Genomic DNA, 63824 nt, shown 5'->3' with positions numbered 1-63824 from the left:
ATTTTTAAGCCCCACAAATTTATAGACTAAATACAAATTACATAAACTTCAAAAATTAAATATAATGAGTGAATGTTTGTTATAGATTTGAAATCTAGGAACTCATTCGATGTAATTTCGAGTTTCGAACGGAGGTGCTAGAAATTAGAAGTCTCCCAAAGTTTTATCTATTTGTCGATCAAATCATAAACTTTAATTCAAATTTTTTATGATCTATAGAACAAAACTATTCACCTATTAAATAAATGACTACGGGAATTGAAATAATACCCTATTGACATTTTTTTTCTCACAAAGAAGAATAAGACAAAGGAGAGAGACAAAATTTTCTTGAAATCATAAAAATGTCACACTTAAATACGACCTTGAGATTGGTAGGACCTTTATATACGTCAGTTATTAGAAGATAAAAGCTTGCAAAAATCTAGAGAACTCAGCTTCGTACCATACAAATTAAAAAAAAAAAACCTATCAATCCTAGTATATTGAAAAGTCAGATACTTTTTTCATCAAACTTGAATTAGTTAAAGAATATTACGTCATTTAATATTAAGAAAAACTAATAATTGACTTTCTAAGAGTTCATATATATATATATATTATATTATATACACTAATTGAACAAATTTAGAATGTGTACATGGTAGATGAAATAGACCAAGATGCTAAAATTAAGTTTGGAATCACTCAAAACATTACATATTAAGGATTTTCCAAGTTGGGGGGCAATGATGTGGACAGCCAAACCAAACATTTTTTATTTTTATGTTTTGAAAATTTTAAGGATCTCTCTCTCTCTCTCTCTCTCTCTCTCTCTCTCTCTCTCTCTCTCTCTCTCTCTCTCTCTCTCTCTCTCTGGGCTCCCACCATGTATTTTGACTTTCATTTCTAACCCTCCATCAAAACAATAACTTGGAGAGAGAAAACAAAGAGTCTAAATGTACTAATTTAGATTTGGGATTATTGGTGTTATTACATGTGTGGCCTTTGCCAATCCCAAGAAGGGGAATTTGCTCCAAAAAAGTGTTGTAAAAAACTTTGGGAGTTGCTTTGATGCATCATGTGCCTAAAATAGGGATTTTTTTTGGCCACTTCCAATGTTTATATTTTCACAATAATGTAACACATGGTCCAGTTACAAACACACACATATATTGGGTGCTAAAACGAGCTACGTGATAATTGACATATATCTTCAATCATGTATCTCTACCTGTACTAAAAGAATCATACATTAGGTAGCAAATATTTTTATCGTATTTGTAAATGTAGCACAAGAAACAAAATTTTACAAATGGAAAATTTTAGACACCGATGAATATGTCTTACGTTTCTATTGGTGATAGATGTCTATCGATGCATGAAAATTGTGTCATATTTGTAAATCTTTTTAATTGGTTAAACCATTAAAAATTTGATTTCAATTATGTAATTGTTTAAAATAACATAAAATATATGGTGTCAAAAAATAAATTTATTATTACGGTCTAGAAGTACAAGAAAAATCACTTGCCCATTTGGTCAAAAATAGAGGCACCAAAAAGCCAGCTATGAAATTACCCAAATAAGGGTAAGGTAAGATGGCCCCATCAATCTTCTCAATCAACTATTTGAAGGAAAAAGAAAAAAAAAAAAAAGAAAACATATAAATGATAATAAATGAATTTCATCTACATTTGTCTAATTATTATTGGACCAAATTCCACATCAACTCAAGCACACCATGATATTCCTCTACTCATGTGAACCTGACTAATATTCTTTCATACTTAATTCTTTTTTTCAAAATAATTTTTTGATATCCAAAATCAATTTAAAAAAAAAAATTGAGTACAAAATATGTGCGTTAACCAGTGAGTTATTTCAAGGTAAGAAGTGAGAGAGAAAACTAGGAGAGGAGAGGTTTCGTAATTGAGATTTCGAATCAGATTACTCTTTATTTGGATTTTTTTTATGACAGTAACAAAAATATAATAAATGAAGTTTTCTCAAAAAATTTGTGCGTGGAGGAATACCTCCTAAAGATAAGAGACATAGGGCTAAGACAGCCACCCGGATTGACAATTTTAGTAAAAATATGAATATTAATTATTTCGTGAATCTATTGAAATAACTTGTTTAATATTTAAGGCAGGTATGAAAGGAACTACATGGATGAAATCAAATAAACAATATTTAGCAATAAAAGTTTATTTTCGGTACTAAAAAAAGTTCGTTTTGAAAATGTATAACGTACAAATTTATTTAAAAAATATTTATTAAAAAGTTAAAGTATTTTTGTCGAAGCGAATATAGTTCAATAGTAATTGACATATACCTCCAACCACGAGATTACGAGTTTGAATCCCTCCCCAACGCGTTGTATTGAAAAAAAAGTAAAAATATTTTTAAAATTCTTTATATATATTAAAAAACATTTAATGATATGAGAATCACGTGAAAATGAAATGAATCGCCTCCAATAACGAGACAGCATCTGGTTGGATTGATAATTTCTCCATAATATAAAATAATAATAAAGAAAAGAATTAATTTTAAAACAAATTTAATTACTTATTATTGACTTTATGTTTCCATTCATTTCACTACCAATAATTAAGAATTAAAATACTTTTATTCTTTTGTTTGTCTTTTCCTTATCCAAGCATTTCTTCAATATAAATTAAAAACAAATAAATAAAAGCAAGGTGGGCCACTGTGTGTTACCCACCCTACCAATACACTCTACTTAAAATGCTATATTACAAATTTTGTTCTCCAATTTTAAACCAATATCTATTTAGTTCTTGAATTTTTAATTATGTATTTAATAAATTTTGTTCATTAACATTGTCATGACTATATTAATTAAATATTTAGTGTGGGTACAAATAATAGTTGTCCTCTTAAAAATTGATCATTTTAGTCCATTAATATTTATTTTTATCTTATTCATAAATTTGAGTCTAAAATTTTGTAAATGAGTATCAAAATAGTACCAGAGGTGAATAAAATTTTAAAATATAGAATCTGAAATAAAAATATAAAAATGAAAATAAACCAAAATTAAAATTACAAATATCAAAATAATATATAAAGGTTTAATCTTGTTCTAGAAAAAAGAATGAAACCCACTTATAGGAGCTAACGTGACGAGGTAGGGAGAGAAAGGTAATATCAGAAATTTGCGAACCCAAAAATGGAATTTTAGCTTTTAAGTTTCTTTTCTAGTCACTTTCAAAAAAGGGAAAGAAAAAGAAAAGGAAAATAAATGGCGGAGGAGGAAGGCGAAGGACAAGTCCAAGAAAGTATACGATATATCGCGAGATGCAGCGAGTTCTCGTCAAACGTAAAAAAACGCGAGGCATTTAAATTTTTAATTTTGATTTTTTGGAGGGGGATTGATTTAGATCTCAAAACAATAAAAATTGAGAGTGGGACTTTGAAGTTGGAGGGAGGGACGGGGATCCCCTTGTGGTGGGACCCACTTATTTACTAGATGTCGCGTGTGACCCCACATTTCTCCAAATATATATATTAATAAAATATGTTTTTTTTTCTATAAATAAAATATTTTTCTTTTCACTTTTTATCCCTCATCATTTCTTTTAGTCCAGATCGGGTATTTTGGTTCTATGAATTTTACTTGGTTATTAGGCTTTGCTTTTGTCACCTTTCGAAAAAGGGGCTGTTTTAAGTCTTGGATAACTGTTTCGTTTTTATTTTTATATAATTTTATTAGTGAATTTTTTTTAAGTTTCTTGAAAATATTTTTAAATTCTTAGCTAAGTTTAAAAAAACAAAAACCACTTTTTTTTTTTTTAACTATTGTTTTTAGTTTTAAAAAATTTACTTTTTCAAAATGTTTATAAAAACAGTATAACAAGAGACATATAGATAAAAGTGAAGTTTCTAAGTTTATAAATAGAAAACAAAAAATGAAGATTAGTTTCATAACTTTCCATTTTTAATTTTTGTTTCCTAATTTTTAATGTAGCAAAATAGAATTAAATAACTCTCACCATCCATGGGATTCAAGAACGATAAAGCAATATATTTTACTTGTGTTTTAAAACAAATTAGAAAAGAGAACAATAAACAATATTTTTTTTTTCCAAAATTTCGATATAATTTTGAGAATATTTCTAAAAGATAAGAAATGAAAAACATAAATAGTAATCAAATGTTTAGGTTTCTTAATAAAATTGTAAAGGAGAAACAAGAAACAAAAAGATTACCAAACAAGTTTGAAATGATTATCAAATGGAGTGTAGTTTTTATTTTTATTTTTGTTATTTTTTATACTCAATTTTTTGACAAACGATCACATGACTCTTTTCTTTAAAATTCATATTAATACGAGGACATAGATGTGAATTTTAGTTTAAGATTCGTCGATGTATCAAAATGATTACTTTTTAGAGTTCATGGACTAAAACATATATTTTTGTATAGCTTGGCGACTAAAATAGAAAATTTTAATATTCTATTTTGATTGTTTGCATAAAAGATTACTTCAGTCTCATTTAACAATGATTCAAATCTATTTAAAAATCACCTCACACCTAACCTGTTACGTGTGCATCAAACCCTTGTCCATGAACTACACATTTCTTGATTAGGTAGTAAACAATTTATGTGTATGAGGTTTAATAACAAAGAGAGAATTTCTACAAAGGTACAAAAAATAACCTAAAGTAAATAACAATATGATTGTTTTAGTAGATAATTGGGTAAAAACATTACCAAAAAAAAAAACAGACTATTGAAATACAATAAGATACATTATAATCAGTTGATTTTACGGTTAAAAGAGGGAAAACAATAATTTATACTTTGAGAAGAGTCTAATTTTGGAACATGTGACTGTTTATGCATCATCTAAAAAATGCATCTGTCTATGTCAATTTAAGTATAGTTCAATTGGTTGTGATCGATATATATTTTCGATCAAATAGTCAGATGTTTAAATTTCAGCCCCACATGTTATCGAGAAAAATATGAAATTCTTTACTTTTATTTGCAATCTATGTAAAAAGTTATACAAATGAGGGTTGTAAATGGAATATTTGAAAATACACTTAAAAAAATAGTTTAAGAAGCTTTTATCTTTTATTTTTTTTTATTTTTTAAAATGATTTAATTTGGTTTTCGTACTGATTCGTAGAAGAGGTACAAATTCCATTTCTACGCGGCTTTTGTCCACGCTCCCTCCCGCCTTCATGTGGGGCCCACCTAGTTTTAAGACGAATCCTAGACTCACACGTGTCAAATGCGCGGTGTTTGGCAACATGCCTGTTGCTTTCCTTGGTTGGTGAAATTTAACTCCCCACCTAGTTTAACATATTGAAAATGTACTTTCTCAAAAATATTTTTTAAAAACAATAATAATAAAGAATTTAAATATATTTTTTAACCATTATGGGTGTTTCATTAGTCTAAAGAAGTAGGGTTAACTAAGAGAGAATGAGTTCAAACTCTATGATAGCTAACTTACCTTAGAAATTAGTAATTCTTATATGCTTCCCAACATTAAATATTATAGGGATTAGGTAGTTGTTCCGCTACTGACCAACTGAATGAGAAGATATTTGTTCCAAAATTAAATAAATTAACCGTAGCCAAACTCAAACCAATTATTTGTTAACGTTTGATTAGATTAATTTGGATCTATCATCAAACTAAAATCATTTTGATTGATAAATTTAAAGAGGTAATTACATTGAAAAACAGAAAAGAAATATTAACTTTTAAATATAGTACAAATTTGAAAATTTTACATAATTAAAATATGTAAAATACATTAAGAAAAGTCAAATTTTTGTAAAAAAATATAAAAAATTGCGACATTTATTAAAATTTATATTAATTTATACTATGTGATGTAATTTCCCTAAATTAAATTAGGTTAGATCTACAGAATTACGTGTTTATTTCAAATTCTCTTTATTCTTTAATATATTATAAAGCTTTCAACTTTTTTATTTTTTTCTTTTAATTGAAAAAGAAAACGAGAAGAAAACTTTAAATTCCATGGGCGTGGATGATAAGATATAAAATCAGAGAAAATCAAAATTTCTCGTATTTCAAAATTTATTATTGCGTGGATGGTGACAACATAATTTAATCGAATTATTTGATTTTTTTAATAATATTTTCACACGAATAAGATAGATGTCACTTTCTAACATAGAGTTTTCAAAATTCAAACAACTTGGATCCACTGGGGACACTTATGTAATTTCACAATGTTCCAAATAATTGACTTTTGATTAATGATAAGGACCTAATTAAAATATAACAAATTCAATATTCTCAACAAAGTTGGCGTATTGTTATAGTAAATTAAGTAGACGAATAAAATAAAACCAATTCCTTAAAATGGTAAAGAAGGAATTAATTAAAGTTCTCCAATGATATTGCAACACCCTAAACTGATTCTAAGAAAAGCACTTGTGCATCTAATTTGTTCTATTTTCTATGTATTTTTGAAAATTTTCAAAATATTTATGAATAACTAAAATGTCTTTTTAAAATTAGTATTGTTGGGCTAAAATTTGAAATAGTGGGAAAAATTTTCTTTAACCCATTAAAAGTAATTTTTAGAAATTCTCTATGATTAAAAGCATAATTAAGAGAAATTATACTCAATTTGAAATTTCCTAAAAAAAAGACAAAGCACTTGATGCTTTTTTAAGGAAACATTTAATTAACTATTTTTTTTCAAAAGTGCTTGGTTAGAAACATTATTTTCGAAAGTTATATTAAATTCACCTTAAGGACGGTTATACATTATAAACAAGGCATAGTTAACGCTGGTCAAAAAACAACGACTACAAAGAATAATCAATACACCCAAAAAGTATATGTCGCAAGGAATCACATGTCAACCGTATGGGTTTTGCTTTAAAGAGAAAACACTAAAACAAGAGAATTACAAAAAAAAATCGAAAGAGACGACCATCGAGTAAGAGAAACAATACTAGAACTCTTGAAAGGCACTGCCTCGAGAGGACAGGTGCAATTTTTAAGTGAGAAAATAAGAGAGGAAAATGGAAATTAAAAGGTGAGAAAAAGAAAAGTGAAAAAGGTGGGGAAAGAAAGAAGAGAATGGGGAATCAAGAAGGTGAAAAATGAAAGGGAAAGAGGTGAAAGAAAGAAAGATATATTCTTGCTGTCTGTCTTTCACTTGCCTCTTCTCTCTTTTATGGGACCTTGGCATTTGCAGGAAGCTTCTTTCCAAAAGAGAATCCTCCTTTATGTTCAAAGTTCCCACAAACTCTATTTTCCTTTTTCTCTCTCGTGGAGGGGAAAAAAAAAAGAAAACTCAATATATTACAAGTTTAAATATTATTTTGATTCATATACTTTCGGTTCATTTTGATTTATGTAATTTTAAAACGTTAATTTTGGTTCCTATATTTTAAATTTTTGTTCATTTTAGTCTATATATTTTTAAAACGTCTATTTTGTAAGTGTATTTTTAAAAAGTGACCATTTTTGTCAATTCATTTTTATTTCTATCTCATTTATTTCCATCATAATTTTAGCAGACACTTCATTCACTAAATTTTTTAGAAATGTTGCAATAAATAATGATTATTCACTTCTTGAAAGTACATGGACCAAAATAGTGTTTATATCTATATTATATCATTCCTAAACCCACACCCATCTTCTAGGTTCTTTCAAGTCGTTCGCTTCTATTAAATGTCTAAATTTTAAAACATTTTAATCACGTCTTTAAATTTTGAATTACTTTTTTTGACGGGTTGATAAACTTTGAATGGTGTGATGTGACAAACAACGAGGTAGGTAATGGAGAGAAAATATCTAGTACTCCTATAGTAGCTACTTCTTTCATTAATATCTTATATCTTGTTGTGCGCTATCAAATATTTTATTTATTTTGGTTAAAAATAGTACTAGTATTTACTATAATATAGTACTTGAAATATTCTCGATAGTTTATTTGTCATATCATTATTTTGTTTATGGCATTAATAGTAAGAATTAAAATAAAAGCATAATTGAAATATTTTAAAATTCAAGGGATAACTAAAGAAATGTTGAATGTTTGTGGACTAACTAAAACACAGTTAAATAGTCCTTAATCTTATTTTTACAAATGTTTTACTTTTTGGAGAAATTTTAAAGGAAAAAAAACATTTTTTTTAATAAATTGGTAAAATTTAAGAACCCAACAAAAATTCAACATATTTTGGGTTGGGTGGAAAGTAGTTCAACCTTTTTGAACATGTGAGCCAAGTTATTGGATTCTTATTTTATTGGGCCAAGGTCCAAAAATGCAGGTCCAGTTCAAATTGGGCCCACTGCTCCAGCCCAACTTTTGCAAACTGTGGGTTCTTGGGAACACCAACCTCTTTTGAAGCCCACTACATGAAGAACATTATCTATGAAGGAGATTCTTAGGTAAGCAGTATTTCAATAAGATTATTTTTCCATAAAAGCAGAAAATAATAAATTAATAAGCGCGTATCAAATAATATATATTTAAATTAATTAAGTCAGATTACTAACAATTTTAAATATTTTATTTTACAACTTCTTGATTCGAAGTCCTTTTAGCCACATTTCATATGAATCAATCACTTTCTTCAACAAAAAATAATTTTAGTTTTTTAGTTTTTAGAAATTTGATTATTTGCTCACAATTTATTTGATAGGTTTTTTTCCTTTTTAAAAGCGCATTTACATTTTTCACCAAATTTAAAAACTAGAAATAATTTTTTTTTCTTTTAGTTTTTAAATTTTAGCTTTCAAGACAATTTTGCAAAATAGACAGTAAAAACGAAAAACGAGTCAAAGTTATGTTTACCAGTTTAATTTTAAAAAACATGAAACAAAAAATAAAATGATTATTAAAGAAGTGTAAAATTTTACACTAAGTGCACCATAATATATTTTAAAAAAATACCCTCGAATTTCAAGGTCTTATTTCCTCTCTATAACAATCAAGGTAAAAAATATTATCAAGGAAACTCTTTCTCTATCTCTATAATTTCACAAATTTTAATTTTCAAATAGAAACTTTGGTTCTTTCAAGAATTTTTTTTAGTGTAGCTAGTTAGATGATTATCATTATATCACTGATTACGTCCGCATCAATGATCTAAACTAAACTAAATTAGTGAAATTCTCACATGTATCCAAATATCAATTTAAAGTAGTTACTCTTTTTTGTCCAAATCAAAAGATCCAAAAAGAAAAAACCAACAAAATAATTATTATAATTAAAAAAAAAGAAAAAAAGAAAATGCCCCATGTTCTGAAAAAACAGTACAAAAATCCAATAATAAAAGTTAATTGAATCCGTGAACCTCCTCACAATAAAAAGCCAAAATACAATTGATAGAAAAACATGTGAATGTTGGCAAATTTTGAATCACAAACAAAATACTTTTTTGCCTTATGTCTTTTTGGTTTTATTTGTATATTGTTTGGAAAATATTAATCACTAGATGACAAAATTACACCCATTACTTTTTTGTCTATTGAGTATTGATGGATCTTTTTAAAGATTAAATTATTAAATTATATTTTTAGTCCTTAGGTTTTAGTTATAGTCCTTCTTTTTCTTTTTCTTTTTCTTTTTCTCTTTTTTGAAGATAGTAACTGTCTTTCTATTTTTTACAGATTTGTTTATTATTTTTATACTTTGGTTTGATATATCTCTATTATGGGTGAAAACGACATAATTGTTTAAAAAAAAAAACATAAATCTAACTTGACAAATGCATAAATTTAATAGACGTTATTGTTATTATTATTTTTCAAATATAACATGGATGAGGATTTGACCTCGTTACTTTTTTATTAGAGATAGACCTTAACCAGCCGTGTTATGTTTAGGTTGACAAATTAATGGATATTATTGATTACATGGTAAAAATATGATTATTTTTAGCCCTCTATCTATTTTTCAATCAAAATAATGCTTTGAATTGGTCAAACTTCCTACGTCACTGAAATAAAATACCATGTCTCGCAGCATATTTCTTACTAGGTCAAGTTATATTTCTATTATTTCTCGCTAATAATAGCGTTTAGGTAAACTTTTTATTGGTGCATTGAAGCTTAAAAAATATAGAAACTTAAAAGAGGACTAAAATTGTTGTATTACTTTTTTAAATATATATATATATATATATATATATATATATATATATATATATCTCCTAAAAATACATTATTTTCCCTAAGAAAATTAAAATAATAAAAGCATGTCTTATCTCTTCATCAATAGTCAAATGCTAAAATATTTTTGTATTATTAGAAATAATAATTGAATTAGATGGTGATTGATTGAAGTCCATCCCACACCCTTAATTAAATGAGAGAAAAAAAAAAGAGAGAGAAGAATTTAAGAGTCAAACCCAAAAGGTTGACTTAGAAGTATTTTCCATTTTTTTCATTAGTGTAAAGAAAAGTGAGATGCTTTTTGCATAGAAACAAAGCCCTCTTTCACATTAATCATATTATATTATTATTCCTCCAAAAAATAATAATAATTATTATTATTATATTGTGAGCTTGATTAATGATTTTTCAATGAAAATTAGAGTTTGCTCTCTTTATAGTAGAAAACACATGATTTGAAGAAAAATATATATATTAAAAAACATATCCTAAACAAAACCTCCATCAAACACATACTTAAAATTCAATTAAAAATTTTTCTCAATTTTAGAAGTTATGCATTTAAACTTTAAAAGAAGATCAATTACGTTTCTATTCGATCATTTCTTTCTTTTAAATTCACAACAAATGTGGGGTGGAGATCGATATCTCAACTTTAGAAAAATAATAGATGCTTTATTTAGTCATTATTATCAATAAATTAACAAAACATTTACCCGACACATTCATTAATTTATTTTATTTACTAATTACTAGTATGATATGACATCTCTAAGTTTTAGATTATAATTTTATTTAATCATTGTTGCTAATATCATTAACAAAATATCACAATGACATACTGTTCCTCTGTTTTTAATTAACTAATCTGGTGACAAATAGCTAAACAAAGTAACTCAGTCATCAAATAATCAGAACTCTTCCATCCTAGTTTTTTTAAAAAAAATGCAATCTTCAAGTTTTGAATAATTTTAAGGAGTGAGAGAGAACAAAATTATCCATTCTTATAGCCAAACAAGTTAAAAAGTACTCAAAATCATATGCAATTTATTTCATTAGTTTCATTAGTCACCACACAAATAATTCAATACACTAACTTAGTTGCTTTTGGTTCAACCAATCCAATCCTCTCTCTCTCTCTCTCTCCTTGATTGGTGGGGAAAAATGCATATTTCAACAACAAAAAAAAAAAAAAAGCCTTGGGTCTCACTCTTTCATAAATTTGATACATCACTATACACTATATTGAAGGGAATATAATATGACCATTTGGCTTTAATTTGTTTGTATACCCCACATATACTCTCACATCTTTAATCCTTTCGTCACTATCAAGCTTCAACCAACATCCACCGCGTTCTACTAGTTTAAACTAATGTATATTTGTCAAAAGAAAAAAAAAAGTTTCACCTACATCATCTACTTTTTGACAACTTAGTTGAAAAAGTGCAACTGGTTCAAGTTATTATAATAAATATTGTTGTTATAGGAAGAAAATGGAGATCGGATTAAACAACCGGAAAGGAGAAATGAAGTCGAAGAAGAAGCGGACCTACGAAGCAAGGTAAGTGGGTCGGGATCCGGCAATCCGGGACGTCGAGTGATGCTCGGTGCCGATCAGACTTTGGCGCACAGCCCGATCCGAGTTGGCTTGGTTTAGGTCTTGAATGCAGCATGAGGTCCACTCTGTCTAGATCTCCTAAATACCCTACTCTTTACTACGTTACTCTTTGCTAAGCTTAAATACTCTACTCTCCATACTAGACTAGTCTGATTCTGACTTAAGCATCGGAGCCTGTGTGGCAAGAGTCACATCGGTCTTTAGTGTTATTCTGTTTTGCAAGTCTCATCGATCCCTTATATTCTGTTTTTCAAAATTGACAAAGTTTAATTCACGTAAAGAAATAAATATTGAATTTGTAAGGAAAAAAAATAGTTTTGGTCCTACAGTCTGCTATTGTTTCTAATTCTTTTTTTCAAAGAAGAAGTATAATTTTGGATTAGTTTGTATGTGTTAATTGTGTTTTGTTTAATGAAAGCTGGGAGGATAACATAAATTAAGTTAACTTAGTGAATAACCGACCTTAGATATAATAAAAATGTTGAATAAAAGTACATTTTTTAATTGTGATTTAATTAAGAAAAATAAAATTCATTTAATCGAGAGCCGGCTTTTTCGTATTATAAAAATGAAGTTAAATAATACTTTTTTCTCTTTCTAAAGACATGCTATATACAAGTGCTTTTTTTTAATACTTAAAAAATAAAAAAAGAGGAGTCGAATACAAAATAGTCAAAAAACCAGAAATTAAAAGTATAATACAACGATTTTTCAAATAAACGCTTTTTCTTTTTCTTTTTTCTTTTTCATTTGACCCAAAAAAAAATGTTTTAAGTAAAACATTTGAATAATTAATGGTTAACCTAACATATTTTTGCGATAATAAAGAACTAAAATAGAGGGTGAATAACTAAAAATATTAAAATGTATTTTGTTGGCTTGCCCTTGGAATTTTATTTATTTTTTATTTTTTTTAATTAGCCCACTCCAATTTATTATATTTAATTGTCTTACTCCTCGTCTAACTCATTGGCACATCTTGTGAAATTTGATATTCATTATTAACCATGTCTGATAACATTTAAAAATAATGTGTGGTCCCTAAAATATGATAATATATTAATTATATTCTTCTCTCTGAAAATCAAATTTATGAAACGACGGGAATCATTTTTACCATCAAAAGCAGATCTCAAATGCTCAATCAAAATGTGATTGGATCTGTGCGTACCTCGAAAAGCTGGCAAGAGGTGAAGCTCTGCAAAATAAGGATACAGCTATCGGCTCAAATGAGGAGGAGTACTGAAGATGGAAGCACATGGATGATGCCATCGTAGAGATGGGTTAAGATAAATCTTGATGTTGCCTGTCGCCCTTTCCTTCACAGAACAGAAGTGGGGATCATGCGTCGGAATGAAAATGGGGAGGTAGTAGTTACGATCAAGATAGTGATCCCGATTGCTTTTTAGCCTCTCAGTGTAGAAATTTAAGCAATTTTGGAAGGGATTCGTCTAACTATTCACATGAATTTTCACTCTCTCTCTTTGTGCAATTGATCTGATTGTTGGAGAGACCAAAATCCTCATTGAAGATGATACGAGCATTCATGATATTCATGTGCTCTCCTCATTTGGCAAGGTTTCCTCTGAACATATTCTCATATAAGCAAATTTTGTAGCTTGTATAATGGTCTTCGTATGTATCGACGCTTTTGGTTTTCTCACATCCCCATTTAGCTTATCTAAGAAGTCTATAGAGATTTTAGTTCCCATATAGCCTACGTGACAACTCCTTGTTCTTAATGAAGTTTCCTTTTATCTCAAAAAGAAATATATATATTAATTAATTTTTTTGAAAAGATATATTAATTAAATTAGATATTAGAAAAATAGTAGATTCTCTCTCCATTGAATAACACCAAGTTTATTTACTCCAAATCTAAAGCTTAATTTGTAACTTAACCAAAATTAAACTGCTTAATTTATGAATTTAGTCCATATCATTTAGACCCAATTTCAATTCGGTTTTATGATTTTTATAATTTTAACTTATTTTCAATTTTGAATAAACTTTACCGAATCATCTATAAACTATTTTTCTCTATATCTAAAACCTACTCATTTTTTCTTGTTTTTTTTTTCCCTCTCAACACTACATCATAGTCAATCCCCACAAAAATGAGATTTGACTAAATCAAACGGCAACTTTTGAAATTCTACCTAACATAGGAACCAAATTAAAATTAAGAGAAAGTATAAGGACTAAACTTGCAATTCCAAAAGAAAAAAAAAAGTCATTTATTTACATTGCTTTCGTGTTTATATATATGTATATATGGTTGAATCTGTGTCTCCCAAATGTATAATTCAGAGCGAGAGAGAAGAAGTACAGTGGAAATCATTTGAGCAGAGTAGAGCCATGGCAGCCATGGATTGGTTCTCTTGGCTTTCGAAAACAACCCTAGATCCTTCACTGGTGTACGAGTACGGCCTCGCCTTCGCCCACAACGAGCTCGAGGAAGACGACATCGTCTACTTCAACCACGAATTTCTCCAGAGCATGGGAATCTCCATAGCCAAGCACCGTCTCGAGATCCTCAAGCTCGCTCGCAAGGAGAACGCCCTCCATCCGCGCCCGGTCACTCGTCTTCTGCTCGCAATCAAGAGGACCAAGCGCTGTTTCTCCAATCTGATTCGGAATTTCTCTCACGCTCACCGCCGCGCCGACGACAGCAAAGCCCTAGTCGTCGTCCCCAAATCCACCTACGCCGGGAAATTGCTGAAGAGGAACAAGAAATTGATCATTGCCAAACAGCAGGGGAGCTTGCTGCTCACCAACGGATCGAGTCCGGCGCCGGCGCCGCCGCGAGCAGATAGCTTTTCCGGCCCGATCGTGTACAATCTGCGGAGGGAGGAGGAGGAGGATGGATATTGGGGAAATGGCGTGGAGGAGATCAGGTGGGATACAATGTTCCAGAATTTGAAACCTACTTGAAAATTTTGTTTGTTCTTTGTGAAAATTCTTGTGTGTTAACAATTTCTGAGTTAGATTGGTTTTGATTTTGATGGTGAGAGATAGGTTTTTGTGTTCTTCCACCAATAGATAGATCATAGAGATAGATATCAAGGCTGTGATTGGGAATTGGGAGTGCCTTTTTTCTTTTTCCTCTTTTTTGACTCTTTTTTGTTTAGTGGTGGGTGTAGCAGAAGACAAAGTTTAGGAAGTGAGAATGATGTTGTCTTGTGTTTTTAGGGCATGCCAGATTTGAGATTTGTTTAGAATGATCATAATCATAATCTCTGCCAAACCCAGCTTTTGTTCTTGTGGTTTGAGGTCTGTAATGTAATATCAGTATGTTCTTTGCAGTTCCTTCTTCTTTTTCTTTCTTCTCTCTCACACAACTAAGAAAGAAAGTTTGATGGATTTTCGAATCAGTATGAGTCGAGTTTTATTTTATTTTTTTAAGTATGACAAGTGAATGTAAGGGATTCTAGATTAAGTCAAGTTTCATCCTCCTATTGTTAGTTAAAATATTATTTCTTGATTTAATTTTCTTCATCATTTTCAAATATCTTGGTCCATTCTTCTTCATTTATTTGTATCACATTAATTCTAAGAGTTTCCATGGCATATAATATTTTTATTAAAATTTTCTAAACAGAAATTCATAGGATCATTTTTTAAAATAAACAAAAATTGAAAATAAGATATTAAAATGAACTAAAATAAATAACTACAAACTAAAATAATATTCAAACTTTAATTATTAAAAAACAAAAAAGATCACTTTTACAATAATAAACTCGACACATTAAAATGGGAAAGGGAAGTATATGTTTTCTTTTTTTCTTTAGTCATTTATCTGTCACACCACATACACGTCATATAATAGGGATGTAGACTTCAATTTGTCTACCATTCAAATTTTAAAACTGAAGTTTATTCCATTTTTTTTTTCTTATTTTTTATTTTTAGATAATTATTTATGTTTTTCATTTTAAAAAAATTTCCTAAAATTATATATAAATTTTGAAAACACCAAAATATAATTTCTCATTTCTTACCCTTATTTCCAAATTTTCAAACGTTTTTATCATTTTTATTTATAACATACATACATAATATGTATTAAAAGTTGATTTTGGTGTGTATAATGTCATACATTTTTCAAACATCTTTATCATTTTTATTTATAACATACATAATATGTATTAAAAGTTTATTTTGGTGAGTATAATGTCATATGTGGAGTGGAGATCTGAACTCAAAATTTTTTTCTCAAAAATATTTTATGTTTTAAAAGTTGATTTTTGTGAGTATAATATCACATGTTGAGCGGAGATCCGAACTCAAAATCTTTTTCTCAAAAATATTTAATTGTATCAGTAAGAAATATATAACTTACAATTAAACAGGTTCAGCATATGCATTAAAAAGTTTTGATAAACATAATTTTTAAAATACTTTGTTTCCAACCTTCATTTTCATGCAAAACTTTTTTCTTTTAAATACTCTGTACTTAAAAAAAATGTAAATATATTTATTTTTCTTCTTTAAAGAAACAATAAATTAGCAACTAGAACATAACCAAACACAAGTTATAGACACCATTCTACTAAACTTAGATCTTATATGAGCCAAAGTTCATTCAATATTGCATTTTCATATATTGATAATCTTTTTCTTTTTAGTTGCATAAAACAACATTATGATGTATATTGTACACCAAGGTGATTAATGCACAAAGACTTGACATTTAAAAGAAGGCTAATACACACATCTCCCACATTTAACTCAGCAAAATACAAGTTAAACCCTCAAGTCACACCCATTACCAAAATTTATCACTTCTGAGTAAAGATATGCAGCAAAAACAACCTGCAGATCCTGAAACTTTTACTAAAACCCTTGCCTCTACAAATCTTCGGATCAATGACCTGAACTCTGAGGCAAGCGGAAGGAGCCACTGGCGTATAGCATTTGATACACGGGTCGTAATCGAATGGTCAAAATCAAGCTGAAGATTGAACCTAACCCTGCAACGCCTGAAAGAATGAAGAAAGTGATCCTGAAGCACTGGTGGCCTATGCAGGTTATCGAACCTTGCTTAGCAGCTTCGTTGTCGTATAGAGTACTGGCGAGCAGAACCGAGAAAAGGACTGCTCCGATTGGATTGCCCAGCTGCATGAAGTTGAAGATCACTCCGAAATTCTTTAGGCCGAAAATCTCTGATGCGAGAGGGACCATCATGGAATATAGAACTCCATAGCTGATTCCGGTGAGAGCAGTGGCGACATAGAGAGTTATTGTGAGGGCGGATGCATACAGGAGGAATGCTATAGCCATGAGTATTAGAGCAAACATCATCCACAGCGAGCGAGGTATCATTCTCGACCTGCAACGAACAGCGAAATCCAGAACCAATGCATCAGCTACAGAAACTTCATGAGTAAACACTTGATATATAGAACAGAAAATGAAAGTAATTTGCAAAATTCCCAAGTTAAAGTCAAGCAGAATGTGCACTGAAAACCAGAAAGGAAAGGGCGTTATGCTTCCTAAAAGTCGAAACAATTTATTATTTCAGTACTCTGGTTTAGTGTTAGCATTTACCTGACAAAGTGCTCGGAAATGATACCGGAGCCTAGACGACCAGCGAAATTGCAGAAGCTGAAAAGAGCCAACAGTAGTGTTGTGTCGTTAACACCTAATGAAATCCCGATTTGAGACAGATTGTTGAGAACGGTTATTCCAGGACCAACCCCAAGGAAGTACAAGAACCAAAGCAGCCAAAAATCAGCTTTGATTACGGCTTCACGGAGCTTGAAATCTTCCCCTCTTTTAGGTCTTCTCTTCTTCTTACGAATCGCCCCCTCTCCCACAGCAAGAAGTGTTTCTACATCTGATGCATCTGCATCATCATTCTCATTAAAACTTCCAAGATTTGTAGCCGAGGAAGATGGTGTCAACAAAGGTTCTATTTGGGAAGAATCGCTTTCTCCGGAAGCCAAAGGTTCTGCAGAGTCAACTCGAGGACCGAGTTTTTTTGTCTTTGCAGAAAAAATGGTCATTTTTATGGGAATTGCAAGAGGAGACATTAGAAGAACAACCATTATGGCAACTAAGGTGTATGCAACAGCCTCACTAGGGGACGTCGTTGCATCTATAATCGTGGTCGTGACTAGAAAAACAGCTAGCAGTACACAAGCAACTTGCGTGAAAAGAAAATGAGCACTCTCGGACGGATCCTCTGTAGAAGCCGGAGTACAAGGTCGAACAAAGTACATCATGGCTAAGCACAAAATAGGTATCCCGATTGCAAGAAACAACAGTAAATCCAAAGCAGACTTTTTAAGCACCATGCTGTATATCACCGTGTATACGGCAGCACTAAGCCCGACATAACCTTTAAGGATGCCAGCGACAGTACCCCTACTGAGAGGGAAGTTCCTCATGTTTGTTACGAGCACAGCCGTTCCGAACCATGCATTGCTATTTGTGGCAATACAATGTGTGATCCATAGCTGCCATGACACTCAAAAGTAAACGATTAAAGTAAATGAGCCAGAATCAATAACTTCCAAAACGAGAAAAGAACAAAGTGGACAACGAGTAATTCAAGTTGCTAAAAAATCTGACCCTCAACTGATTCAACAATCAATCATCCAACTTCTCTTATGTGTGAACTGATAAGATGACAAACTTCAACCATGAACAAATAATACATGATAATGTGAATGTTGTTAACAATTCGACTTCATTTACATTTCTGAAAGGTCATTTTTTACCCCAAAAAGAATCAAAAGGGACAGTTTTTGTTTCTTGAAAATGTGTGAGCCAGAGAGTTCATCCTCCACCCAGATCCATCCAAAAAACAGTAGGCACATTATCAAGATTTTGGAACTCATGCGCCATGTAAGTTCAATACTGCACTAATGATCTCGGGTTACTAGCGAAAGACACTGCAATGCTACAATGTGGACTAGCCAACAACCCTGTATACCAAAAGAACAACTCTTTGACTAGAAATCTACTCGAGTCTCGAAGTAGGATGGGTATATTTTGTATTCATTTTTTTGAAAAAATTATCAAGGAAATGGGAATGGGGATTTAACACTATTGAAGATCACAAATAAAAGAAACATCATACTTCTTGTCAAGAGACGAATAAAACAAACAAACAGGCAAGTGTTAAGAGGTTTGCTGTTTGTTCCACTCACCAGGCACACCATAAAAACAAAAGCTAAAATTCTTTGGTTAAAATGCTTGTTGGCTATCGTATGGGAACAATGAATTTAAGGAAAATAGGAGGATGTTCCAAGATTAGAGTAAATTGGGAGGAATCTACAAACACAAACACTCTACTTTTTAGTTCTTCTTATTGCTGAGTTCTATTATTTTATTATTTAGGTGGCTTCTGGGTATTCCTTATCTACCCATTTTGTGATTAATAGAAGATGAACAAAGGATTTGACCATACAAGGCAATAAAAATTCTCGATTGAGAATCTACGTAACCAAATTTTCCCGTTCGAAAGAGGATCTCTCTTTTTCTTCATTCTCAACCAGTTCTTAAGTAAAGATATGTCCCCGGCCCCTATTATGTTAACATTTTTAATCTCATCCAATGGTTGGTAGAATCGTCTGAAGCTTCAACTAGCTCATTCCCTTGACAACATGGGCTCGGAGTATTACCCGCAACGACTACAACTGATTCATCTTGAACTTGGAATTGGCCAGATTCTTAAAAAAAAAAAAAAGATATGTCTCCATAAAGTGCAGGTCATTGAGTTGGTCTGCCCTTGAAAGTCTCTCTGCATTCTGGGAGCTGAGCATGCAACATGAGCAACTCCAAACAATTTCAATAGAGGAAATTTTGGAAATACAGAGGGGGATTCATCTTATCAATCTACTAATCACTAATCACTAAGCAGCTTCGATCCAAGATCTCATAAAAACCAATAGAAAACTAACTCCATTAACAGAGAAACATCAAGACTAAGATCTTAGGCTATCTAATAAAAAAAAAAGCAACTCTATAAATAAAACAGTACCATTCATCAAGATCAGCAAAGAAACCCATCAGACAACAAAAACACCATCAAGTTCTTCAAAATCAGAAGCCAGTACAACAACCTGAGAAGGAAAGAAAGATCTACAAAGAGGGAAAAAGGAAGAAACATGAGATTCACCAGCCAATAAGGCAGATTGGGGACAGTCCTGCTAACAGCAAGCCAAATAGCCCCATAACCCACAAAGCAGCACACAGCACCAACCAAAAGCACTGCCCATGGAGGAAATATGTTGCAGGCCAGACCAGGGAGCAACCCCACGCTCTCCCCAATGTCATTCGCCACTCCCAGAATCGTCAGCTGCTGCTGATTCAAACCCAGAACATATTTAAGCGCGTGTGAGTAGAGGGCGAAGTTGTAGGAAGACCCAGCAGCAATTTGAACCCAAACAGCAGCTCCCAAGCCCACCCATGGCGGCCTACTCCCCCCTTTCAAAACCAGCTTCGGCATCCCCGATTCAGATTACACGATTGCTCTCCCCTCGACACAGAGGAGAAATCGCCAAGGGTTTATAAAGGGGACACAGAAATGAAACACAGACAAGAAACCGAGGGATTAATGGGAAATAATGGGGAATTGGGCGATTGCGTGAGGCAGTGAGAGGGTTAATTTTGTGTCGAATTTAAAGAAAAAGGGTCTAAAAGGGTCCAAGCCCGTGGCCCCCTGCACAAAACACGTAATACGAGGAACCCAAAATTTGTTTTTCTAAGAACACTTGAAAGTTCAAAACTTTTGTCTGAACTCTGAATCTGGTGCGAGATGTCCTCATACTTGTCGATTGATCCTTCTTTTGCACAAGTTACGAACTTGAATCAACGGTGGTGGTGGGGTGCGATTTAAAAATACCCATATGATTTGTCCAGGTGAACGGAGCTAGAGTGTTGAATTATTAATGATTTTTAATGGTGATGTAAACTAGTTCCTACTTAATTATTTCCTCTTACTTGTTACGTTTTAGTTCAAGGAATTCAAACTTTGACCTTTCTTGAAGATGTTTATTATTATTTTTTTACTTCAACAAACACAAGGTCATGAGCTCCATCGAACTCGAGATAACATAATAAGTGTTTATTTAAATGGATTCTACAGATTATTTGTATCTTAATTAAAATTAATCACTATATTTAAAAATTTTAAAAGATTTCTTAAATGCATATTTAAATGGCAATTATGTGTGGTAGTTGTCATTAGTACTACATACTAAATCTCGTACCCATCGAGCAAGCTCGAGCTAATTTGACAAAATGTAATAGAAAAAGAAACAAATGGTAGAAGAGAGTTGATGAAAGTCATAACTCGGGAATATGTACAATATAATATTTATAAAAAAAAATAACAAATCTCTTTTACGAGGCTACACCACTCAATTTTCCTTAGTTATTCATTTTATTTTATCTTATATCTATCGTGTCAAATGAGCTAAACACATCGTTTATATGTTATATCACTAAGTTAACTTCTTAGGAAATTAACTTCTAGATAGGTGGTCATCATGGGATCTCAACTTATTCTTCTAATTCAACAATATTTGACGGTAGAAATTCGAACTTTCTACTTTTTGATCGATAATATATGTCATAAAGCTGTGTTTTTTAATACTACTTTAGTTGGTATTGTTAACGGCAATTTAATTGGAGTGGTAGATTTAAATCTCACTCCAAACCCTACCACATAGTTGTAAAGTCATTGTCCATTCTCATTCTCAATAATCACTCAATAATCATTAAAGATGGTGATCGATAATTACTAAGAAATGAACAAAACATCTTAGTCCAAGTTTTTCAAATATCTAGATACCCTAAAATTTAGATCCCTCTTAAAATTGTTCTTGTAAAAAAAAAAAAAGTTACCATGTACTATTGACATGCAATTAGTCCTAGGTGATGTTAGATTAATCGAACTTGATGAAAAAATAAATAAATCCCAATTTATTTGAGGTGGGGGTGGAGACAGAAAATCAAATTTTGTTTTATTTTATTTTATTTTATTTTATCATGGGTCATGACTCCAATTTCTCAGGTGTTCATATATGATTTTGGGGACATTTTAAAGCCTCCTTCAACTTGCACTTTTGCCTACGGTCTAATCTTCACTCATGTATTTAAATTAATGGTTAAAAATGCTTTTTATCCTTATATTTTAATCGAAATAATAATTTAGTTTGGAACTTTAGTTTGTAACGATTTAATTCTTAGTCTATGTAATTTAAAAATGTAAGAATTTAGTTCCTCTTATTAAACTTTTCACCAAAATTAAGCGTAGCTTTCTATTAAGTAATAATTTAGACGGTGTAGTTTATAAACACATTTTTATCAATCTACATTATAAATAACTCTATTAAATTTTAACTATATTTTTCATGATAAGGATTAAATTGTTGCAAAGGATCAAATTTTTACATACTGAAGTTCAATATTAAAAGTACATGTATCAAATTGTTACAAATTAAAGTTTAGAGACTAAATTGGAAATACAAAGACAACTGTAATTTTTAACATAAATTAAAATACTAAAAAGTAAAACAAAAATGAAAAACTATAACGCAGCCAAATGTTACGATGAAGTCCATCAATTATCACCTCGATTCGCCGTGGTCTGTCCAACAACATCGAGGCGACGAATCTTGACGATCCTTGTCCTACGACGGTGAAATATTGAAATCTATTAACTCGACCACCTAAGCGTGATTGATGTCTCAGATACAAATATGATTGGGTAGCTCGTCTTGAAACAAACATTGAAATCTATTGACTTGAATGCTCTTGTAACCCATCTCGAGAGTACTAGACTTAATTTTCATGCAACAATACACCTAATTTAGTGTAATGTTTCCTAAAGAAATTTGGAGGCTTGCCTTATTAGAACGAATCTTTCTTTCCTCTCTGGTTTGATTTGTATGTATAATATGTCCGAGTAGGTTGGTGATATAAAAATACAAAATCTACTGATATTGTCCACTAACCGAAAATATTGTACCATTATTTTGTTTTTTTTATATATTTTCCTTAATTGCTTCTGATTTTATTCTGGTTGCAGGATTTGAATTTCGAAATACTTTTCTTGGATTATTTCGAATCCTTTCAAAATTAGCAATTTTGCTTAAAAGCAAAATATAAATATTATTTTTGCAACTTCTTTTACATTGATGACACAATCACACAACAAATAAATTTTATAATTATTCAAGCACGCCTATTATATTTGTAAATTATTTTTAAAAATTTGAATATTTCAATTTAGTTTATTAATAAAAGTTAAAAAGAATCCTTCCAACAAAAGTTTTGAAAATTTGTTTTTTCAACTGTAAAATGTTCTCTTTTGATTTTTTTTTTTCTTTTTTACTCACAGTAAATCTTCTCAAATTGGCATCACCAATAAGACTATGTATGTAAATTCTTTTAGAAACTATATATGTAGATATTCTGGTTACTCCTAAACATTTTTGTAAATATTTCAAGCAAATGGTGTGAAAAACCCCTAAAATCTAACTTTGAATCAAATCAATAAATTCGGATACATAAACTTTGAATCAAATTAAAAAATACGGATATACAAACTTTGAATCATACAAATACGAGTTCATAAGTACAGAATTGATCACATTTCAAGCCTATAAAAAAATCTGAAAATAAAAACCTACAAAAGAAAAAAAATACACGATCAAGAATATTCAGCACAACCAAAAAGGAAATCTAAAACTAAGAACCTTCAAAACCAAACCAAAATTCAGCCCAATTCTAATCATCATTGATCCGCGCCTTGACATTTTCACTTGATGGAGTCGCTGTCGTGCACACGGCAGAAGATGTCGAGATTGTTCTACAAAACTTTTCAAACGAAGGGAGTAAAACAGATGACTCTGCTAATTTATTATTCTAGATCACTTCCTCGAACTAATGTTCATACAGAGTATATATTTCTCAAATTTGTCTAGTCATGTACCTGTCCACGATACCCGAATTTTCTTACTAATAAGTTTTTAGATCAGCAATGAACCTGTATTGAATAGTCGTCGCCATGAGCAAGAAAACCAGTTAACAATGAATGTACTTTAGAGTTGGAAACTTTTCGCTAGTCCTCCTCTGCTCTTGACATGACGGATAACCGGCTAGGCCTAGGCTGAAATGCTAATTGCCGCCGCTGCTGGTTTGAAGAAGGCCTAATCAAAGCCGATAAAGCTCTTCTCACTAGGTCACCACCTTCCACAACTCCAATTCTCACAAGCGAGTTCGTCATTGCCGATCTCCGGAAATTCAACGTGCTGCTCGATCCGAACGCTCCGTTTTGGAACTGGCGGCGATTCGCGGCACCAACAGAGAACGTCGAATTCTTGTGAAGAGAACACCGGAACGAGCCTGGATGCGTCGTCGGAGAACACATGCACACTTTCTTCTTATTCGACGACACCGCATTCGCATTTTCCCTCGCCTTCTGAACCGAAATCGAACGGCCGGGCGACGTCGACGAACCCCGATCAATCTGAAACCTCACAGACGCCGCCGCCGCCGACGACGACGACGACAGCGAAGACGAAGATTTTCCATTCATCGCAACACGATTCGGAGATGATGATCGAAAAGTCGACGAGCGGGCGGAAAAAGTCGAACTCGACGAGGCGAAAGGCGACGGAGAAGAACGGTAGTATCCTCCCGACGCCGATCGTCTAGATTCGACTCCGGACGACGAAGCCATGGATTTTCCGGCAGTGGAATTGGGAGAGTCGGAGAAGAGGGAAATATTTCGGGAGGCGCAAAATTTTCGCTGGTCAGTGCGGCAAATTGGCAAAATGAAGAGCTGAAGGGATATTTATAGGGGAGGCGATGGCAGGGGTGTAATTATGTGAAAATTTAAGGTTAGTTAAAGAATTATTTGTAGTAAACCAGGAAACCTAAAGTAAAGCGGTCATTGGTTGCGTGAGATTATAAACAGGTCGGGTTTAAGTAGTGGGTTTAAGAGCCGTGGGCCTGGGCTGAAATTACAAAATATTCCCACGCGCCTTCCAGGATGTGCGGTACACGCGTTTAAAGTTTAAATTTCAAGGGAGTCTTTTATTTTTTTAATTATTTAAAAGGACATCAGTGATGGTACATTTATTTCCATTTTTAATGAATTGAGTGTTGATGCAAAACTTTTGGTCTTCGAGATTTCATTAAATTCGTAATTAGCATTCCAAACAACCACACCGACGTGGTACTAATTTCATACACTTTTATGTGATAATAGTAGAATTTTGTAGCGATTCCAATTATTAGTTCTTTCATCTATTTATAGAAAGAAAAACTTAAAGTCAATAGGATAATATCTCCTAGATCTAGAAAAAATGGAAGAATATCATATATCTTCTTATTCCGAATTTAAATGGAAATTCAAATTGCTAACCATGATACTGAGTTTAAATCGAAAATATATACAAATTTTGTGGTGCTATATTATGCTCTATAAAAATAATATAAAATAATCCCTACTTGGTCATTGATTTTTTATGGACTATTTTGTCGATCTCCAACCCATCAGATTTTTTTAATTAATTATTTATTATATATGAGTATAAACTTTAAACAAATATTTAGACATGAAATTTAATAAATATTGGTGCGATGTTTATGTTTCGGGACTAATTTCGATGTTTATGTTTTGGGACTAATTTGAGTCGCAAAATGTAAAGTTTAGGACTTGTACATTTTTTCCTTTAAAAAAAGGAGCACTCGTACATCTTTTAATGATTTAGGAAGGAGAAATTTTTCTTTCTATTTTTTCTTTTTAATTTAAATACTTTCATATTTATTTTGGAGATAATTTTGTCAATCAATATAAAATTTTCTCCCGTGTGCTTTCATTATCTTTCTCTCCCACTCCACTTCCCCCATTATTTTCTTTTTTACTTTTCATTTCTTTCAAAATATTTTATCTTCGTCCTTACGGATTCAAATTTTCTCAAATTAATTTTCCAAAACAAAAAAACTCTCCATTTCAAAAGTTAGAATAAAAGTTAAAATATATATAATTTTGTCTCTTTATTTATATGAATTAATAAAAAAGTTATAACTTATTTTTAATTATAATTAATAAAAAAATTTCAAAAGTTTTATAACTTTTTATTTTCCACAGCTATGTAAAGAGTTTTTTCTTACTATTTCTCCCAACTTTTTGACTCTTACTATTTCTCCCAACTTTTTATTCAAAACTTGAGCTCTCTTCCGGTATATTTTTATTCTTTAGTCAATGTCTTGTGTTTTCTTATATTTTAGTGAGACTATTTGATTGAACATTCAGCCTTTTTTTTTATTTTTCAATGCAGCGTTAATAATTATTATTTTAAAGAATACTTAGTTATCTACAATATATAATTGAGACATTGATTTTATAAAATAAATATGAAAAATACAAAATAAAATTAAAAACTTGGTTAGGTAAAGATCGAGGGATAAAGAAGTGAAATTATATTAAATTTTTTAACTATTTAGTTAATTGGTTATATTTTTTAACATTAAAATAAAAACCAGTAAATTTCATATACACTGCGTGTGTTTCTTAGCAGCAAAAATTAAAAGGGAATTTCAGTGATTTAACTGTTTGAAATATGAACATGCTCCCTGCAGAATTAAATTGAGAGCAAAGCAATTCCTGAGAAATCGCTTTCCAAATAAATCAGAAATTGCGTTTCCTTTCTAGTTTTCAATATTATTAAGAAATCTAAATATTCAATAATTATTTATGTTTCTTGGATCTATTTTTTAGAAATATTCTCAAAAGTATATAGAAATTTTAGAAACAATAAAAATAAGTTTCTTGTCTTATTCTTATTTCAAATTTGTTCGAAAATATAAATAAAAATATTATTTTATCATTATTGAATCTATGAATATTAGAGCCATGCAATTTTGTCTTTCTTTATTTGAAAGAAAAATAAATATTACTATAAATCATGGTTCTAAATATCCATCGACTTGTCCATATTTTCGTAGGTTGACATTGATATGAGGGATAAATCGATATTTCTATGTACAAAAAAAATCGACAGAATATGAAAAATGTCAACAAAACGTCACTAATACATACATAATATTAATATTAATTATTTTTAACCTATTTAGAAATATTAAAATGTTTATTTGTTAATTTAAATATTTTTACGATTTTTTAATTTCTATAACTTTTATAGAAATATCAATCATCAATCGATATTTTATCACCTGAAAATCCTTCAGTAGTCTTCCCCTCAAACCGCCTTGGAATCCCGAGCAACCCCAGATAATAGCTCCAACTTTCTAGATCTCCTAGAATAGGCACTTAAACTTTTAATTCGATTTTTTTTAAGTACAACAAATGAGGATGACGGTTCAAACTCACGATGTCTTGAATGGAGATAGGTGTTCAAATCAATAGAGCTGATTTTATTTTTAAATCATAAAAAATGCCTGCCGGACTCGATCAATAACTTTAGTGACTAATGAGATTTTATTCAAAATCTTCATAGTTTAGATGAGAAAGATTTAATTGCTGTAACATTTTGGGCGACTTGGAATGATCATAATCACGTGATCCACAATCGGCCGATTCCATTCCACGTGCTCCTCAAGATGCTTCGATTTCATCTTCATGGTTTCCCCCTTTGTGCTTTTTATAAATTAACACTCATGCAGCTTGTGGTAACCAAGAAAGTGGTAGAGGTATGGGGCTCCTCTTGAGAGACTCCTCCAATCGTATGATGGTCACTCAGTCTCTTTTCCTGCCGGTTTCTTATATTCTAGAATTTTGTGCCATTCTTGAAGGGATTAGCCTTGTCCGATCTCTCAGATACTCACACATTATTGTTGAATCAGACTCCTTTGAAGCTATCAAACTTCTTTCGGGAAGATCGAACTCATTTGGTGATGGATGGAAGTGTCTGGGTTCATATGGCATAAAAATCCTTTCCCTCTTTTTCGACTCTATTCAATTCATCCATGCCTCTCGCCGGCACAACCGTCCAGCGAAACTGGATCTTTGTTTTCACTCCACCAATTCGTGGGTTTCTTCATTTCCTCTCACGCTTTGTCGACTTATAGAGACTCTTCTATCCATGTGGCTTTGAGTTCCTAATTAAATTAATCTCTTTTTTCAAAAATAAAAATATGTTACAAATAAAAATAGATTGAGGCAGGTAGACACTACATGGATTAATAAAATATAACAGACATTTTTATTAGGTTATTTTTCTAATAAAGGGGTAAACAAAAATTCAAGAATGCTTGGGATGAAGGGCGCGAAAACAACCAAACAGAGAGCAAAAAACTTGCAGAGCGATCAAGAAGAGAAGCCAAGCGGCCGCCATTAGAGCCAGCAAAGGCCACGAGCTATAAACATATTCATTCACAATTCTTCCCATTTTCACTCTCCATAATCCATCGTAATATTCATTCACTTCTTCGATCACCTTATCCAATGCCAAAACTCTGCTCAATCTGATCGATTTGCTCATCCCATTCCACATCGCTGCCGCCTCTTCGTCGCTCTTCAGATGGTTCAGAATCACCCCTCCTTCTCTCAGCAATCTCACGTCCTCCTCCGAATCCACGATCCCGTTCATCAATTCCGTGTACCGAGTGAAAACCAGCGGGCCCGATCCTCTCGACGCTTCGTACGCCACTAGATTTCTCAGCGTCACTTGTGTGTTCACGTCCAGCCTCGCCGTCGGAAGGTGGAGCGTTGCGGTTTTTGCGTCGAAGGTGATCGTTGAGATTCCGCCGGCGGAGGGTGAGAATCGGACTCCGGCTTTTGAGAGTTCCGAGACGGAAGGGATTGTTATTTCCTCGATCAATGGCGGTCTGTTCGCGTTGTGATTTGAGTTACGGTTTTTAGATTCTGTTTCTTTGGGGATTTCTTCATCTCGGAAGAAGAGAATCTCGGCCGGCTGTTTTAAGATTGCGAATGCGGGGATGGTGGAGAGGATCGTCCATGGTAGCCGCGCGACCGTCTTCACAGGTTGGGATTGGATCGCTTGTTTCGTGAAATGAATTAACGATTTGATTAATTTGGAGAGGTAATGCTTCAATCTGTGTGCGAATCGTTTTGTGGAACTTGAAATTTGGGGAGGTTGTTCGATTTCTTCGTGGATTTCGATTATTTCTGATGATTCTATCGATTTGGGCGTGGTCATTTGGTATAAAAAGTCCAGCAAATGAGCGCAATCTGAAATTTGAATCTCTGGAACGTCCTCCGTGAGATTACTGAAAGGAGAAACCTCTCTGAACAATCCGATTAACATGGAGAGCAAAATCTCATCGGCGATTTCCGACGATTCAGATTGAAATTCCATCATCTTCCTCAATACGAACAACGGGATCTGATTTTCTAGCATTATTATGTCTCCCAGAACGGCGTTATGCGCCGGCTTCGTCCCGGCGTAATCGACCAAATGCGACATTCTGGAGGACACTCGCCGGAGAATCTTCATTTTCCCCAGTTGGACGGCGCAGATATGAAGAAACTCGAGCAAGAAGGATGCGTCAATGGCCATCATCCAGGCCAAAGTTTCGCCATTAAAATCCAAGTAACTGTGATAAGACGCTCGAATCTTCTGCTCGAGCCTTGTCAGTTGTTCGACGAGATCGTGAAACTGGAGGTCTCTAGGGCTGAATCTTTTGGCTCTTTTTGCGGCAGAGAGCTTGAATCTCTCCATCTCATGGAGCTCCGGACGCCAACAATGGTAAGGACCCAAAGCGACCAACTGCGGAGTGTAGGAATCTGGATCGGACGCCATTAACGATCTGGGGACCTTGAAAATTGCTACCGGAATCCCATCGTCGTCCTCGAGTTCTTCATCGAGGGTCCGTCGGATTCGAACTACCCACCTGATCTCGTCGAAGTTGGATGAGGAAGAATTGGACGCCATTGTCGACTGCAGGTGAAGAGGAAGTGTTCTTCCATGATGGGTTTGGGTGGGTGAAGAAGAAGGTTTTTGTTTTCCCTTCTGGGTTGCGTTCTTCGTTTTCCGGCATTAATGTGGAGAGGGAGTTTGCAGAAGAAGAGTTTAATTAGAGAAAGTGCGAGCGTTTCTAACCATGTAAGTCTTAATCGTTTCTCCCGCTTCTTCTTTTAATTACTTTTCTGTGTTTTACCATCTGTTTAATTTATTTTTAATTGTCTCTTAATTAATTACATTTGATTTTTTTTTAATCTATCTCTTAGTAGGGTTTCTTCTCTTTTTGTTATATCTTAGAAATCTAATTCGAAATTTGTTTTTTTAGTCTATAATTCAAAGTCTACTTTAATTGAAGAAAATCCACATTCTTTTTTTTTATATTTTTAATATTATTTTTTTCCATAAAAATAAAATTGAATCGGTGTGTAATATAATATAAGATTAATTTGAAAAGTAGGAAAAAAAAAACAAAATGATGATAAAAAAGAATAAAATTTGTGAATATTAATATTGTAATTAAAAGTTAAGGCATAAACAAATAAAAGAAAAAGGTAATTGGTAAACAAAGTATTAACAAAAAAAAAAAAAAAAAACTATCCCTGGCTACGAGAACTAAAATCCCATAAATAAAACCAAAAATCTGTAATAATGGCACTGGAAGAAGAGAGAGAGAAACTAGTTGGATGAGGATGGAGGGAAGAAGATGGCATCCTCAGTCCTTTTGGAGGAGAAACGCTCCTGTAAATCAGCGTCTACATTGAAGGCCGCCTGAATAACCTCCGGCGAGAGAGCCTTCCAAACACCAATACTTCCGGCCAAATGCGTGAACACAGGATTGGGAGTGGTAATGATGGAGAACCACTCCATTCCCTCCGGATCTGCAATCTTCGACACCACGAAGAACCTCGGAACAATGAACAGATTCCCCTCCTTCACCGTCGTCTCCAGTACCCGCCGTCCGTCCACGCCCACCACCTGAACCCGCCCGCTCCCTCTGACGATGTACGTCACCTGCAGAGCCGAGTCGCAAGAGAATCCCGGCGAGCACATCGCGCCACCGTCCAACCGAACCAGATCCGCCCCGAGCCCCACCTCCCCGACGAGCGGTAGATTTTTGGTGTTCAGAACCACCACTCGCCCGCCGTTCTTGATGTCCACGTCTAGTGGCGCCTCTTCGCAGTTCAACGCCATCCCCTCTCTATGCTCCTCCTTCGCCTCCGGTAGCTTCGCGTCGTCCTTCAGCTTCACGATTCCAGTTCCGGTCTGGTTAGCGACGAGAGATTTCACGGATGCCTCGTCGAGGTCCCAAGCTCGGCTGACGAACTCCGTGGAGAAGCCGGTGAAGATTCCGTCAGCGCCGGTTAGGAAGAAGTCCGTGAACTGGCCAGATTTGTGGGCTTTTGAAGTGTCGCCTAAGAACAGAACCACCAGTTCATCAGCGCCTTCTTTGTTGTACCACCATGTAACCACGCCGAATGGAAGCGCCATCGCATCTCCCTTTTTGATTGCGATCACCTTCTCCTCCGACTCCGGTAGAATGATTCCGACAACTCCGTGGCCTATAAGAACACAAACATTTTATCAACTCATACTACAGTACTCCAATAATAATATCTTCGACATTTTTTCGTCTTTTGAAATTTTACCTTGCAGAACATAAGCCACTTTGGAGGAATCCGAGTAACGAGGGAGGGCAAAGCCATCCTTCTTCAGCACCAGCTTGGCTGCGCCGATGTTTCCTTCACGCAGCATCGGAAGCTCGGCTGGAGACCACGAGTAATAGGCGCCTCCATCCCCACCGTACGCCTTCTTCGCCAATTGCGGACTCAAATCCATCTCCATGCCCATCACAATAGTTGGTTAACAAATCTCACTGATAAACACTCAACTATTTCAACAGATGATTTCTAAAATCTCTAACTATGGACTATTTATAGAGGAAGGATTGGAGAGAATTTGGATAAAGATCGAGAACCCAATTCCAGGAGGATTAAGAATAATCCCAATTCCTGTAGGATTAAGAATACCAAACCTGTTCCGAAAAGGAACCATGTTTAATTTATCAATCTTTTTAATATTTATTTTAACCATTAGCAAATAATAATTCATTAAAATAAAATTACTTCAACTAATGTTTAAAATAAAATTTGCTCCACTAACACGTATTTTATCTTTTATCAGCCAATTATAACCCAACACTTTTAATTTTGACTGTGTATAAATTAGCTTGGTAAGAAAAAGTTACAATTTAACTGTCACCTCCTCCTTTCTCGTTTAAAGGGAAACAATTCATTATATATATACACACTAAATCTTCAGCATTCTTAAAAAATGTATCATTTCTTTTTTATTTTAACAATTATAAATAAAACTAGTTTTTTACTTTCTATTCATGCTACTTATTTTTTCAACTCTAGAACTAACTATTCTTTTCATACTTTTAATTTTAATTCGTCATATTTATGCTTTAGGTCTTGAACATTTTATGATAATAATTTTTTGGTAAATTAACTTAAAATCAATATGGACAAATATTATAAAAGAAGAATAACAAATGAGTCGTATCTAGTAAGAAGAGTACCTTATGAACTAATGCCTCTCCAAGGTATGTGACTTAAAAGGACGGTTAGTTTCATGGAAAATTTTTTTATTTTTAGATAAGCAATTGCACACAAATTTGTAAAGTGAAAACTAATGTCTACCCAACAATACTCAAATCGACAAAAAGCTATCAAATTTTACGGACTATAGAAAATGTTAACATTTGAGAGTAAATTAACTCTTGCTCATCTTTATTATATGAGATATGACCATTATTTATGGACCACAATAACAAGTAGTTACAGACTGTAATAACATAAATATATTATTGTACAAATAAATCCTAATATTCCCATCAAGATGGGAGATGAATATTCAAAACACCCATCTTGGATAGCAAAAGAGAAAAGGATTTAAAAGGTAAAGTTTTGGTAAAAATGTATGCAGGTTGGAGTTCTGTACGAATAGTCAGAAGCTTGACGATGCCTTCAACGATCTTTTCACGAACAAAATGACAATCAAGCTCAATGTGCTTGGTACGTTCATGAAAAGACGGGTTCGAAGCAATGTGAATAGTAGCATTATTATCACAGAAAAGCAGCTCTGGTGGTTGAAACTGAATATGTAAATCACGAAGCAATAAGTGAGCCTTATGATTTTGCTCGTTGTAGCAGCGAGCGCATGATATTCAGCATCGGCAGAGGAGCGAGAGACCGTGGTTTGCTTTTTGGCCTTCCAAGACACAAGAGACTCACCAAGGAAGATGCAAAACCCGGTTGTAGACTTTCTCGAATCCAAGCAAGATGCCCAATCAGCATCACAGAAAGCCCGAATTTGAAAAGATGACAAACTGGAAAGAAATAAACCTTGCCCAGAACAACCTTTCAAGTAGCGCAGAAGATGATAAGCAGCATCAAGATGTGGGCAACGAGGCTGTGATACAAATTGACTGAGGTAATGTACAACAAAGGTAATGTCAGACCGAGAAATAGTGAGGTAAATGAGACACCCAATAATACACTGATACATAGTAGGATCCTCTAAGATATCACCAGCAGAAGCAAGAAGCTTAATGTTAGGATCCATGGACAAAGAAGAAGTCTTAGCAGCTAATAAACCAGCATCCTCAACTAGCCGAAGACAATAATGTCTCTGTGACAAAAAAATGCCCTTGGAAGAACGAGCAATCTCAAGACCTAGAAAATAAGGGAGTGCTCCTAAATCTTTAAGCTTAAAAACAACATTAAGGTGAACTTTCAAGTCATCAAGAATAGAACTAGAAGCCCCGGTAAGAATAATATCATCCACTATACCAATAAAGCCACAAAGTATCACCCGAACCACGTGTAAAGAGAGAGTAATCTAATTTAACTTGATGAAACCCAAGCAATATCAAAGCATGAGAGAATTTATCGAACCATTGGCGAGACGCTTGCTTAAGACCATAAATAGATTTATGAGGACGGCAAACCAATCGCTCCCCCTGAGAGGCAACCACAACATGCTTGTAACCTACTGGGAGATCCATGTACACTTCTTCAATGAGATCACCATGTAAAAAAGCGTTATTCACATCTAACTGCACTAAAGACCAGTGAGAAGAAGCAGTTAGGGTGAGTAAGACCTTGACAGTTACTAATTTTGCAACGGGAGAGAATGTCTCAATATAATCAAGGCCATCTTGTTGAGTGTATCTTTTGGCAACCAACCTTGCCTTGTACCGCTCAATGGAACCATCAGAATTGAGTTTAACCTTGTAAACCCACTTGCATCCAATAGAATGATGACTAGGAGGCAATGAGGTAACACCATGAGTGGGAACATGATCAACAGAAGAAACATCAGGATGAGCAACCAAAGACTCAGTAGAAATATATGGCAAAGTAGAAACATCCAGTGCCCGGGGTAAAACCACATCTGGGAAAGGATGGACGGCCACATCCGAAATATTAACATTGTGAAAAGGGAAAATTTGTTCATGAAACACCACATCCCGTGAGATAAAAATCTTGCCATGCTCGATATCCCATAAACGAAATCATTTAACTCTTGGGGGATATCCAAGGAACACAGACGGTATGGCCCGAGGATGAAACGTAGAACGATGAGAAGTCAATGTTGATGCAAAACAAAGACAACCAAAAACTCTTATATGAGAATAATTAGCAATACGACCATGTAGTCGAGCAAAAGGTGTGTCCCACTTCAAAAAAGGAGATGGCGTGCGATTAATAAGAAAACACATTGTGAGGACACATTCACCCCAAAAACGAATAGGCACTCGAGACTGAAACAAGAGAGACCTAGCAATATCTAATAAGTATTGGTGCTTGTGCTCAACAACAGAGTTTTGTTCAGGACAACCCACACACGAAAACTGATGAAAAACGCCTTTCTCATGAAAGAAATCAGTGAAAGACAACTCCGGAGCGTTATCAGACCGAAACTGTTTAATACTTTTGCCAAACTGAGTTTTAACAAGACGAAAAAATCGGGGAACCACTGTTAAAGCATTAGACTTCTGGCGGATTAAAAAGACCCAAGTATAACGGGAGAAATCATCAACTATGGTTAAAAAATAACGAAAACCAGTATGAGTTGGAGACTTATAAGTGATATCACAATGAACTAAGTCAAAAACAGCATTAGCTACATTATTGCGAGAAGTAAATGATAATCTTCTTTGTTTCGCCAAAGGACAAATCAAACATGGTTCCAATGTAGTAGTACTATCAGTATTGAAATGCAAAATATCCTTCAAAGCAACTAAATGTTTAAGAGATGGATGACGCATCCTATTATGCCAGATAGGAAAAGAAACCATACAAACAGTGTGTGGGGTTTTAAGCTGCACACCAAGGGGCTGTTCCCGTGCCAGAATATAGAGGCTTTTGCTAAAATCACCCTTCCCAATCGTCTTCAACAACAACTTATCCTGAATAGCGCAAGAATCAGCAGTGAAATGAACTATACGTGAAGTCTTATGTGTTAAGGCACTAACTGACAGCAGATTGAAACGAAAATCAGGCACATATAACACATCTCGAAGAACAAGATCAGGATTAATTGAATATCCCAGCATAAGCCACAACAAATTGAGAATTGTTGGGTAAGGTAACTGATACGTCAGAAACAGAGTGTAAATTCATGAAATAATCTCGACAATAACATATATGTGCTGATGCTCCGGAATCAATCACCCAGTGAAAAGCCATGATAGAAGATAAAGAGGAGGAACATGTACCTGCCACATGAGAACCACCAAACGAAACAGATCCATCTTTGGCCTTGGCTAAATGGCTGTTAAGGAGATTCTAAAGGCTCTTACATGGATTAGTATTAAGTGAAGCCAAAGAGTTTGCGACTGAAACGGATGAAGAATTCTTTGTGACATAATCAGTAGATGGCATAGAAGAAGATGAAACTGATTTCTGGTGAGAAGAATTCCGTGAGCGGTAGTCAGGGGGAAAGCCAGAAAGCTTGTAGCACCTATCAATCGTGTGGCATTGTAAACCACAATGTGTGCAAAACAAGCGTTCACGCCTCTTTCCTTGAAAATTGGAAGAAGAAGATCGTGAATCTCCAGAATTCGAAGAAGACTTCGCCAACAGAGCAGTCGATGAAGCAATTGGCGGCGAAGAAATCGCACGCTGCTGAGACTCTTGAGTAACAAGGGCAAAAACCCGATTAATCGAGGGCTCTGGTTCCATAAGGAGCAATTGAGCGCTGATTTGGCTGAAAGAATCATTCAGACCCATCAAGAACGACATTACGTACTCAGTCTGAAAGTAATCGGAGATGGCCTGTACGCCGCCGCAAGACCATCGTCCACATGTGCAGGAAGGGCGATATGAAGCCAACTATATCCATAAGGTCTTCAATCGAGTAAAATATGTGCTGATAGTCGTCTGATCTTGAACTAACGTAGACAAGTCGCGACGCAATTGGAAAATACGAGGGCGATTTTGGCGTTGAAACCGCTCCTTGAGATCAAGCCACATCTCGCGCGCCGAGTCGTGAACAATAAACTGGCTGAAATCTCTTTGGATAAAGAGTTCAAAAACCAAGTGATGACTATATTATTACAGATAATCTATGAATTGAGTAAACCACTGGCAGGTCGAGAAATTGAGCCATCCACAAATCCAATTTTGTTCTTGACAGTGAGAGCAATTGTCATAAAATGGCTCCAAGAAGTGTAATTATCATCAGTGAGAAGGTCGGAGACGAGAACAAGACTCCTATTATCTGAATGATGGACGAAATAAGGGTTGGCATATTGTTCAGCAGAAGAATGATTCGCCAGAGTTGGTACCTGAGGCGTACCGACGGGAATCGCTGTTGAAGTCGTGGAATCAGAAGGATTGGGATTCACAGATGGAGCAAGCGGATCTTCGGGCGCCATGGGAGCAAGAAAGAGAAACGACGGAAAATCAAGAATACGAGAGAAAATGATATACGGGTCCCACAAGTATACTCTTAGAAAATAGGTGACTTAATTTTCATCTGATACCATATTAACATTTGAGAGTAAATTAACTCTTGCTCATCTTTATTATATGAGATATAGACCACGGTAACAAGTAGTTACAGACTGTAATAATAGAAATATCTTATTGTACAAATAAATCCTAATAGAAATTATGGACTAAATATATACAACTATTAAATTTTACGCACTAAATATGTAATTTAACTTATGAAATATTATTGGTGCAGTGATTTAAGATGAAATAATTTAAAATCTAAAGACATATTATAATTAACGTTAAGAAAAAAAGAAGAGTTTTTTAAACTCGTCCTCTCCGGAAGTCGTGGTCGTGGCCACTTATGTACCCGAAAACCCGAAAAGAAAAGGAAAGGAAAAAGAGAAGCCATAGCCATTTGGCATTTGCAGCCAATTCCACAGCACATATTCTGTCCCAGTTCCTACTTGCACAGTTTCAAGCTTGCAGCTGCCTTCATCTATGGCGGCGGCGGCTCTGCATCTCAACGCAAAACCGGTAAATCTTTTTTCCCGATCCATCACCGTTTCGAAACCATCGCCGAAGCTATTCCGGGTCAGCTGCTCCGCCGGCACTTCTCCTTCCAGGCGCTATTCCATCGCTTTGCTTCCCGGCGATGGCGTTGGTCCGGAAGTCATTGCCGTCGCGAAGGATGTTCTCAACTTCGCTGCTACGCTTGAAGGTCCCTCCTCTTAATCAGTCTCTGTGTCGCCCCCCCCCCCCCCCCCCCCCCCCATTCTTCTTTTACTTTTCTGTTACATGGTAGTTGTGTTTGTGTTTTGTTGATGGGGTACTGGATTTTTTGATTAGTAAGTTCAAAATTGCATTGGAATTCTGTTGCACTCAGCTTAAAGACGGTAACGCAGTTCAATTGTTTCCTGAGAAATAAAATTATGAAATTGCGATGAGCTGAAGAAAGTTGGAAGAATTTATTTACGTTCGTGCATATTGTTTTAAAATTATAGGGTGAGATTTTACATTTCGTTTGGGTCTTTTGACGACCATTGGCTTCTGTTACTTTAGGGATTGGGTTTGATTACAAAGAGATGCCTGTCGGTGGAGCTGCACTTGATTTGACTGGGGTTCCATTGCCAGACGAAACGCTTTTAGCAGCCAAGCAATCTGATGCCGTTCTATTTGGCGCAATTGGAGGGTATTTATATACGTTGTGCTATTTACATTGATTTCTTTCATAATTTTTTAAAAACTGGTATGGTTGGTTGAATCATCTCATGACTCATTCCTTTTATCAAGATACAAATGGGATGATAATCCAAAACATTTGAAGCCAGAGACTGGGTTGCTTCAACTTCGAAAAGGTCTTGAAGTATTCGCTAATTTGCGGCCTGCAACTGTCTTTCCCCAGGTAAACTACTACATTATCCTCCCTCCCCTACACCAATATAAACTATTTACAAATGAAAATACAAGGCCCAAGGTCCCATTTTCGTTTCTTTTGTTTTTTTGGCCTGCGATCATTTTTATTGCAATATAAAAGTGCATGGCATAGGTGTTTCAATAATCTGAAGACGGGAAATTATCTTGGTTTGAAGCCCTATTAGATACCCTCGTTTCATCTAAATGTTAAACTTAGCCTCATGCCAAGAAGGATAGATTCAGACGTATGAATTAATAATGTCATGACTTAATATGTTGATATATTTCTTCAGTGGTCAACTTGCGAGAATTATTTTTCAATGGTTTGCATAAATGGCATTATATTCAGAAGCGTTGGTGTTGAACTTCATTTCTTATTAAAGAGCATCCAAGTTGGCCCACCTCTGGAAAAACTATACCAGTGTTGCTCCTAAATGAAGCATGGGAATATTACTTGTATTTATTTTAATTGAGATGCATAAATTCATGTGCAGTGGTGTGAGTTCATGAGGAAGCACCTCTGGGTATAAGGTTAAAGTCCTATATGGGGTACTCTGTTACCTATTTAATTATTCCATTTCTTACCCCTTCAGTTAGTGGACGCTTCAACTTTGAAGAAGGAGGTTGCTGAAGGTGTTGATCTCATGGTCATAAGGGAGCTCACAGGAGGTAAATTTTTTCCCCTCCCGCTTCAAACGAGATTCCATGTGTTGATTTCCCTCCATATCTAAATTTTGGGTTTTGAATAAAGGTGCCATGATATCTTTCACCTGGATTAGGTATTTATTTTGGGCAACCAAGAGGTTTTAAAACCAGTGAAAATGGGGAAGAAATTGGATTTAATACTGAAGTGTATGCAACTCATGAGGTAACTTTTTCTTTTTAATTCAACATCCCTGGGAGCTTGCATATAAAGTCTTCAACTCCTTTTTATTATACGACGTGCTCTTATCTTTAAATAAATTGTTTTATGGAAAGCAGCTCAATATTAGTTGGATTAAAAATATTTCTGATAAGCATTCCTTTCAGTCATCCTTGCTTACTCGGAACAATTTCATACTAATCTATGAATCCATTCTTCAAAGCGATCGTTGATACATTCATGAAGAAGTTATTCCTTTTTTTTCCCTTTATTTCTCTCTCTCACTCCTTTTTTTTTAAACCATAAAAAGCATAACTGTTTTATATAAATTTTAAATTGGAAGTGCAGTTGTTCCATATTTCATTCAGTTGTTCCATATTTCATTTTTCTTGAAATTAAGATTACATGCTTAATTTGTTTTTATATCTAAAACAATCCTCTTCTTTATTTTATAAACTATCTATTACGTCTATTTGAACAATTACGTTTCAGTTCGTTAATGTCTTCTGCTTCAGATCGACCGCGTTGCTCGAGTGGCATTTGAGAATGCTCGGAAGCGACAAGGAAGAGTTTGCTCTGTAGATAAAGCAAATGTGTTGGAGGTGCTTTTAAGAATTTGATTGTTATTTTTGTTGATTGATTGGTATTGTGGTCACTGGTCATTCTAATTCATAAGAACAACCTTTTCATCCTTTTGGTGCAATCTCTATGATAGTTTGTTTCATCTAATTTTCATTGAGCCACAACCCACGAAATATAGCATGTAGGCACAAAAACCTTTTTGTCTAATACAAAAGTTAAAAGGTAAAACTGCTTTCTCTCCTCTTGGGAAAGTTGAAACGATACAAGAAGATATGCTTATCACTTTCTCAAGAGCTTTGGGGACCTGGAATCAGGAACATCATAAATTTTGCACTTCTTAGCAGATGGCTTCACCATCCATTCATAAATAAAGCATTCCTGACGATGGATGGTGGGAGCTTTCTAAGGAATCTAGTATTGGAGGAAGTTCGGGATAGTATCATGTTTCTTTCTTCTGCTTGGTCTTCTCTGTCATTTTCTAAAAAAAATTTCCCTCTCTGTAATTATTGCAATTTTTCTATCATAGCCAATTTCTGTCTTTCTGTAACCCTTAAGTTAGGGCTTACCCTTTTATGTATATTTCATTTTTTTCCCATTGAAATAGTTCTGTTTCTGATTGGAAAAGGTTATTAGGAAATTTGAGATAATAACCCCAGACCATTCCTTTATTTTGCTGGAAATAGGTTCAGATTTGAATTTTGAGAATGTGTAACTGTCTCATCTGCTTTCCTCCAAGTTTATTTATTTGAAGATTAATGATCTACGTCAAACATTCAGTTCAAGGTTTCCCTACTGTATTGACATATAACCATGCGTTTCAATAGAGCTTAATATGTTATGTACGATCTATGAATGTAAGAACTTACCACAGTTAAAACTTGAAAGTAGTGGGGTCACATGTTCCTTTATGTAGAAACCTTACAATGGAACTAACTTTTTTGCAGGCTTCAATGCTTTGGAGGAAAAGAGTGATAGCAATAGCTGCAGAATATCCTGATATTGAACTCTCGCACATGTACGTTGATAATGCTGCAATGCAGCTAATTCGCAATCCAAAGCAGGTCTGCATTGAAAAATAATCTTATTTTCCAGAAGGGGCAAGAAAGTGAACTTTCATAGCCCCTATATGATAGGAAAGATAAGTTCTATTTGGACTGATTGTGAAAATTTGCAGTTCGACACAATTTTGACAAACAACATATTCGGTGATATTTTGTCGGATGCTGCTTCCATGATTACTGGAAGTATTGGGATGCTTCCATCTGCAAGTCTTCGTGAATCGGTAGTCATATCATTCTCTCGCATTGTTATCCTCTCTAAATTTTCTTCATTTTCCTTCTATAACAAAATGAATTGTTTGCACAGGGACCTGGACTATTTGAACCTATTCATGGCTCAGCTCCTGATATTGCTGGAAAGGTTTGTGTTCTTAAAATATCAGCATATTATAAGTAGGATGTAAAGTTTTATGCCATAAGATAACATGGTTTTATATGTAGGATAAGGCAAATCCATTAGCAACCGTTCTAAGTGCTGCTATGCTTCTAAAGTATGGCCTTGGAGAAGAAAATGCTGCCAAAAGAGTTGAGGTTGCAGTTTTGGATACTCTAGACAGAGGATTTAGGACTGGTGACATATACTCGGCAGGATGTGTAAGTATACAGTGGAGGGAGAAATTTTCTCCCCCTCTCTCTCAATTTTGTCTTTGAATATGGATAAATTTAAACATCTGAATGAGAAAAAGAAAAGAAAAAAAGTAAAAACCTGACCGAAATGTCCGATAGCAAACAAATCGACCTCAACAAATTTACTTTTACAATCATGAAAATAGATCATCTAGCTAGCTTTTGGGTGTGTTTGAGAGTGATTTTGGCACGACGTATCTGCTACTCCATAGGTAAAATGGTTGTAGTTCACTTGAATTTTTTTTGGGTGGATTTCCACGGTGTATCATGTATGTTAATGCCCAGTTGCTCTCTTTTACTTTTGATAACTATTATTTAATTCCTCCTCTTGGTCATTAGTCCAATGATTTTTTCTTAACACTCGACTGCACAGAAACTTGTTGGATGCAAAGAGATGGGTGATGAGCTATTAAAATCTATAGAGTCCTATGAACCTGCTACAGTTTGAGGCGAAAGCGGTAGCGAGATTCTTCATTGGCCTCCTCTGATGTTGATTTGAATTCATGACGTAAGGCACTGTTCCTCAATATTGAGGTCTCTCTTTACAATTTTGTTGTATTTTGAAAGGTAAGAACAAGTTGAATTTAGGGTCTTCATTTTTTCAGAACTATAAATATCTGTCTTCTTGGGTGATAAGTTGTAGACATTTTAACAAGTACAATAACTTATTCATTGAACCAATTTGCTCCTCTCCCTATTTTCTTGTTTCCATTGCCCAAATTTGAAAAGATTGACAGAAACCAAGAAGGAATAAAGATTGCAAATTAATTCTGCTAGTAAAAGTCATTTTCTCCGGCTGACTTTGAGTTTAATGCATGGATAGAACAACAAACATGTTATTTATTAACCATCTTATTAAAAAAACAGATAAAACTTAAGTGTCAACTTATTGTTGAGATATATTCAGATTCGTCGAAGTATACATCTTTTAACTCTATTTTATATATTTTCTTTAGCCCATACTGTAAAGGCGTCTCTTCAGCTCTTTTTAAATTTATTATCTTTGCCATAGTTCATTGGACATTGCTATATAAGCCGAGTCCTTATTTTGGTGTTTTGTACAATTTTAGATTTCGTGTTTTGATTTCTAACTTTTAATTACAAAATAATTTAGTTTTTGCTTGTTTGGGTGGGTGGTTGAACTTACTATTTTTTGGCTGAACATGCGGAATATGATATCATGTCATTTGGCTGAACATGCGGAATATGATATCATATCATAGGACAAAGTTTTAAAATAATCTAGTTTTAAAAATAAATTATAAAAATAATATTAGTTTAAAAAAAACTACAAAATAAATGTAATTTAAATAAATAAATTCAAAGGTAAGTTAGGTTTTTAAAACTATTGACAAAAATAGGTTAGGTTAAAATAAAGGTCAAAACTCGCATACAATGTCTGCGATTTCCGTGCAAACGTGGCAGTTGCGTACATGTACGTGACTTTCATCTTTTTATTTTATTTATATATTGTTATTTTATTAATATTGCGAAACTTAATTAAGATGTGATTAAATTTTTATTTTTTATTTTTTTTATTTTAAATTTTAATTAAAATGTCATTTAAAGTCTAAAAGTTTAAACTTATATTAAAATCAATTCGATGATTAAAATGTCATTTAGCTTGTTGTGTTTCATCTTCGTATGTTCTATAAAATAACATTTAAATTTAATATAAACTAAATCAATAAAAAATTATTAAATTAATAAAACCATAAAAGTAATACTTTTACATGAAATTCACATGTTTTGTCATTTGCATCGCGAAATACATGGTTTTAAAACAAAAACCAAATTTTGGGATATGTATAATTAGGATTTTGTTTGTTTTACAATTATTTTGTTTTAAATTATTATTATAGGAATATGTCCATCTTATGTCCATCATGTAGTAGGTAATCAAGAACTACTTTCCAAATATGAAGAAAATTAAGATGATAGTATTTTTCTTAAATTATGGTTTTTTAAAATAAAATTAAAAAAAACAAAGGGATATTGATGGGAAGTTGAGGACTGCAATTTTAAATTCAAAATATAAAAAATAAAATAAAATAAAAAAATAAAAGAGGAAGTGGGGGAGTGGTCATGGCTGCCACTCCCAAATTAAAAAAAAAAACAAAGGGAAGTCGCAGACGTTGACTTCCAAATTCAAAATAAAAAGAATTGTCAGCAAAGACGTGGCTCCATTTGCAGCACGTCAGACAGATGTCGTAGCCAATGACTGCGACTTTAGTGAAATTGCGATCAATGATCGCGATTTGGACGTAAATCGTAGCCGTTTTGGGCAAATCACAGCCTATCCCTACGATTTATCTACTCTAATTTTGTAATTACTTTGAACGTACAAGATTTGTCATTTGTTTTTAAAAAATAATTATTTAAAAAAAATCCCATATCATATGTATTATTTTCTTTATTGATAATAAAAATTGTGGGATGGAAGATGAAAGTGGACTAAAAATGATATTTTAAAAATTAAATGGTAAAAATAAAAATAAAAATGAATTTAAAAGTTAGAAACTATAATCAAAATGCTAAAAGAAATCATATTTAGAATTATTAATCTCGGGCGACCCGACCCGGTTATGTTCCGGGCCAATTCCCGTGCACTAATTTCTCAACCCTTCGGGAAATTTCAAAAAGTAAACAACATTAATAGGGATGAAAAGTCTTTTTTGCCCTTCTAAAATTCCCCCCAAATTGAAACCTCTCCCTCCATGTGAAAACCCTCCAATTTGAAACATCCTCACGAAAAAAAGACATCCCACGCGCGCACAGCCACTCACCGTCCATTCTTCCGGCGACTGAGCGACGGCGGCGGGTTCTAAACTCAGACAACTGAGGCGGCGAACTCCAGCGGGCAAGCAACGGCGACGAGCTCCAACGAACTGTTCAAGTACGTTTTTACTCATAACTTAACCGAACACTATTTTAGTTTTTTCAACTCTTTGTTCTTCGTTTTAATTTTAATTTTGTTATTCTTCTGATCGTTTTCATTTTTGTAACTTGTGTTTTCTTCATCATAGTTTGATTTCTTGATTCGATATTTGATTTTGGCATTGCAAAATATTGCAAAAAAGAAAAAAAAAAGGAAGTAAAATGGTGATTTGCTTTTCACATTTCTGTTTATTTGGAACATGTTATTCAATGGATTAGAATTTGTATTTTCATAGTTATTTTTTTTTTTAGTTTGGTATTACGATAAGTTGCAAAACAAAAAAGTCAGAATGTTAAAAGTCCAGGCTTCTTCTTTTCCTTTTTTTTTGTGTATTTCTTAGACCATTTCATGCATTTGAAATATATTAGTGCTATTCAATGAGCCTGAACTTCTGCTTTCATGGTTTGTTAGTTGATTTTGACATTGCAATATATTGCAAGCAAAGCAATCTCATGATCGAGGATTAATTTTGGCTCTTAATGCTGTTTCGGTTTCATCTGTAAGTTACTACCTCCTTCCTCTTCCGGTTTTAAGTATTCTTGGGTTTTGAGAGAACGTGTAACGAAGGTTCCTGCTGTCTTTGCAAACTGACAAACTTCATGTTTAAATTTTTCGGAAACTAAAGAATCAAGGTTGTGATGGTCCTTTCGCTTTGGTGTTTTCTTCACCACGGTCGGAGTGTTGTCAGTACTTTAGCTTTCACGATTTACCTTCGAATTTCATACGAGCAAACCAGATATTGATGTAATAATTAACTGGTCTATTACGAATGGGTGAGAGAATGTTTTGTACTGTAAACATAAAGAGAAAAAGGAACGTAAAGTCTCTTGCTCATGAAATCAGGGTCAGAAGAGAAGCAACCCACTATTATAACAACGGGAAGTGTATTCAATATTCATAGTTCCACTCTAATTTCCTAACGCTGGATTAGCTCTATTTAGTGCCGTCTGCATCTGTGACATTTACGAGTTATATTTTTTGGGAGTCAATTGACTTGGGCGTAAAGCTTTTGAGCATACACTTTGACACAGTTTCAAGGTCAGGACATGATCCATGCTCGCTTCCACATTCCATAAGCCATTGTGAGATTAGTTTCTTCTTTCACCTGTAATTTGTGATGTTTATTTTTTGGGAAATTTATTTTTATTTGTTTAGGTTTGTGGTGGGCGGGTTCGGTGGACATTTGAAATTTGTTTTAAAGGTGCAGTCCCCTTGTTTTTTCTAACAAATATGCATCACACAGTTTCTGCTTCAACCACGAGAATCTATGAAATTGTCTGGAATGATTGATATGGAAGACTTCTCTGATGTTCATTTTTCCCTTTTAGGAGTTTTGGAGCAGTAACAGCTAGAAGATCCTCAAGTGCCCTACTGAAAATTCCTTCTAATAATTTAATCCGGAAGATCCAAATGGGAACTAATCATAACTCTGTGCTAAGAGGTTGCAGCAGTAATTCTAGAGGAGCCCTGGTGGTTCTAGAAGGTTTGGACCGCTGTGGTAAGACTACACAGTCCAGTAGATTAGTCCAATACTTAGAAGGACTTGGCCATTCTGCTGAACTTTTGCGGTTTCCTGATAGAACTACAAGTGTTGGACAAATGATATCTTCCTATCTTTCAAACGAATCACAGCTGGATGACCACACAATACATCTTCTCTTCAGTGCCAATCGATGGGAGAAGAGGTTTGTTAACTTTTCTTTATACCACTTTCAGTTTAGGCCCTTAGATTTATAAACTTTCAGTACCTGATGAGTGATGGGGCTTCCAATGTTGTTATTAAGTGGCAAGTTTTTCTTAAAATGAAAAATGGTGAGACCTGGTTTTAGAAGTTCCAAGCAATGGCAGTTGAGAACTTGGTGGACCGTGGACTACAACCATTTTCGTGCATGTCGTACGCTGAGGGAAAACCTGTATATTATATCAACATTTATTTTAGATGAAGAATAGTGTATATGCACCCCAAAAGTTTGTGATTTCGGTTTAATTACTGTAATGGCTGTCAGATCGTTGATGGAAACAAAATTGAAGAGTGGAACCACTCTTATTGTTGATCGGTATTCTTATTCAGGGGTGGCCTTTTCAGCTGCCAAAGGACTTGGTATCGAATGGTGCAAGGTATAAATACTAATTAGTAATTTGGCTGAATCCTTTGTTTATGCATGTTTATGTTTTTTTTTTCTTTTTTCTTTTTATTATAAATTTGGGGTTTTTAAATGCTCTGATGTTATGTTTGTCCTTTTCAGGCACCGGAGGTTGGCTTGCTAGCTCCGGACTTGGTACTGTACCTAGACATATCTCCAGAGGTTAGTTAAATTAGTATATCATTCTTTTTGGGGAAGAAATTTAAATGCATTTATTGGGATGGGCTTACCATAATTTACCTTTTTCTAACTTGTAAATGTAATGATGCTATGATGTAAATTTATTGACTATCTTATATTGAAAATAAATGATTTTGTACTAATTTTATGATACAATTTAATTCTGAAATTTTGTCATATTTTTATTTTTAATTCAAGCTAAAATTTTTTTTGCATATCACCCATACTGATTCAAGCCACTAAATCATCTTTCACAGATCTTTCTAGTCATAGCTGATATATGTTACATTTGTATTGGGTTTTTTATGGAACTCTATCAATTGTATTGGTAGCATAGAGTAAGCAATTGCTCAAGTAGAGCAGGTCTTATAGAGACTTCTTTTGAAGTTTTATTATGTAATTGATGGCAATGGACTTTTGAGAATAACAATTTATAATCAAGGGAATAATGTCCTTTGTGCAAACTATGATATCAATTTATAACCTAGGAGCTGGTTAGATTTAATACCTCTTTTTGAGTTTCAGTGTCTTAGGCTTTTTGTAATTACCACTTAGGTGTCATTCTTTTAGATTGAGGTCCATTCTTAATGGTAGTTCCCTTTTGTCGGGGTTGTTTTTTGTATGCCCCTTGTATATTCTTTCATTTTCTGTTAATGAAAGCTAGGTTTTTGTTTTGACTTTGATCTGCAACCCCTGGTAACTTCATAAATTCTCAATTTTAAAACTTCCAATTTGTATTATGATTGATTAATGATAAAGAGTTCTGAATGATCAGAAAGCTGTAGAAAGAGGAGGTTATGGATGCGAGAGATATGAGCAGCTTGAGTTCCAGAGCAAAGTTGCCCAGTACTACCAAGTTTTGCATGATTCCTCTTGGAAGGTAACTTGTTTTTCATTTGTGTCTTGGAAATATTGACACTCCAAGTAAATCAAAACAATAATATTCAATGAAGTTATGCACGAGGAATCCAATGTTTTTTCACGTTCATCTTAGGTGGAAGCCTGTTTTTCATATTAAAAAAAAAAAGATTGACTGACTGCATTTTGGACTTTCCTTGATCTCATTGCAGATAATTGATGCTTGCCAACCCATGGAAGATATTGAGAAGCAACTTCAAGAGATTGTACTGGGCTGTGTCAAGAGACGCCACAACGGGGAACCGCTTTCCGAGCTTTGGTTAAGTTGATGCTTTCTTTTGAAGCCTGAAGATCTTTTTCCCGGGTGTATTTATATTCAAAATGTTGAGATTTTGGGGGCTTGTCCTGTGTGTTTTTATATTCTTTTTACATCTATATAATTTTAGTTTGCTTTTCTTTATCACAAATTTTTAGCGTTCAAGAATTATAGGCATTATAAATCAAAGAAAAGTCTCTGTCATTACACTTCTATCAGATCTTCCCCCCCCCCCCCCCCCAATTGGGCTACACCAATATTTGAGAACACTGAAAGACTTATAATTTTTTAAATTATTAATTAGAGCAAGACTAATTCATTCTAATCTTGAAAATTTTGAGAGGCTAAGGATCTCTAGACACCAAAATATTAGTGGTATATCTAGTCCATGTATAGAAGTTTTACGTTTCATAGACTGACATCCATAAGTAATCATCAAGGATACATAAGTTCAAAGTTAAACATTACAGAAAACTTTTAAGACAGTAAAAAACTGTTATGGTCAACACAGTTGTTGGTAGCTGCTAGTTACTGCAATTCAAAAAGAAGAATTCAGCTCCTGGATGGTTATGGAATCATGGAGACTGAAATGGAGGTGTGAAGGGTATTTCAGGTGGAAGCGGCACCAAGGGCTCATTCAAACCAGTATCTGGTGCTGGTGGTGCAGACACAAAGGGAAATGGTTCCTGTGGAGTATCTGGAACTTCAGGAACCAGGGGAGGTGGAAGAAAGGTAACAGGTGGCTGTGGAATTGTGAAAGGTAGTGGCTCGGTTGGGATTGATACCAGTGGTGGAGGAAATATAGGGATGAACGGCGGTTCGTCAGGTGTGAGTTCAGGAGGCGGCAGATCAGGCACCGGCGGAGGTAGTGAAAATTCTGGCAGAGGTGGTGGGAACATTACTAAAGGTGTTGGTGTAGAAGGAATCAAAGGTGTGGGAGTGGGAGTTGATAATAGTGGTGGTGGTGAAGGAACCAGAGGTGGCGGAAACCATGTCGAAGGCGTTGGAGTAGATAATAGCGGTGGTGGTGAAGGAACCAAAGGTGGTGGAACCATTTCTAAAGGTGTAGGAGAAGATAGTAGTGGTGGTGGTGGTGAAGGAACCAAGGGCGGCGGGGTAGATGAAGGAGGTGGAGATGGAGTTTCAGGTGAAGCCAGAGGCGGTGGCGGTGTCGCGAGAAGGGGAGGTGGAGAAGGAACTAATGGGGCTGGCTGATAAACTGGAACCAAGGGGGCTGGCTGATAAACTGGAGGAGGAAGAGGAGCTTGTGAGGGTCCCAAAAATGGGTTATCTGGTGAAGGGGCGGTTGCAAAAGGCCACTGCCCACAGGCTCCAAACAGGTATTGGTAAAAAGGGTCACAGTAAAATCTTCTTCTACTACTGCTTCTCCTTTCTCTGCTTCTGCTTCTACTTCTGCTTCTCTTTTCTTCATCTTTCCACCATTTTCTTACATGTTGATTTTGCTCATGTTCAATATCTGCTTCTGCAAGTACTTGGGTGATCAGGAGCAGAGCTAAAACTGATGCTATCACTATGTTTTGCTTCATTTCCCTTCTGATTCTCATTGTGTCCTAATCTTGTATGCATTTTGATGGTGTTATTTGTGTGTTTATATAAAAGGGCAATGCATAGACTGATTTGTTTTGACCTTGCCTTGAAGTTTGCAATGACAATGTTGATTTCTATACCATTTATGCGTGACTCCATGAGTTTCAAAGTGCAGAAGTCATATAGCTGGAAGGTTTTGAATGCTCTGCACAGTGTGAATTAACACACCACTCAAAGTCAATGCTGCGATAAGAATGGGAAGCAAGGACCAGCTACCTTCAAATTTGGGACTCCCAATGCCAATTTATGCAAGTAGTCTATAAATTCCCCTCTCTTTTTTAGTAGTTGAAAGTTGCAAGGAAAGCTTCTCTCTGAGTAGTTGGAACTTAAAAGTTGCAAGAAAAACTCCTCTCTCAAAAAATACTTGGCTCTTTAGGAGCTATTTGGTTGGGGGGTTTTCTGGATATGGACAAATAAAGTCTTTGTTTGTTACACAGATTTGAAAATTTTTCTTGAGAATAGTTTATTTTCAGGCATCCTTTATTTCCATGGGCAAGGATTTTCTCTTGGATTTGTTATGGATTTTGTGTCAGATTCTTATCTCTCTTCTTTTCAATAAATTATTTTTTTAATGTGACTATTTACTTTATTTATTGGAATTAATTAGTTAAAATATTTAAATTAAGTTTATAATTAATAAAACAACATTAAAACTTTATCAACAATGTACTAAATTTATTATTCTATTGTAATAAATTAATTTATTAAAGTGTATAATTTTTTATAAAAAATGTAATTAATTGATGCAATTAAGATGAAAATGATTAATTTTGTTAAATACGTGATAATTATTAAGATGGATTACTAAATTAAAACCAATGACTTAAATTTAGAAACCTACCAGAATGAGAGTCTGATTGGCACATCAGGGAGAAGAAAAGGTAAGAGAGAGGGGGAGAATAGGGGAAGATAGAGAAAAAAGAAGAAAAAATGAAAAAAAATGAAACATAATTAAAATTAAATTCATAAATGCCACGTTGGCATTCCCTTACTAACACTGAGGGAATGTTAACACCAGGGACATTTTTAGAATCATTTTTTAAAGGTCAGGGAATAAAACGTCATTTTTTGAAAATCATGGATTTAGGACAAAAAGTGTATTTTACCCTATGAAATAATTTAATTATATTATTTATTTTTTTAATTAAATTTGATTTGTTATTAATCAATATTTATAATGACATAAAATACATATTTATAGAGTAATCACACAAAATAAATTATATATAATTTATTTTTAGGCAATTTAATCTCAATCATCTTAATCCCAACGTATATACAACCATGCAAACATAATTATCTTTCTTTTCCAGATATTTTATTCTCAGACATCTTAATCCCAAACATTTTAATCTTAGACATCTTTTTTTATCTAACCGTCATTAAATATTTGATAATTAAGAGAAACAAATGTAAAACAAAGACTTTTTATAAACATTAACGAGTTGTCAATCTTTTAAAAGTGACACTATTTTAGGGTTAGTAGTTGAGAGTAGAAAGGAATTTTCTTTGTAGGTTCTAGATATCTGCTGACTTGGACTATGACATCTGACCAGCCGAAAAAGGAAAATAAGGGTAAAGTCTTCTCCTTCATTTAATTTAGTGATAACTGTAATGTATTCAATATATAAGATTTATGTTGTAAAATGCTAAATCACAAGAAAATGAGGGGCAAATTTATTATCACCTACTGTTATGTTATTTGAGAAATTATTTGTTTGAACTACATTATATTTCTTCATTGATCAAGGTTGATGATGATAATGATTATATAATCCTTCATCGTTACTTTAGTTGTTTTTAAAGATTTTGTTAACCAATATCTATGTTACCTGTACTTCTCTTCATGTGTTACAATTTAGTTTTTTAGATTAAAGTTTGTTATGATTTAGGTTATAAATTCTATCGTATGTAATAATTTAGTTCATATTGGGAAAAATTCCATTAAGGTATAATGAGGTCTCTCCATCGGTGAATTGAAATTAAAAATTGAAACTTGATGTTCTAACAAAATCTTTCACTATAAGGACAAGATCTTTACAAATTTTAAATTGTAAAAATTAAATCATTATCTATAAAAATTTAAGATTAAATCGTTATTTTTATGAAAGTACGAAGACTAAAGGTATGTTTCAACCCAAATATCTCTAACGAAAGACTAAGTTTATGAGTTTGAAAGAAAGAAACTTGATCAAACAAAAATCTACCAAACCGATTAGAATCAATTAAACTAAAAAAGGGTTAAATAGAATCAAATCAATCAAAATATTATCGAAATTATGGATTATAATCAATTAAACTGATCAAATCAAACTTGGATGGTGAAGCTTTTCAATTTGATTTGTTTTTAATATTGCAATGTGCAAGTGGATTATGCACTTGGATTAAGTGAATTGGATGGAAACAATAATAATAGTAATAATAATAAAAAGAATGTAATAAAAAAACCATTATTTTTATTGTTTGTGTTTTATTTGACTTATTGGTGAGGGGCTGTCTTGAATGAAGTGCCATTTTCTTTCTCAAAGATGGCTTTCAATGATATTTATTACCATGTTTACCAAGAATCTTTATTTGCAATTCTTTTGTCAATACTTTTAAGCCTTTTGTTGTTTTTTTTTTCTTTATTAGAATCTTAATTTGTTTTTTTAGAAAAGTAGAATCTTTATTTGTTGTTATCATTCGTTTTTATTTTATTGGATAAAATACACTTTTAGTTTGATGATAACTCTATATTTTAAGAAATAACAGTTTAGTCCCACCTTAGAAAATAGTTGTAAATAGTCCCTTAACAAAATTTATCGTTAGTGAGGTTTGGTATTTTAACCTTTAGTTATTGTATTGAAAAAACAACCGAAGATTGGGGATTTAAAAGACAAAATTGGACGATTAATTCAAAGGAGAAACCCTAGAAAATGGCGACAGATAAAACTTGAAAATCTCCCTCTCCCTCTGCAAATAACTCCATGGCCGCCTGGCTCTGCAGCAATGGCGCCAAGGCCAAGGCAAAGGCCAATCTCGTCCGAATCGTCCATCCCGGCGGCCACGTGGAGGTCCACGACGGCCCCGTCCGGGCGGCGGAGATTATGCTCCGGAACCCCAAATTCTGCGTCACTCACTCCCAAGCATCTCGCCAGCCATGGGCGATTGTCTCGCCGGACACGACGCTCATGGTCGGCCGCAAATACTACCTCTTCCCGGAAAGTTCCGTCGTCGGAAAACTCCAGAAGAGACCGGCAACGGCGAAGGAAAACGGAGACTCGGATTGTGCTTGTTCCAGCGGCGGGAAAGAAAACGAGAGCACGGAAATTAGTTGCAGAGGATCGGAGGGGATTGGGAAGAAGGTGAAGAGAGGGGTGTTTTTGGAAAATGGGAATATTAAAGGGTCTCCCAACAAACAATTTGGATCTCATGATCATTGGGAACCAAGTTTGAACAGCATCACCGAAGAAGTTTCTTAATTCATATATTTAGGACAATTCTGCCCACTACTGAATCATTGGCGGTTCATTATTTTATTATAAAAAAAGTTTCTACTTTTATATTTTTCTCCCTTTAGTTATCAAATATTAAATATATTTATTTTGATTGGTTAAGAATCAAGTATCTTTGGTATAAGAATTTATGTGGTATGGTCCTGACCTCATGGTTAGAACACGTTTTAAAAGTATTTTCAAAATCTAAACTAAAATTTGAAAATTAAAAAAAATAGTTCACAATGTGTGTCATTACATGGCAATGGAGATTTTTGTATCTCAAATTCGTTTATCAAAGGCTGAAGAATTGGTAGTTCAAGAGCCAACTAAGTTAATTAGGGTGGATTTGATTACCTATGAAAGATAGTGATGTTTCTAAAGAATAAATTATAGTGGGACTTTTCTTAGTTGAACTTATATATAGAAGTAGGAATTCGAACATTCAATCTTTTAATCGATTCATGATAGATGATAGTAAAGTCCCAAATTCCGAGCGTGGTTGGATAATAATTATTGCCACTAAATCTTTTGAAGGGTAGCCCAAATTTTTACTGTGTATAAAAGTTTGTATTAATATTTTATAAATAAGGACTAAAATGATCGATGTATAGATCAAAATAGATGATTTGAGAGTACACGGATTAAAATGAACAATTTTTCAGCCGTGCGGTGATTTTTACAATCTTTTATTTTCAAATTTAATAAGAGGGGTAGCATTGAAAACAAGTTTTAATAAAAGGGCATATGGATAAATTTCAAGCTCCAGAGTATCAAAATCCGCAGTAATGGAGAGAGAGAGGAGTGGATTTATTCCACAGTGGTTGCTGTTGGCAGAGGCGAGATTGATTGATTCGCTTGAGAGAGACTTCTTTTTTTTCTCTCTAATTTATCTCTTGTTTGTTCTTCCTACGATTAAAATGCTTCTGCCCTGTGATTACGAATCTTCCATTTGCTGATTCCCCATTCAAATCGATGTAAGAGAGATCGCAAGAATCGAGGAACAGTAGATGGAGCAGACTCCTCCGTACCCTCGACGATTAAATGTCAATCTCAAAAATCTTCCTCCAATTAATCCCCGCACTGGAAATGGAAATCATCACTTCTCGATTCCGGTAAAGTTCGGTTGATTTCCTGCTTCTGTATTCGATTCTCTTTAAAATTCGAGACGAATTTGATGTTGGTTTCAACTTTTTCAGGCCAAGTTTGAGAAATCCAGATATATTAGGCGCGTACCTCACTTTACGCCGCCGAATCACCGGCCGGAAATGAAGCCGGACACCGCTGGAGCTCTGAATACGAAGACGATTCCAGAGGCTTCGTCGGATTCTTTCGTCGCGAAGAACGAGAACAGCCGGGAAATAGCTTCCACTTGCAGTTGCGGACATCGCTCAGCCAAAGAAGGTATCGGTTCAAACCTAGTTCTTCAACGTGATTGCTGTTTGCTATTTGAGGAAGATTACTGTGATGTTTCATCACTTTCTTTGAATTTTCTTCTGTGCTTTTCTTTTCATTGAATTGCCAAAGCAGTTGATACTTCACCCACCACTTGCATTCCATTGGGAGCAATTTCGCCCCCAAGCCCTCCCACTTAGTCATTTAGCATTCGTCCAGAAAATCTGAAGTGCAATTGTAAACAAAAGAGGAAAATATGGTTTTAGTAAGCATTTGGTTTCCAACATTTCCAAAACAGAACTCTGGTTAATTTCCCTGACGTGTTTAGAAAATTATCATTACTTTCCTCTCTTTCCATTTTGTTCTCCCACTGTTCATTTTTTTTTTCCTTTGCCCTGTTTTTCTTTCGATTCTCCTAAGGATGACTTGTTTGCTAAAATAGGTTAAGTTTTACGTGAATATTGATTCCAACCCACACAAATACATTATGCTTTATAAATTATTCGATCATAACTTTTCAGTAGTATAGAAAATTTTGAGAATATTTTCCGAAACCCCTAAACATCAGTGGAGTGGGTCATGAGTTGGTCTTCATACCCCTTTATTCAAAAAGAAAAAATAAAATAAAAACTCATTAAGAGAAGGAAAACGACTTCTACAACTTGTTGTTCTAAAAATTGAGAAGTAGTTTTTGCAACTCAACTAGCAAACAGCACATAAGCTCTTGCACTTTTATGGCTTCCTTGATCTTTGTTAAAGTATTTCTATTTTTGTTTTGATACTTTTTTTTCTTGTAACTTTCTGCCTTACCTATCAAAGCTGGAGTATATTACCCTTTCAATCCTGCTGCTTATTCTTATTCCCATAAGCATTTATTACTATTCGTTTCTGAAAAGCACTGTAAATCCTCCAGAATTTTCCATTTCGTATTATCCATGTATGCTTTAATGCTATAGCTTCAAATTTCCATTTTATTAGGTACTTTAGAAAAGAGAGCGGCAAAGTCCCTTCTGTTTGAGGTCTGCACTGCAAATTACTGGAAACCTCCTCTGTTTGAATGCTGCGAGGAAGAAGGGCCAAGCCATGCAAAAAAGTAAGTTCAATCACCATAATCAAAATGAGTACGCACACTAGTTATAAAGCAGGGTGGCCCTAAAATTTTTTTAGGGAGTGCAAAATTTTACATTTTTACTTTAATATATTTATATATAATCATTAAATTCTGAAATTTTCGGGGGTAAATTAGAGAGAAAATTTAATCTTTACATTTTTATATAATTTTAGATGGACCAAGAGGGGACAATCATCTTCCCTCCTTCCTTCTTTACTTCGCTCCTGCTAAGTTGAAACACTTTTAGTTGAGTACATGGTGTTTGATGAAAATTGAACTTTTCAATGCTTGATATTTCTTTTCTAGAGTACTTAAACAAAAGCTGTAGTTATTATTCTGCTTTCACTCTAGTGGATTACTGGTTAAAACTCGGAAAATTGGCCTTCTAACAATTACTTTTTGAAGCTTTTATAATGTTTCTGCCTTTTATATTCTTCAAAATGGGAATAACTAGATCAGATGTCACCATGGATGTTTGTGAGAAGGTGAAGGCTTCCCAGTAGAAGATAGCTGTTCAAGTTTATTTTCAGCCTTTTAACTCTGAGAAATTTCCTCAGCATATGCCAAAAATCCTAAGCAAAGAAACGATTAGTTGATTTTACAAAGTAGGATTATAAAATAGAAGTTGTTTATCTAAGTGGGATTATAGTTTATTTTGTGCAGGTTTAGGTTCAAGGTTATTGTGGAGATGAAGGGAGCTTGTGATGCAGTTTTAGAATGCTATGGAAATTCTCAGGCAAGAAAGAAAGTAGCAGCACAGAATGCTGCAGAAGGAGCATTATGGTGTTTAAAGCATTTGGGATATTCTCATCTCTAAATATGTTAAAAATGATTAATATAATATTATGTATATATTAGTGACATTTTATTGATATTTTTTATATTTTGTCGATTTTTCTATTTACTTTTTAGATATCGAACTCATTGATACATGAAATGTAGATAGAATACTATATTAATGTCATAATCCTAACCAGGTGTTAGAGGATTATAAATCATTACAAAAAGTATTGGAGATCAAATATATTTTAACTTAATATTACTAATTTTTGTTTATTTGTCGATTTAAATATTTCTTATGAATTTTTAATTTTATTTTTATAACCTTTCTACAAATATTTATTTTTATTGACATTATTTCCATAAAATTAACACTCCGGCACATTTTAAACATTGTTTACCTCTCTTTTCTCAATCTTGGAATAATTCATCTCCCTTTTTTATCTCTATTTTTAAAATTTTTTTACATGAAAATATTTACTAAAATTTATAAAGTATCAACAGCATTTAGTTTTTTTCTTCAAATATAGCATTTAAAAAAATAGAGATCTAATTTTAAAATGACAACTTTACTCAAATGATATACTGATAATATTTGATATACTATAGTAAAAATTTGTTCAATATTTAAAAAAATTTTAAAAAATAGGTGACATATTTTAAAATACATAAAATGTTGAGATATCCAATGATGAATTAAATTTACCCAACTCATGAGTTTAAGTTTTTGTGTTGAGTGTGGTTTATTTATCCTTAATATGGTATCATCGAGAGGTCCTATAAATGAATTAAATTTACCAACTCATTTAAGCATTTGGGTTGAGTGGTGATTTACTCATCTTTAAAATGGTATCAAAGCAGGAGGTCTTGTGTGTTCGAGCCCCTACGTTGTTGCGTTGTCGTTTCCTCCCCATTTATTATAATTTCTACTCGTAGGCTTGGAATGTTACATTGTTGAGATATTTATTCAAGCTTATGGGTTGAGGAGTGATTTATTCATCCTTAAAATAAAATATTTTTACTAATTTTTTTTTTTTTTTGCTTTAAACTGCATCTCTCTCTCCCTAAAAAAACAATAATAATAATAAAATAAAAAACTTGACCCAGCCCGAAACCGACTTCACCCGAACTGCAACCGATCTGAATGAAACCGAAAATTTTCTGGTTGATTCGGTTTTATCTGAAATCGACCCGACCCGATAAAATTACACTCCTCATTAATATAAATGAAATGGAGATCTAATTATTTTATTATTTTATTTTGCTATTAACAAGTCGTGACATTTTCTGAAATGCCATGGAAATGATCTCAGTCACATCTAATTTTTTCTGGCACTTCATGCTTCCATTAACATTTTAACATTTTTTTTTTCAAACAAAAGGACTCGACTGAAATGATCTTGAAAAAGAAAAAAAGTATATAATGAACGAAAATAGAATTTAAAAGATAGAAATAATATTATTCAAATCTTTTTCTGGTCAAAATGTCACGAAATCTTCTATTAATATTGATATGATATTTACAATGTGATTTTAAATTTTTAACGATGAAGTTAAATGTATAGAGACAAAGTATAAAAGAGAATTTAATAAAACTTTTGTATTGCACAAATGAAAAAAATGTATTTCTTAGAACTTAATTTAGATAGATTGCTAATCAAGTGAACATAAATTGGGATAGAGATCAAATCTTGATTGAAGTGCTTCGAAGAATTCTATATTTGTGTGTCATGAAAGTCGAATAAGAATATAACTCAAGTCATGAACTCACGTCATTTAAGTTGGAGATAATTAACAATTGAATTATCTTATTGAATAATTATGGCATGATATTTAACTTTTTATTTAATATTTTGTTCATATGACTTCTAAAGCAAGATTGTCAAGTTTTTTATTGATAAGTTTAAAAACAAATTATATAATTTTTATTAGACATTTTATTGATATTATAATTTTTACCCTACAAACTAAGGGTTCGTTGGTAACTTTTTTTTCTTTTATTTTTTATGTTTCATTTCTGGTTGCCTAAAATTTAAATAAGTATTTATATATTTTCATGTTCAAAAAATATTTATTATGTTTATGAGTCATAATGTACAAAATAATAGTTTTATTTATGTTTTAAAAAAAACTAAAATAAGAAATAAGAAATAAGAAATTAGATTTTATTTATTTTAAAAATATACAGAATTTTAAAAATGTTTTTAAATTAACGAAAACGATAAACATAGAACTATGGACCCTATTCAATTCTTGAGGTTAATTTGTAATAATTCACTCTCTCCTTCTCAATTTTATATACTTTTTTAAACATTTTAATTTTTGGCATTTTACGAGTCGAGCAGTAATAATAAATGAAAGAATGTAATAACCGTTGGAGAAGTGAAAAAAGAAGCTACTTCTTTTTATTACTTATTAATAGGAAAATAAACAAAAAAAAATGGAATAATAGGACCCGATCCACTTCCCACGTGTCGGGTTTATACACCAACATAGGATTGCAACTCTCACAATCACACGTGTCGGTGACTTATTGCCATCACCTAAATAATAATTTCCTACTGCAAAACTCAACAACAGAACACAGCCTAGATAAACAACACTATTAAAATAAATAAAAATTTCTTTTTCTTCTTCTTTCTGATTTCTGTGTCCCGTTGCTATCTCCGGCGGCCGGCTAACTTCCGGCGCCTGAAAATTTATGTGTCTCTGTCCTCAAACAGTGTAGTGTTGTTGGATTGTTTCAATGTCCAATCCCTTCAGTTTCACCACCGATTCAACATGCCCCTTCAGAGTGTGTAGCTCCCTCAACCTTCAACAACAACGCCCATCATTCAATAAATCATCACCGGATCCAAAAGCTTCTGATACGAGATTAAATCACGATATTCGAAAGTTTAAGTTTATGGGTTATGATGGAGAATTTGGTACCTTGCAACCTCAGCGCGCTTCTTGGCTTGCTCAGCGATCTCAGACAGCTCCCTGTAGTTGTTTTTGTCATGGAAGAGCTCGGATGTTTCAGGAGGCTGTAGGCCGTGAAGAGTGCGTTGAGCTGCAGCCCATTGAGCTTCCCTCTCGCCAATGCCATAATCCTTCTTTGTTGTGAAAGCAGTCTTGTTTTGGACAATGTTATCCCAAGCCTTGCCGCTCAATGCGTATCGAGTGGCGAACTTGAGAATATCAAGAGGGATGTAGAAGATTATGCTGTAGAGCCAGATCACTCCTGCCCATCCCCATCCAATTCCCTTCATTCCTGCAAACTCCCAGTGCGCATACACAGCAATGAGTGTGGCCACCTACACAGAAATCAATTGGTTAAATCACCACGGAATCAAAATGATCTTGCAGAGGTTCAAACACAGAACCAGTGGCTTGTCTCTTAGTTCTTACCAGCTGTGCTACGAAGAAAGCGAACACGAGGAGTAGACCAGGGCGTTCGACAAACGACCAGCTTCGGGATCTTGTGACGAAGATGAGTGCCTGACTGACAGTGCTGACTTGAAGATAGACAGCTGCTGTGAGCTCTCCACCATGTTCTCTGATTGATCGTACACCAAATTTGTCCTGCCACAAAGAATGGATACAGAACAAGAATGAGCAAATGCAGAAGTTTTAAGCATTTTCTAGCGCTTTGAAGAGGGGGAGAGTGGTAGCAATTTTCTTACCGAAAAGAAATCGGTAGCATTAGCAACCCAGAAGAAAACAACAGTCATGACTGCTAAGTAGGAGCCCAAGACAACGCCAGTGGCAAAAATCTCCCGGAGCTTCCACGAGTCAGGAAGAGGGGAAGGTTTCACTCTGTCTTTAGAGATGGTCATGATGGTGCCATCATTGAGAATGGCTATGATCAAAACCATGAAAGGTGAGAAGTCGAACTTCCAAATGAGAGCTAGAAGCATAAAACCCAAGACGATACGGATGGTAATGGAAACGGCGTAGATGGTGTAGTTCTTCATTCTCTGGAAAATGGCTCTGCTTGTTAAAACGGCGCTCACGATCACGCTAAGCCCTGGCTCTGTCAAGACTATATCGGAAGCACCTCTTGCAGCATCAGTTGCATCAGCAACTGCAATTCCTATGTCTGCCTTCTTCAAAGCTGGGGCATCATTCACACCATCTCCTGTCATACCACAAATATGCTTCCTATCTTGAAGCCTCTTCACAATTTCATATTTGTGCTCTGCATTTAACAACATCAGCAGTGGCACAAGCATAAGTTGATGGGTAATGGAAAATTTAATTATGAATTCAAATTCTTAAGATTATAAAAAGTTTAGGGTCTAGTCATTCAGCTCACCGGGGAAGACTCCTGCAAATCCATCAGCCTTCTCAATAAGCTCATCAATAGGTAAGGAAGCAATTGACTCGTCCTTGCTTTGTCCAAGAAGTGAGGAAGATGGGTACATGTTTGTGCCCATTCCAAGCCTACGGCCAGTTTCCTTCCCAATCGCCAGTTGGTCACCAGTGATCATCTTAACATTGACACCAAGATGAAGAGCCCTTCGAATTGTCTCTGCACTGTCATGCCTTGGAGGATCAAAGAGAGGCAAGAGACCAACAAATTGCCATGGTCCTCCTGGACTTTCTTTGGTCTTCTCTGGAACCGCCTGTGGCAAAGAGATTTCCCCATAATCAGGCTCATTAGATGTCTTTTGTTTGGCCATCTGAATACAATCATGAGATTTTTAGGACAAAGTAAATAGTTACCTGTCTGCAAACAGCAAGAGAACGAAGACCGCGATCGGCGAATTTGTCAATGATAGAATGAGCCTTCTTCTTTACATCTTCACGGAGGTCGCAAAGCTCGATAATCTGTCCAAATTTTGAATGTGTAAATATGAAGTACAGCTAGGGAAAAAAATGTGTAAGCTTGACTAATTTTATAACCTGCTCTGGTGCTCCTTTGCTAACTCGATGCCAGTTTCCATCATTGTCAATATATGTAATAGCTGTACGCTTGTCTACTGGGTTAAAGGGCAAGAAATGAACCTCTTTTATGCCATCCCTGGCCTGTGAAGTAATCATAGAAAAGGTTAACACATCAGAATGTCATCTATGAATTATTTGCTGTAGAATTCAGGAACTAAATGATTCACATTACAAAAATGGGTAAAGGGAAGCTAAAATAATACCTCCTTAGGATCACCAAGCATCCCAACGATGCAAGCATCAATAGCATCTTGATTTTCAACCCTGGAAGCTCTAGCTCCAAGCAAAACCACAGTATCTTTGTCCACATCTCTAACAAACACCTGCAATTTAGTATACAATTGCCGTGAGACTGACTTGATACTCACTGATATCTTTTATAAATTGTTTATGAATGTTAATTAGTGACCTCAATCATGGATTTGTCTACGGTAAGCTTGTTGAGAGTTAGAGTTCCAGTCTTATCACTGCAGAGTACATCCATGCCAGCCATCTCTTCAATGGCTGTCATTCTCTTTGTAATAGCACCCTGCTGGGATAACCTATGAGAACCAATAGCCATCGTGACCGACAACACTGTTGGCATGGCAATTGGAATCCCCCCAATGAGAAGCACCAAGAGATTGTTAATCCCATCTCTATATCTACGATGTTGAATCGGATACATCACTACTAACTCTATCACCATCCCCAGAGCGATCGAACAAATGCAGAAGTTTCCGATGGCAGTCAACACCTGGATGAATAGACCATAAGAAACATAATCATCACTTCAAGCTTCCATTTCTCAACTTGTAATAGATGCTGCTATTCAATTGAAGCTAAATACCTTTTGGAAGTGCCCCACTTGATTTGTGCTATCAACCAAGTGAGCAGCCTTTCCAAAGAAGGTGTGAACACCAGTCGCGATAACAACAGCCTCGATCTCACCTTGCTTGACAGTGGAACCAGAAAACACTTCATCACCAGCATTTTTTGTAACTGGCAAAGACTCACCAGTAAGAGCAGACTGATCAATCTTGAGCGGATCGCCATCCAACAGACGAGCATCTGCTGGAACAATATCACCCAACTTAATACTGATAACATCTCCCGGAACTAAGATTGCAGCCTCTTCCTCACACCATCTCCCATCACGAAGGACCTACCATAAACAAAGGCAAATCTCCATCATTAGAAAGCTACTCATATTACAAAAACAAACATGTAGTTTCCTCTCGATCATGATGAGCCAATTTATACCTTTGTTTTTGGTGCAAGTCCTGCCATAAGTGCAGCTGCAGCATTGCCTGCATTGTTTTCCTCTATAAAGCTGATTGTAGAATTGATGAAAAGCAACGCAGTAATACCCACAAAATCTTGCCAATCCGGTGGTTGCCCCTGTGCATTTAATCCATTGAGAAACACGAGTGTTTCAGCAAGAGCTTTGGTTTTCATTTTTTTCTTCTTTGAAAATAGAGGGAAAGAGAGATGTTACCCCTCCATTGGCAAGAGCTATGGCCATGATAGCTGCTGCTTCCATAACCCACGAAAGTGGATTCCACATAAAGCCCAGAAACTTGAGAAATTTACTTTCCTGTTTGTGAAGAGTTTAAAATGTAAGTTTCATTTTCTTCTAATTGAAGGTAAAAGTGGAGAAAATTGTGTGTTTTCTAATTCGTTTAAGTGACCTTTTTCTCTTCCAGCTTATTTGGGCCAAAGAGTTGGAGCCTCTTGCGCCCCTCCTCCGAGGACAAACCTTCTCGGGAACATTTCAGTTGTTCAAACACTTCCTGAACTGGTATGCGCTCCTGTTCACAGCCATAAAATAAATCAGATGAAAATAACTTCACAATTCTCGTTAATTCAAAGGATTTTCTTCTTCTGAATTATTGCAAACAATGTTAAAATATTGAGGACAAAGCATTTTAAAACGTACAAATAGTTTTTGGAGAAAAACAAAAAAACTATATTGAACCCACTTTAGAGAAATGATCACATAATAATTTATAATTCTTTAGTGCACGAATTCGATATTGTATACTTAAAAATTATTGAATAGTATCCAATAGTTAATACATTGCATCAATAATCTATCAAATAGTAATCTATTAAACATGATCCTGTAGTTTGAATCAACAAAACAGCTTTTGAATAAAAATTAATTTCGGACATCGTAAACGAAACAGGAACAGAAATTGGAATCTCCAGAGTTTGCAGAGCAGTTAAAGAATAAAAGAAGGAGAAAGGAGAACGACTTACAAGATCGATGTTCTCATTCTTGATTTCTTCCAAGCTAATGTCGGTCATTTTGAATACTATACAGAACGGATCGGAAGATGAAAAATATGTACTAGATTATACAAAAAAAGAAAAAAAGAAAAAAAAGGCAAAAAGATTGGTGATGTCGTAATTTTCAGTTTCCCATATGAGAGTGAAGCAAGCGTCTCCGGGTTCCTTCCAACGGTGGGTGGGGGAAATGGGAAAATATTTTTGGATTTTCTTTGTTATGATTGAGAGTGTGGAGAGTGTGGAGTTTTATAGGGAAGATTTTGGGGAAACGAACGAAGGAGCGCGACTTTTGATTCTTCTTCCTCTACTCCCGCTCTTCTGGTTAACAACCACTGGCCCACTCTTCTTCCCCGAAAAACAATTTTATTTTTTCATTTTTTCATTTTTTTTTTCTCTCGTTTTTTTTTTATTTTATGGTTTGTTAAATTACTAATTTAGTCAAGAAAATTTTGGATCCATTAGAATTTTTAATTGTTTCCTTTTGTCTTGGTTTTGGTCGGGTTGAATTACAAGTGGAGTGCTCTGAATTTTTAGGGGTAATTTTGTACTTTATTTGTAGAAGGGCTATCAATTACATTACATACTGTATTACA

The 63824-nt window shown here is 34.1% G+C and overlaps 9 protein-coding genes and 1 long non-coding RNA gene across 19 annotated transcripts; 5 read left to right on the top strand and 5 right to left on the bottom strand.

The window, feature by feature from the left end:
• Nucleotides 1–14042: 14042 nt before the first annotated feature.
• LOC111020921 (Sterile alpha motif (SAM) domain-containing protein) lies at nt 14043–15066 on the top strand. Its single transcript, XM_022297717.2, has one exon. It carries the CDS (start codon nt 14120–14122, stop codon nt 14693–14695), a length of 576 nt encoding a protein of 191 aa, XP_022153409.2. The 5' UTR covers nt 14043–14119; the 3' UTR covers nt 14696–15066.
• A 1278-nt stretch (nt 15067–16344) lies between these two features.
• LOC111020929 (Major facilitator superfamily protein) lies at nt 16345–20490 on the bottom strand. Of its 2 annotated transcripts, none has more exons than XM_022297725.2 (3): nt 19893–20490; nt 17315–18225; nt 16345–17096 (listed from the first exon to the last, which is right to left on the bottom strand). In XM_022297725.2, the coding sequence occupies exons 1-3, from the start codon at nt 20220–20222 to the stop codon at nt 16631–16633; spliced, it is 1707 nt and encodes a 568-aa protein (XP_022153417.1). In that variant the 5' UTR covers nt 20223–20490; the 3' UTR covers nt 16345–16630. The 2 variants fall into 2 exon arrangements, with proteins under 2 accessions (XP_022153417.1, XP_022153418.1); XM_022297726.2 differs by having other exon boundaries at nt 19755–20036.
• Nucleotides 20491–23288: 2798 nt separating this feature from the next.
• Nucleotides 23289–24536, bottom strand: LOC111020980 (uncharacterized). Its single transcript, XM_022297791.2, has one exon. It carries the CDS (start codon nt 24462–24464, stop codon nt 23844–23846), a length of 621 nt encoding a protein of 206 aa, XP_022153483.1. The 5' UTR covers nt 24465–24536; the 3' UTR covers nt 23289–23843.
• Nucleotides 24537–27931: 3395 nt separating this feature from the next.
• LOC111020951 (transmembrane protein, putative (DUF247)) lies at nt 27932–29964 on the bottom strand. The gene has a single exon (XM_022297752.2). The coding sequence runs from the start codon at nt 29644–29646 to the stop codon at nt 27994–27996; it is 1653 nt and encodes a 550-aa protein (XP_022153444.1). The 5' UTR covers nt 29647–29964; the 3' UTR covers nt 27932–27993.
• A 191-nt stretch (nt 29965–30155) lies between these two features.
• On the bottom strand, nt 30156–32153 carry LOC111020952 (glutelin type-D 1-like). Its single transcript, XM_022297754.2, has 2 exons — nt 31323–32153; nt 30156–31235 (listed from the first exon to the last, which is right to left on the bottom strand). The coding sequence occupies exons 1-2, from the start codon at nt 31522–31524 to the stop codon at nt 30352–30354; spliced, it is 1086 nt and encodes a 361-aa protein (XP_022153446.2). The 5' UTR covers nt 31525–32153; the 3' UTR covers nt 30156–30351.
• A 4872-nt stretch (nt 32154–37025) lies between these two features.
• On the top strand, nt 37026–41909 carry LOC111020932 (3-isopropylmalate dehydrogenase 2, chloroplastic). Its single transcript, XM_088127609.1, has 11 exons — nt 37026–37404; nt 37746–37875; nt 37977–38088; nt 38693–38768; nt 38879–38967; nt 39477–39563; nt 40488–40604; nt 40718–40825; nt 40909–40962; nt 41043–41195; nt 41602–41909. The coding sequence occupies exons 1-11, from the start codon at nt 37185–37187 to the stop codon at nt 41674–41676; spliced, it is 1221 nt and encodes a 406-aa protein (XP_087983735.1). The 5' UTR covers nt 37026–37184; the 3' UTR covers nt 41677–41909.
• Nucleotides 41910–43937: 2028 nt separating this feature from the next.
• Nucleotides 43938–47877, top strand: ZEU1 (P-loop containing nucleoside triphosphate hydrolases superfamily protein). Of its 8 annotated transcripts, XM_088127614.1 has the most exons (8): nt 44578–44665; nt 45108–45204; nt 45322–45367; nt 45495–45851; nt 46173–46284; nt 46413–46472; nt 47266–47370; nt 47561–47877. In XM_088127614.1, exons 4-8 carry the CDS (start codon nt 45577–45579, stop codon nt 47675–47677), a joined length of 669 nt encoding a protein of 222 aa, XP_087983740.1. In that variant the 5' UTR covers nt 44578–44665; nt 45108–45204; nt 45322–45367; nt 45495–45576; the 3' UTR covers nt 47678–47877. The 8 variants fall into 8 exon arrangements, with proteins under 8 accessions (XP_022153422.1, XP_022153424.1, XP_087983740.1 ...); XM_022297730.2 differs by lacking the exons at nt 45108–45204; nt 45322–45367 and adding an exon at nt 43938–44124; XM_022297731.2 differs by lacking the exon at nt 45108–45204.
• A 57-nt stretch (nt 47878–47934) lies between these two features.
• Nucleotides 47935–49761, top strand: LOC148209455 (uncharacterized). The gene is made up of 2 exons (XR_015792848.1): nt 47935–49004; nt 49388–49761. It is a non-coding gene; the product is annotated as an uncharacterized LOC148209455 (long non-coding RNA).
• Nucleotides 49762–53562: 3801 nt separating this feature from the next.
• Nucleotides 53563–56162, top strand: LOC111020939 (uncharacterized). 2 transcript variants are annotated; one of them, XM_022297738.2, is made up of 4 exons: nt 53563–53860; nt 53945–54149; nt 55119–55233; nt 55901–56162. In XM_022297738.2, the coding sequence occupies exons 1-4, from the start codon at nt 53756–53758 to the stop codon at nt 55941–55943; spliced, it is 468 nt and encodes a 155-aa protein (XP_022153430.1). In that variant the 5' UTR covers nt 53563–53755; the 3' UTR covers nt 55944–56162. The 2 variants fall into 2 exon arrangements, with proteins under 2 accessions (XP_022153430.1, XP_022153429.1); XM_022297737.2 differs by having other exon boundaries at nt 53564–53860; nt 55915–56162.
• A 2248-nt stretch (nt 56163–58410) lies between these two features.
• Nucleotides 58411–63554, bottom strand: LOC111020931 (ATPase 9, plasma membrane-type). Its single transcript, XM_022297727.2, has 14 exons — nt 63202–63554; nt 62631–62750; nt 62438–62536; nt 62203–62340; nt 61790–62104; nt 61370–61696; nt 61164–61283; nt 60919–61041; nt 60739–60843; nt 60329–60638; nt 59697–60211; nt 59422–59595; nt 58963–59327; nt 58411–58843 (listed from the first exon to the last, which is right to left on the bottom strand). Exons 1-14 carry the CDS (start codon nt 63247–63249, stop codon nt 58747–58749), a joined length of 2856 nt encoding a protein of 951 aa, XP_022153419.1. The 5' UTR covers nt 63250–63554; the 3' UTR covers nt 58411–58746.
• Between the last annotated feature and the right edge of the window lie 270 nt (nt 63555–63824).

The sequence above is a fragment of the Momordica charantia genome (genome assembly GCF_013281855.1).
Source record: "Momordica charantia cultivar OHB3-1 chromosome 8 unlocalized genomic scaffold, Mcharantia_2.0 BLBB01000008.1, whole genome shotgun sequence".
Lineage (NCBI taxonomy): Eukaryota > Viridiplantae > Streptophyta > Magnoliopsida > Cucurbitales > Cucurbitaceae > Momordica > Momordica charantia.
Note: the sequence above shows the minus strand (reverse complement) of the source record. Positions and strands in the feature narration are given on the sequence as shown.

Coding starts and splice junctions, on each gene's coding strand:
- LOC111020952 (XM_022297754.2), bottom strand. CDS start 31,524: ATGGGCATGGAGATGGATTTGAGTCCGCAATTGGCGAAGAAGGCGTAC. Junction 31,236..31,322: donor AGTGGCTTATGTTCTGCAAG/GTAAAATTTCAA, acceptor GTGTTCTTATAG/GCCACGGAGTTGTCGGAATC.
- LOC111020980 (XM_022297791.2), bottom strand. CDS start 24,464: ATGGCTTCGTCGTCCGGAGTCGAATCTAGACGATCGGCGTCGGGAGGA.
- LOC111020951 (XM_022297752.2), bottom strand. CDS start 29,646: ATGGCGTCCAATTCTTCCTCATCCAACTTCGACGAGATCAGGTGGGTA.
- LOC111020921 (XM_022297717.2), top strand. CDS start 14,120: ATGGCAGCCATGGATTGGTTCTCTTGGCTTTCGAAAACAACCCTAGAT.
- LOC111020931 (XM_022297727.2), bottom strand. CDS start 63,249: ATGACCGACATTAGCTTGGAAGAAATCAAGAATGAGAACATCGATCTT. Junction 62,105..62,202: donor GACTTGCACCAAAAACAAAG/GTATAAATTGGC, acceptor TGTTTATGGTAG/GTCCTTCGTGATGGGAGATG. Junction 59,596..59,696: donor ATGCTACCGATTTCTTTTCG/GTAAGAAAATTG, acceptor TCTTTGTGGCAG/GACAAATTTGGTGTACGATC.
- LOC111020929 (XM_022297725.2), bottom strand. CDS start 20,222: ATGCCGAAGCTGGTTTTGAAAGGGGGGAGTAGGCCGCCATGGGTGGGC. Junction 18,226..19,892: donor CCAATCTGCCTTATTGGCTG/GTGAATCTCATG, acceptor GTGTCATGGCAG/CTATGGATCACACATTGTAT. Junction 17,097..17,314: donor ATTTCCGAGCACTTTGTCAG/GTAAATGCTAAC, acceptor TGTTCGTTGCAG/GTCGAGAATGATACCTCGCT.
- LOC111020932 (XM_088127609.1), top strand. CDS start 37,185: ATGGCGGCGGCGGCTCTGCATCTCAACGCAAAACCGGTAAATCTTTTT. Junction 37,405..37,745: donor CTTCGCTGCTACGCTTGAAG/GTCCCTCCTCTT, acceptor CTGTTACTTTAG/GGATTGGGTTTGATTACAAA. Junction 40,963..41,042: donor CTCCTGATATTGCTGGAAAG/GTTTGTGTTCTT, acceptor TTTTATATGTAG/GATAAGGCAAATCCATTAGC.
- ZEU1 (XM_088127612.1), top strand. CDS start 45,220: ATGCTCGCTTCCACATTCCATAAGCCATT. Junction 45,852..46,172: donor GCCAATCGATGGGAGAAGAG/GTTTGTTAACTT, acceptor AATGGCTGTCAG/ATCGTTGATGGAAACAAAAT. Junction 46,473..47,265: donor ACCTAGACATATCTCCAGAG/GTTAGTTAAATT, acceptor CTGAATGATCAG/AAAGCTGTAGAAAGAGGAGG.
- LOC111020939 (XM_022297737.2), top strand. CDS start 53,756: ATGGAGCAGACTCCTCCGTACCCTCGACGATTAAATGTCAATCTCAAA. Junction 53,861..53,944: donor ATCATCACTTCTCGATTCCG/GTAAAGTTCGGT, acceptor CAACTTTTTCAG/GCCAAGTTTGAGAAATCCAG. Junction 54,150..55,118: donor ACATCGCTCAGCCAAAGAAG/GTATCGGTTCAA, acceptor CCATTTTATTAG/GTACTTTAGAAAAGAGAGCG.